Source organism: Ornithorhynchus anatinus, chromosome 12 (assembly GCF_004115215.2).
Source record: "Ornithorhynchus anatinus isolate Pmale09 chromosome 12, mOrnAna1.pri.v4, whole genome shotgun sequence".
NCBI classification, from domain to species: domain Eukaryota; kingdom Metazoa; phylum Chordata; class Mammalia; order Monotremata; family Ornithorhynchidae; genus Ornithorhynchus; species Ornithorhynchus anatinus.
Genome location: NC_041739.1, coordinates 42,913,155 through 42,985,243, shown reverse-complemented (window position 1 = coordinate 42,985,243; position 72,089 = coordinate 42,913,155). Strand labels below are relative to the sequence as shown.

At 45.3% G+C, this 72,089-nt stretch overlaps 6 pseudogenes; 3 read left to right on the top strand and 3 right to left on the bottom strand.

The window, feature by feature from the left end:
* ORNANAV1R-PS3055 (vomeronasal 1 receptor ornAnaV1R-ps3055 pseudogene) lies at positions 12,334-13,230 on the top strand (annotated as a pseudogene).
* ORNANAV1R-PS3054 (vomeronasal 1 receptor ornAnaV1R-ps3054 pseudogene) lies at positions 17,939-18,519 on the top strand (annotated as a pseudogene).
* ORNANAV1R-PS3053 (vomeronasal 1 receptor ornAnaV1R-ps3053 pseudogene) lies at positions 27,336-27,623 on the bottom strand (annotated as a pseudogene).
* On the bottom strand, positions 39,507-40,388 carry ORNANAV1R-PS3497 (vomeronasal 1 receptor ornAnaV1R-ps3497 pseudogene; annotated as a pseudogene).
* ORNANAV1R-PS3498 (vomeronasal 1 receptor ornAnaV1R-ps3498 pseudogene) lies at positions 41,642-41,897 on the bottom strand (annotated as a pseudogene).
* ORNANAV1R-PS3375 (vomeronasal 1 receptor ornAnaV1R-ps3375 pseudogene) lies at positions 68,927-69,681 on the top strand (annotated as a pseudogene).

The window sequence follows — 72,089 nt, the reverse complement described above, 5'->3', positions numbered from 1 at the left end:
TGAGGAACCCCAACAGTTAGAGGATAGGAGGGGGAGGAGAATCCTGCAAAGGAGAATGAGAATGACAGGCCAGAGAAATAAGAGGAGAACCGGGAGAGGTTGGAGTCCGTGAAGCCCGGTGAGATAAGGTGTGGAGGAGAAGGAGATGGTCTACAGTGTCAAAGGCAGCTGAGAGGTCAAGGAGGATTAGGATAGAGCAGGAAATTTGAAGATATTTAAAGACAGACACTGATACTACTCCTAGGGCTAGGATCAGTCTAATGTCTCAGTCTGTTTCTCCTTCTACACTGGCTCTGTTTCAAGAAGATTGGATTCCCCTCCAGTTGGCCTTGGTCTATGAGACCAACTGGCCAATCTCAGTCCTCCTCTTCCACAAACAGCCTAGGAAACAAAAAGGAAAGAAAAAAGGAGAGTGGAGTCATTGATCCTCCCCAAGAGAAAGAGAAAACCCAGATCAGCAAACCACCGCTGGAAACTCTGTGGACTCATTTCAAAGCCAATAAACCATGAGTACAAGTGAAGTACATGAGCGAGCTCTCCAGTTCAATTTTACCCCATATCAGGTAAGTCACCACATTTCTGTTTTGGAACTTGCCCTCTTGCATGTTCCTTACTGGCTCAAACACTACCCTCATAGAACAAAGAATATTTATTGACAGCGACACAAGGAAAATCCACCCTTTCATTTTTGCCCCACCCATTCAGTTTAGACCTGCTATTCAACCATTTTTTTCCAGTGTTCATACATTATCTTATAGTCCCTACTTTATTCTCAGTACAGTCAATTGCTTCTCCTTTCTAATTTAAAGCCAAGTGAGGCAATATATTTTTTATAGAAATTTGTTGAATGGTTTTCTTAAAACTTCTATTTCTCTCTCTTTAACAGTTTCTTACAAACTCTGTTCTTCTATTCTTCCTCTTCTCAGGTCTTCTTTCCTCATTTCTCTGTGAGTAGATACAAAACGAAATAATAGCTGGATTGTAACATGCTACATTTCTAATAGGGATCAAAGAAAGTTCATGATATTTGAAAATGTGAGCTCTAGAAGTATACTCCTGGAATATTAATATTTTAAATTAATTTGTTTGGTTTTACAGGTTATCATTTGGTTCCAAAGCAAGAGGTTGAAACAGAAAATATTTTAGGAATCATTTCATATAACGTCAACACTATGATAGGAATTGTCATTACTTGAACAGCCTGAAATTAAGGCATTTACGTTTGCTTTATTCATTCATTCATTCATTCAATAGTATTTATTGAGCGCTTACTATGTGCAGAGCAGGGTACTAACCGCTTGGAATGTACAGTTAGGCGACAGGTAGAGACAATCCCTGTTGAATGATGGGTTCACAGGCTAATCAGGGGAGACAGATGGCAGAGCAAAACAGAACGAAACAAAAACAAGACAACATTATCACGATAAATAGAATCAAGGGGATGTACACCTCATTAACAAAATGAATAGGGTAATAAATAATATATACAAATAAGCACAGTACTGAGGGGAGGGGAAGAAGGGGGGAGGAGCAGAGGGAAAGGGGGCTCAACTGAGGGGAGCTGAAGGGGGAAGGGGGAGGAGCAGAGGGTAGAGGGAGAGCAGAGGTAAAAGGGGGTAGTTTAGTCTGAGAAGGCCGCTTGGAGGAGGTGGGCTCTCAGTAGGGCTTTGAAGAGGGGAAGAGAGTTGGTTTGGCAGGCGTGAGGAGGCAGGGCATTCCAGTACAGCCGTAGGACATAGGCCAGAGGTCGACGGTGGGATTGGTGTGAACAGGGGATAGTGAGGAGGTGAGCCCCAGAGGACCAGAGTGGACAGGGTGGGCAGAGGAAAGAGAGAAGGGAAATGAGGTAGGAGGGGGCAAGGTGATGGAGAGCTCTGAATCTAAGAGTGAGGAGTTTTTGTTTCATGTGGAGGTTGATAGGCAACCACTGGAGGTTTTTAAGCAGGGGAGTGACATGCCCAGAGCGTTTCTGTAGGAAGTTGATCCGGGCAGTGGAATGAAGAATAGACTGGAGTGGGGAGAGACAGGAGGAAGGGAGATCAGAGAGAAGGCTGATACAATAGTCCAGCCGGGATGTTATGGAAGTTTGTACCTGCACAATAGTCATTTGGACAGAGAGGAAAAGGCTGATCTTGGTGATATTGTAAAGGTGAGACCGGCAGGTGTTGGTGATGGATTGGTTGTGAGGGGTGAATGAGAGAGCTGAGTCAAGGATGACACCAAGGTTGTGGGTTTGTGAAACGGGAAGGATGGTCGTACCATCCACAGGGACAGGGAAGTCAGGAAGAGGACAGGGTTTGGGAGGGAAGGTAAGGAGCTCAGTTTTGGACACGTTGAGTTTTAGGTGGCTGGCAGACATCCAGGAGGAGATGTCCTGGAGGCAGGAGGAGATATGAGCCTGAAGGGAGGAGGAGAGAACAGGGGAGGAGAATATGTAGTCAGAATGGCATGGGGGGTAGAGCAAGGACCTGGGAGTCAGAAGGTCATGCTGGCCTGGTCACCCAGCTGCTGTGTGACTTTGGGCAAGTCACTTTACTTCTATAGGTCTCAGTTCCTTTATGTAAAAAAGTGACTTTGAGCCCCACTTGGGACAGGGACTGTGTCTAACCCGATTTGTTTGTATCTACCCCAAAACTTAGTACAGTGCCAGGCACATAGTAAGTGCTTAACAAATACCATAATTATTATTATTTCATGTTTTTTATAAATGTACAAATACCAGCTTTTCTAATCATAGAGCTGGTATCTAAAGGTAAATATGCTTTCTGGAAAAATAATTCTCCCTTTTTCCCCCGAAAGATAGAGATGATATTTCCTGTTTCTGGAGACAAGTAGCTATTGGAAATGTTGATTCAATGGAGCTGCACCATTTCCATATGGGCCTTTCTTTCCAAATGGGAAGCATGTGGGACTGGACTGAGATAAAATCTATTCTTTTCAGAGTCTACACTAGACTGAGATGAGAGTAGATTCTCATATGTCAATCACATCCTTTGACCATGAGCTGTGACTGGATTCTGAGCTAGGAAATGGGGATTAATCCATGTCACCCAAGACCTTTAGGAAAAAAAACCCCAAAAAACTAGAAAAAGAAACTTAAAAAAAAGCCATGGATTGTCCATGCATTTATTTTTAGAAATTAAACTTTTCCAGTGTCTGGGAACAGCATAATAGATCAATGGATTGAGGATAATAGTACTGATCATAAAATCATCCTGAGAATGCAGTGGGAAGGAAACTTCTCTTCCCCACTACAGATATGTCACACCTTCTGTGGAAAAGATAGGCCCTTGGTTTTTTGAAAACACTTTGCATTACATTCTAAACCGTTGTGGAGTGGAGGATGTGTTTTATGCTCCTCTTCATTATCAAGACCTTACTACACTGGACTACACTGTGAGCTTGAAGAAAAACAGGTAATTAGTAAGAATGATGATTAAGAGAACACAAGTGTAAAGACAATTTTATTCTCTATCTGCATGTGAGAGTTCATACTTTCCATGTCAGACTTTATGTTTTTAAGTGGCCAGCCTACTAAAGTGATCTACAAGCTGAAGATACCAAATGTCTCTGGTGGAAGGGCAGTAGCCTTTCCCTAAGTTCAATCAATCAATGGTATTTATTCAGTGCTATCTGTGTGCAGAGAACTGTACTCAGCATTTGGGAGAATACAACAGAATTGTTATTCACGTTACCTCCCACTACAAGCTTACAGTTTTGAGGGGAGAGAAGACATTAATATGAATAAATAAATTATGGACATATCCATAAGGGATGTAGGGCTAAGAAAGGTGTGAATACCAAGTGCACAAAGGGTAAAGATCCCAAGTTCATAGATGAAACAGAGGAAGCGGGAGTTGGTGAAAAGATGACTTCTTGGAGGAGAGCGGAAGGAGAGATGTTAACTTAATAAAGCTTTAAAGGTGGGGAGAGTGGTGGGCTGCGTTTATAGAGGGGGAGGGAGTTCCAGGCAAGAGGAAAGAATTGGAAAAGGAGTAGAGGACAAAGATGGACAAGATCATGGCCCAGAGAGCAAGCTAGTGTTAGAAGAATTAGTGTAAATGTATGTGGGTTGGGCAGTAGTAGGAGATCGGTGAGATAAGGTAGGAGGGGGCAAGGTGACTGAGGGCTTTGAAGCCGGTAGTAAGGAGTTTCTCTTTGATGTACAGCTGGTTGGGCAACCACTGGAGGTTCTTGAGGAGTAGAGAGACATGAACTGAACACATTTTTATTAAAATGATCCTTGCAGCAGAGTGAAGTGTGGACTGTAGAGGGAGAGACAGGAGGCAGGGGATTCAGGGAGGGGGCAGATGTAGCAGTCAAGGTAACATAGGATATATGCTTGGATCAGCCTAGTAGCAGTTAGGGTGGAAAGGATAGGGTGTATTTTAGTGATGTTGTGATGGTAAAACAGGTAGAATTTGGTGATATGAAATATGTGGGTTAAATGGGAGAGAGAAGTCAAGGATTATGCCAAGATTACAAACTTGAGGATAGTGATGTTTACAGTGGTGGGAAATGTCATGAGCCCCAACTGAGATCTTTGCCCTGCCTGGCCTAAAGATTCACCTCTGCTCCCCTTGGATGAGATCTTTGGATGCCCCTAGTCCAAATTTCTGATCCTCGGGAGCGAGATCCATAGGCTCACCTCCCTGAGATTCCTGGTCCCTGGAATGAGATCTGTAGATTTACCTCCCACCCCGGGCAGCCCTAATTAACTGGGAGTGCCTACTGTGTCGGACTTCACAAGTTCAAGGTGAAACCAAGCCACCACTGTGTACAGTGGAAAGCTACTCAAAACAGGGTGTAGGCATATACACGAACACAAAGAAATGCATACACACAGAATAGCTACCCATCCAACAGGTTTTCCCCAAATTTTGTGAAGATGGCCCTACATTGAAGGAGGTCAAGGAGTCTGGCTGTCCATAGTCATCGTCCTGGTTCAAATCCTAGTTACTTGGCTGCGGCTACAGTAGGCATCTTAGTACATGTCTTAGATGGTTTTGCTGTGGCCATGAGGTAGGTATCTTGGCATAAGTGGTTTCACTGTGGCACAGGGACTGGTTCTTTCCCCCTTTTATCAGTGGTTTTTCGTAGTGGGGCCAGGGGGCGTGGGGAAGGGAATTTCAGCAAGTGTCCTACTGTCTTCTGCTCTTACCTGGTGAAGCCACTGGGGATAGTGACTTCTCCCCCCATGCTTACCCTGTGGGCTTAACCCTATCTGGCAGTCTTGTAATCTCCCAAGAGCTCAATAAGCACTCAATAAATGCAATTGATTGATTGATTGAGGAAAGCATCAGTGAAACCAAGATTAGATATTGTTTCCAGGAAAAGGGAGTGACCTACAGTGTTGAAAGCAGATGAGAGGACTAGAAAAGTAAAGATGGATTGGAGTCGATTGGATTTAGCAAGATCATTGGTAACTTTGGTAAGGGCAGTTTCAGGGGAATGTAGGGGAAAGAAGCCAGATTTCAGGGAGTCATGGCGAGAGTTAGTGGAGATGAAACAGAGGCAATTGGTGTAAACAATTCGTTTGAGGACTTTAGAAAGGAATGATAGAATGGAATTAAGGCTGGAGAGGGCAGAGAGGTCACAGAATAATTTTTTATTAGGATAGGACAAATGTGGGAGACCTTGAAAGGAGAATAGAACTTTTAGAGAGGGAGCAGTTGAAGATGGAGCTAAGGGAGAGAAGGCATGGGGCAAGAGTTGGAATAAGGTTCAAAGGAGTCATAGACCCAGCTGGGGGAGATAGATTGCGAAAAGGGGAGGGCGATCTCCCCCTGACAGATGACTGGGAAAGTTGAGGCAGTGGAAGGGGTCAAGAGAGAGGTGGGACTAAAGAGATGAGGGGAACATTTTAGGGTGTTCACATCTAATGGTTTCAATTTTATAAGCAAAATAGATGGCAAAGTCACCAGGGGCAAGATATGGGGAAGTGGGAGGACTGGAAATTTAAGAAGGGTTTAAAGTCAGACAGAGTTGGCAAGAGCAATGGGCATGCGAGTCAGTAAGGTATGAGAACTAGTGATGCTGAGGAGAAGAGGGTTAAAACTGGTGAATGAATGAGTGAATGAATTCAATTGGGCTGTTAGTGATGATGATGATGATGGTGATAATAATTGTGGTATTTACTAATTGCTTACTATGTGCTGGGGTTCTAAGCGCTGGGGTGAATACAAGCAAATTGAGTTGTATACAAACTCTGTACTATGTGGGGCTCACTGTTTCAATTCCCATTTTACAGATGTGGTATCTGAGGCACAGAGAAGTGAAGTGAAGCCGGGATTAGAATCCATAACCCTCTGACTCCCAGACCAGTACTCTACGCCATAGGTGATGACGATAATGATGGATCTTCAGTCTGAGCTTGCTCACTCCCGCTTCCCTCCCATATGCTTTCACCTGTCTCATCATTCTAGATAAGCAGTTACGTGGGCCTGGGTGAGGGTCTATGCCCTCAACTCTTGGTTTTACCAGTACTCTTCTTGAAGTGATAAAGAGTAAAATAGGAGAGGGAGTGCTGGGAAGTAGATCCCTAATACTAGTAGTATTTATTAAGCACTTTCTCAGTACAAAGCACTCCACTAAACACTAGGAAAGAACGGATTGGTGATATTTAGAAACAGTCCCTGGCTTTTCAGGGCCTCTCAATCTAAGATTAAGAAGAGAAAGGAGATCAGCAGTAGTCACAAAAGGAAAGATAAAACAACAAAAACCCAAGAACAATATAATTAATCAATCAATCATATTGATTGAGCACTTACTGTATGCAGACCACTGTACTAAGCACTTGGGAGAATATATTGGAGAAAACAATATGACAGAGTTGGTAAAATAATTGCTGTATTTGTTAAATGCTTATTATGTTCCAGGCCCTATTCTAGTGCTGCAGTAGATATGAGCTAATTGGGCTGGACACAGTTCCTGTCCCACATAAGGCTCACATCTCCATTTTACATATGAGGGAACTGAGGCACAGAGAAGTTAAATGATTTGCCCTAAGTCACAATGCAGACAAATGGCAGACCAGGGATTAGAACCCAGGTCCTTCTCACTCCCAGGCCCATTCTCTATTCCTTGCCAGAGTTCACGGATAAATATAAAAATGAAATTAAGGGGCCGTAGGGTACTGTGGCAAAATGAGCCAGTTGCAGTAATATAGAACATAGGGACTAGCTGTGGCAGTAAATATCAGGAATAGAGAATAAGAGAGGTTTCCGTTCCTCAGCAATGACCTGTAAATTTCCAAGAAATTATTCTGCTTTTATTTCCTCATGTGGCAGGCAAGATTACCTGTACCTACCCTTAACTAATCACCAGGAAAAAAAGACTTCCCTCCTCTAACACCTCCAGATTCCAATCTCTCAGCACTCTCTATCAGCAGAGTTCTCTCTTGAGTCAGGTCTGGATAGGACAGAGATTCAGGGGATAGATGGGGACCAGCTGCTCCTGTTTTGTGCCGTAAGGACACAACTGTTTCACTGCACTGGAGACTACCCATTTCCCACTACCATTCAATAGTGTTAGGTTCTTGTCCATTACAGAATAATCAGATCTTGATTTCCCCAGACCAGTCCAGCACCCATCAATAGATTCCTGCCTGGTGTTTCTTTTTCTCTCAGGCTCTGAGGCTGTATAGAGAAGGAGAAAGAAGGGGAGAAAAGCTGCCTCCTCTACGAGCCAGAGAAAAGGGGGGATTCCTGGATTTAGGAATCCTTAGTCTGAAACCTTGGAAATGAATTTCCCATCAGAAGGGTCAATTTTATTTCGAGTCTGGAGGACTCCATCCCAGACCTGAGTTCAGGACTGATTCCTCTGTTCCCCTTTTCCTTAGAGTGGTTCAGGGGGCATTGAAAGGGGAGTGATCTCTTAAAAGGGGAATTATCTTGTCCTAATCTGTATCTTAAGGAGATTCCCATTTAGAAAGGTGGATCATGGAGAAATCTCACCAGTTAGATGGTGGAGGATGATATGATGGCACACAGATTGGAGACTAAAATCTGAATCCAAACAGAGAACTCTACTCCATTAGAGTGGAAGTCCCTTGTGGGCAGGTAATTTGTCATTTCCTTGCTTAGTAGTGGTCAATGGCTTACTATAGTCCATTGCACCCAGTGGCAGTGGGTGCTCAATAAATACTATGACTACCACTATCACTCTACTATTATTACTCTTACTACTATTCCTGCTACCACCACCAATAGGACTGGCCATCACAAAGAATTGTACTTTTGGGAGTCTGAGCAGATGGGTAGAGAGATCTGGCCAGTGAGATCAGAAAGGAACATGGGGAAAACAGGCTGGGGACTGGGCCTGAACCATCACTGATAAACCTAGGCTCTTTTCCCATTATGAAGGAAGAAACTCTTTCTGTATTTCCCTCTCCCCTCTCTATGTGTGTCTCTATTTCTCTTGAAATCTGTGGCCCAGTGTGGCACTTTGGGAGTTATTCCAGTCCATTCCCTGCTGAAATAGGCCCTGGAGCCACTTGTAAATGGATAGACACCTGAAGGTGTCTCCAGAGTCTTAGCACCTTAAGTTTTTTTTTTTTTCTTTTGATGAGGAATTGGAGCATTTTCAGGTTAAGCCCCAGAATAACTCTGGAGAGCCCTCCATTGAATTGCCATCCAAAACCAATAATTTTCAGAACTGCATCCATATTGTGTGGCTAGCATTTGGAGTCCAGTTATCCAGTTCTGTTTCTAACATGCTGGTTTCTGAAGGCTCAGAAAAAAACCACCCTGCACTACCCTAGAGTTGCATTTGTCATCAGCAGAGGTGCGTCTATGCACTCTGGGCACACAAACTCTAGAGGTTACTGATTTTATCCTGTTTTAAATTAGTTTAAGCTTAGCAACAGATCACCAAAATGGATGACTTAGTTTCTGCAAAGTATGAATATGTGACCTATGTAGCCCTTCACATTCAGCAAAGAGTTGATCAAAATGGCAGGAAATTTAAACCCCTCTTGGAAAAAAAAAAACTGGTGTTAAGCACCCTGTTCCAATACTAAGACTTTCCAAGGGAAGGAGGCTTCTCCCTCCTCCAGAACCAACTTGCAGCCTCACTTACCCATCCTAGCCCTCTTGATTCAAAAAAGGAGAATGCTCTGCATTGTGCCCCTCGAATGCTTGACCAGGGCTAATTCTATTATGGCGTGGCCTTTGTCTCCAGCTAGTTCGTTCCCTATTCTTCTTCTTTGTCCTCCCCTGTGATTGGCTTTATTTCAGGGGATGTGTCGAGACAAGTGACTGACACCCTATTCTAAGGAATGGGTGAATTCTTCTCTTCAGGTGCGGAGCTCATCTAACTTATCCATCCCTTCAACATTAAACATCCTCCAAATGTACACAAACACATACACACACATACATTCACTGAATGGCAGAGGTGAATCTGGAATCTACTCTTAGTAGTGTCAGATTAAGGGCTTTCCCAAAGGGTTCGTCCTCCTAATTTTCATTCCCCAAATACAAAAATCAAAATGAAAGAGGAAGAAGGGGTAAATTAAATAAATCTGATCAGAACACTCTGACAGATCTTTTTCTTTTCTTTTTGCCTCCTCCTCCCACTCAGCACCCTCTGCTCTAGCTCATTCCTCTATCACTACTCTTGCTGACTGATCAGCCCAAGTGGAAGTGTGAATCACCTATAAAACATAACAGAGTCGAGTCACAAGTAAAAGTAACTAGACACATTGGTGGTCCAGTAAAAATATAGCTTCAATAACACGGCTTCCATACCACGTCTCCTCAGTTTCTGAGAGGCTGAGGCCACTGCTGCTGCAGATTGGGGCCTGCTGTGTCTTGGCTGGAGCCTGGTACGGTATAGTTGCCTTTTTGACCTTCCACCTTGCCCTGCTTTGCTGTTTCTTGGAGCAGGGTCACTGTGACAGCACCCCATGGCTCTCTATGAAGACAGCAGTGAGAGCAGTGATCCACTGAAAGCCCGGTTGAAGCTAATTCCTCTGTAATGCCCAGCCCTCTCTATCCTGGGTTGGGTGCAGGACTGGAAGAGCAGGGCTGGAATGGAGGGATCAGCAACTGCTGTAATGGCTGAGAAACTCTTGAAAGCAATCCCTCTTCTGCTAGGGCCAGTGGTTGGGTTCATTCCTGAGGGGCTAGGGGTCTTTGCTTCACCTCTCTGGCTCCCCAGATGAAGATTATAGACAGAGGCTGACAACTGTGAAATTATACATTGGAAAATTTTCTGTGGAAGCACTGTTCAATCCCAGAGCAGAGGGACTAAATGTTCCCATAGTCATGGAGAGCTGCCCCTCAGTTTCAAGTTGGTATTTTTGTCTATTTGAATAATTAGAGCAAAGAGTTAGGAAGATGAGAGTAAATTGTTACAAAAAAAATCAACGGTTCTTCCAGAATAATGATAATAACTGTGGCTATTAATCACTTACTATGTGCCAGGCACTGCACTAAGCCCTCAGGTAGATATGAGTTAATCAGATTGGAACACAGTCTCCATCCCTGCTAGGGCTCACGGTTTTAATCCCCATTTTACAGATGAGGTAACAGGCACAGAGAAGTGAAGTGCTTTGCCCATGAACACGCAGCAGACAAGTGACAGTGCTGGGATGAGAAGCCTATAGATGCCATTACCAAAAGAGTATACTGGGTTGGATGGACGATTCATTGGTCTCCCTGAGGAGACATATGAACTGGAGAGGGGAGAGACTGGAGATAAGGAGATCAGCAAGGAGGCTGATGTAACAGTTGAGTTGGGATATGACAAGTGCTAGGATCAGTGTGGTAGCAGTTTGGATGGAAGGAGTTAATTCTGGAGATGTTGAGGAGTGAGAACTGACAGGATTTTGTGGCTGACTATGGGGGTTGAAAGAGAGAAAGAAGTCAAGGTCCTTGTCTTTGTCCTTTGTGGTCACTTGTAATTCCACTCCGAGAATTGTGTAGCTTAAAAAAGATGAGGACAATAGTTCACTCTAAATCAGACATCTTTATTTCCACTTCTTCCCAGCACAACCCAGCCTGCACACTTCACTCCTTAAATGGTAATCTCACTGTGCTTTCGTCTGTCTCACTGCACTGCCTCCTCAAATCCTATCATTACTTTCCCCTGTTTCCAAGCCTAATTGAAAGCACAACTCAACCGAGATCTTCCTTGACTAAGCCCCCCTTTCCTCTTTTCCACTCCCTTCTGTGTCACTCTGACTCACCCCCTTTATTTATTTCCCTCCTCCCCAGCTCCACAGCACTTATGTACATATCTGTAGTTTATTTATTTATATTAATGTTTGTCTCCCCCTTTAGACTTTAAGCTCATTGTTGATAGGAAATGTGTCTGTTTATTGTTATATTGTACTCTGCCAAGTACTTAGTTCAGTTCTTTGCATGCAATAAGCACTCAGTAAATATGATTGAATGAATGAATGGTTGTCAGCAGGGATGGGATTTTTAAAATTCTGATACTTTACCTAGTCCCACTCTAGACGACTCAGTAAAATCCCCTTTGTCATCCCATAGGTGATCCCACTGGCATGAACCATTTGTGATCTGTTATCAGTCCCTGTAATGTCAATCTCCTATTTTGCAGTTTATCGGTGGTGGTTGGGCAGGAAGTCAGCTCCCCTTCGTCTCCATGGCACCCATGCCTTTGTTCCCTTGTCCAAAGTTCCTACTGGTGTAAAAACTCCTCAAGATCATTTGGTGACCACAAAACTGGCTTCATGATCTCTGCCTCATCGCAACATCCAATTATCTTGGAGTCTAATGGCCCAGGGTGGGTAGGGGGACACCTCCCCAATGGTGAAGTATTGGGAAACATGAGGTGTTAATGACCCCGAGCCTGTGATAAGGAGCATCTGGAAATATCTTTTAATCACAATGGTTCCAGAAGATGCTGTAGGAGATGCATTACACTTCGCCAACTCACCAAGTTGGATACACAGTCAATCCCATCATCTCTAACCACTGTACAATCTCTAACCTCACCAATTTTGAAATCCCTATAACTGACCACAAACTCCTCACTTGCCTCGCTTAAAACATACCTCCTCCCAAAAAATCTGTACGATTTCCCGACAGAGACCTCCAATCTTTTGACCCCATCCAGTTTTCTCAACTCAACTCAACTCAACTCAACTCAACTCAACTCAACTCAACCCAACTCAACTCAACTCAACTCAACTCAACTCATCATTCCTCTCCAAACTCCTTGAGCTAGTTGTGTACACCCACTATCTCAAATTCCTCTCCTCCAATTCTCTCTTTGATCCCCTCTAATCTGCCTTCAGAACCCTTCACTCCACAGAAACAACCTTTTCAGAGATCACTAATGATTTGCTTCTTGTCAAATCCAACAGACTCTACTCCATCCTAATTCTCTCCGACTGATTTCAACCCTGTGGACCACCCCCTTCTCCTGGAAATACTATCCAACCATGGCTTCAGTGACTCTGTCCTCTCCTGGTTCTCCTATCTCCTTACTGTTCATTCTCATTCTCTTTTGGGGGTTTCTCCCCCGCTCCCAACCCTTAGCTGTGTGGATCCCTCAAGGTTCAGTTCTGGATCACCTTCTATTCTCCATCTACACCCACTACCTTGGAGAAATCATCTGCTCCCGTGGCTTCAACTACCAACCACCTCTTTGCAGCTGATACCCAAATCTATATCTTCATCCCTGATTTCTCTCCCTCACTGCAGTCTTGCACTTTCTCTTGCCTTCATGGTTATCTTCCCATCACCTCAAGCTTAACTGTCCTGGATCCTCAATATGTTAATAGACATCGACATCTTCATGAACACAACAGGCCCAAAGAACAGGAGCAGTGTTCAGATCCCACTTGATCTCAAATATTGCTCGAGCATCAGTATCAGCATAAAAGCCACCCTAATGATTGCCATTGTACATTCCTTCTGGGATTTGTTCTTTGTGGCACTCATGAGCATGGCCAGTGGTTATATGGTGTTTGTCTTTGCCAGACATTACAGGCAGGTCCAGGACCTTCAACAACCCCACAGCTCCCCCAGGGCCATACCTGAGGTTAGAGCTGCGAAGAGTGTCATTGCCTTGGTAATGCTGTCTGTCTTCCTGTCTGGGCGACAGACAATCATGCTGAGCATTATACTAAACATGAAAGAGAACTCTCCTCTGCTGTTGAACACTCACATGTTGTTGGCATTCACCTTCTCAGTTGTAAACCCATTCCTGTTCATTCACAGTGTTAAGAGGGTGAAAACATTCTGGAAAAGGAAATCTTCTGTTTCCAATACAAATACTTCATCGGGTGCTGGGGAACTTGCCTGCTTTCTCACTATGTTCTATAGGAATGAAATGACACGATTCCTCCACTCGAGCCACACTGAAGTGGTATTTTGTGTTCTGTACCACACCCTAATCAACCTCATGTAGGCCAGGTAAGGGTGATGGTGGTGGCATCAGCAGCAGAGGCTGTTGTTGCTGCAGTAGGTAGACTCTGTACTCCACCATGTTCCTCCCCACCTCCCACTCCATTACCCAAATAACTTTGCCCCAGCCCAGATCTCCAGCTTGAAGAAGTCTCTTTGGGACATACATGCATTTACCATAATTTGCAATAGGCATCTCTCAGCATCTCAGCCCAGAATGATTGATGAATTCCACGTAGAGGGACCTCTCCCCGTCCATTACCACCTTGCCATCCCAGCCTTATGATGAGTCCTCCTGGGGCGTAATAGGGAGAGCACCATATGGGGTGCACTATAGGAAGCAGAGACTGAGGTGGGAAAGCAAGAGGAGAGAAGGTGAGTCTGCCTGTTCCTGCAGGACTTCCCTGACAAGGTGCTCCTGCCTCTGCTATAGGCATTTGTACCCTCAGGGGCTCCCATTTGGAGTTTTCTCCTATTATCAGAATCCCTTGGAAAATGTGCTACACAGTGATGAATGTGGAGCAATAGAAATGGAAGATAAGACGCTGAGCAGGGCTGAGGCAGGCCATGGAGTGAATCATTCATTCATTCATTCAAGCATATTTATTGAGTGCTTATTGTATGCAGAGCACTGTACTAAGAACTTAGGAGAGTACACTATAACAATAAACATATGGATTCCCTGCCCACAATGAGCTTATAGTCTAGCAGGGGAGGCAGATATTAATGTAAATTAAGAGATTGCAGATATGTACATACATGCTGAGGGGCAGTGAGGGGGGGTAATAATGATAATAATGTTGGTATTTGTTAAGCACTTACTACTTGCAGAGCACTGTTCTAAGCGCTGGGGTAGATACAGGGGAATGAGGTTGTCCCACGTGAGACTCACAGTCTTCATCCCCGTTTTATAGATGAGGGAACTGAGGCACAGAGAAGTGGTGACTTGCCCATAGTCACACAGCTGACAAGGGGCAGAGTCAGGATTTGAACCCATGACCTCTGACTCCCCAAGCCCAGGCTCTTTCCACTGAGCCACGCTGGATAAATAAAGCGATCAAGTCAGGGTGACGCAGAAAGGAGTGGGAGAAGAGGAAAGGAAGGCTTAGTCAGGGAAGGCTTCTGGGAAGAGATGTCTTCAATAAGGCTTTGAAGAGAGGGAGATTTGAGGAGGGAGGGCATTCCAGACCAGAGGGAGGACATGGGTGAGGGGTAGGTGGTGAGATAGACGAGACAGAGTTACAGTGAGAAGGTTGGCATTAGAGGAACAAAATATGAGGTCTGGGTTGCACTAGGAGAGTAGTTAGGCGATTGAGTGCTTTAAGGCCAATGATGAGGAGTTGTTGTTTGATGTGGAGGTGTATTGGGAACTGCTGGAGTTTCTTGAGGCGTGGGGAAACATGTCCTTATCATTTTTGTAGAAAAATGATCAGGGCAACAGATTGAAGTATTGACTGGAGTGGGGAGAGAGATGAGGCTCAGCAAGGAGGGTGTTACAGTAATAAATTCATCAGTGGCATTTACTGTGCGTTTACTGTGTGCCAAGTACTGTACTAGGTGCTTGAAAGAGTACATTAAAGTACATTAGACTAAACTGTAAATTGACTAAGGGCAGGGAACCTGTCTGCTAATTGTATTTTATTTTACTCTCCCAAAAGCTTAGTACAGTGCTCAGCACATAATAAGTGCTCGATAAATACCATTGATTGACTGATTCATTACAGTAGAGTACTGTACAGTACAGTAGAAAACCCATTCCTTATCCACAAGGAGCCTACACTCTAAAGAGTTCCAACTCCTCTCTGCCACTAGTCCCCAAGTGCAAGACAACAGAGTCATGCCTGTCAAAGCTAAAAAAGAAAGTGGTGAAAGCAGGGAAAATTAATTACTCTTAAGACAATGAGTAAAACAATAATGAAAACCTTAAAGAAAACAGCCCTAATATTTTCTCTAAGAAAAAATTAACATAGGAAAACTTGCCTAAGTAACAGAAGAGTCAGGCTTTTGTGTTGGTAGTCTCTCAGGTGTTCTTGAAAGAATTCTACTTCCAAGACCTAAACAGTTTTGGGAGATGGTTATAGATGGGGTAGGTTATTGATGCCTCTTCAATGTTTCCATTAACTTTAGCGTTTGGAAGTCCAGATGTGACAGCAGGGTCCTAGTGCACCTGGCAATTTTCAACCAGCGTAGGGACTCTCTGTGGGCTCTGTGCTAGTCCACTCTATGACTTCATTGTTTTTTTAACTAGAACCCTGAGATCACCAAGTCTATGTTAACCAGTCTGAGCCACCTCAGAGAAGACTTTTTTTTTCATGGTATTTGTTAAGTTCTTACTAGGTGTCAAGCACTTTTTTTAAGCACTGGGCTAGATACAAGTTAATAAGACTGGACATGGTCCCTCTCCCACATAGGGATCACAGTCTAGAGGGAGAACAGTTATTTAGTACTTGTTTCACAAGTGAGGAAACTGAGGCACAGAGAAACTTAGTGACTTGCCCATGGTCACACAGCAGACAACTGGCAGAGTCAGGATTAAAACAGAGGAGTACAGAACTCCTGACTCCAAGATCCTTGGAGTCTCCTGACTCCAAGACCCTAGGCCTTTGTGCTTCACTCAGTCACTCACTCTCCCTGGCCCAGGACTAGAAATACATTAGAAGAGTGGTTAGCACATAATAAGTGCTTAACAAATACATCCCCATCTATCTCTGAGCGGTTTTCGATCCCTTCCCTCAGCCATGTAGTCCTGTGTGGATGTATGTTCCCAGAGCAGCAGATGCACAGGGAATTCACTGAACATTAGAAAACAGATTAAAGGCAGTTTCCTGAATTTAGAGATGAGTTTGGGCATAAGTTGCAATCATTGTCAGTAGCCAGCATTGCGCAAGGTGTATGACAGTGACACTGCAAGGTGAAAAGAGTACAACTCCCAATACAGTCTCAGGCGCAGTACCTCCCTGCCTTGGGCCCCTTCTGCCTCAGGAATGTTTTGTTGTTTTTCTCGGGTCCCTCATTCCATCCATGGGCTTGTTGCTGACCCCTTCTCTCCTCACTGAAGTCCTCCTCCCCCAGCTCAGTTCCAGTTTATGTCTGTGATTTTATTTAATACTGGTACTGCCTTCCTTTATCATAATTGAAATTATTATCTCTTTCTCAACCTGCCTTCCCCAACACCTGTCACTATTTCTCTTTCCCTCCCAAACCTACTGTCCCCAACCTTTTTCTTCTCTCGGAAGACCCTGAATCCTCACCCCAGACCCCACCCTGTGTAACCTTTATAATCTTGTCTCACCTGGACCTTCCCTGCCATGGAGGGTCCTTCCCATGCCTGCCATACTGGGGATTGTCCCTCAGTTCAGAAATGAGCATAGAGGTAAGCCTTGGCCGTCTGATCAAACATGTCCACAGGATGGCAACCCACAGGACAGCATCAGGGATAAGCCAGGAGAGCCCTCCAGCACAGAAGGAGTTGTGCTAGGCTCCGTGAGGTGATTTTGGCTTTCTGGTTGCTGGATCCTGAGACTTATAGGTGGGTGGCTCCCTGGGGAAGAGAGATGGATTGTGCCTGTCTTGGAAATCCCAAGTCAAGCAGAACTAGAGCCCTGGGACCAATGAATCCAAGTATTCATATGTGCTTCTAACTTGGATTTCTGTGCTTGAGCTTTTCATTCCGAGTGTGCAAACTTCCTCTCTTCTACCCTGACTCATCCTGATTGCAGTCAGAATGGAACTGTGTCCAGATAGAAATGATAATAATAATAATTTGATGATGATGATAAAAACAATATCAATAATAATTGTGGTATTTGTTAAGCACTTACTATATGCCAAGAACTGTACTAAGTGCTGGGAGAGACACAAGATAGACAAGTTCTATATGGGGCTTACAATCTAAGAAGGAAGGAGAACATGCATTGAATCCCCACTTTGCAGATGAGAAAACTGAGGCTTAGAGAAGTTAAATGACTTGCCCAAGGATACACAGCAGGTATGTGGTGGAGCCTGGATTAGAACCCAGGAACTCTGACTCCCAGGCCCGTGCTCTTTCTTCTAGGCCATGAGGATGATGCACCACACATACTGACTGTCTGATGGTGGTACTGCCGCCATGAACACTTACATATAAGCTAATTACAATATTTGTTAAGAAGTGACTAAATGCCAAGCACTGGCCTAAGCACTGAGGTAGTTAATTAGATAATCAGATGAGATTCTCTGTTCCACGTGGGGCTTAAACTCTGAAGAGTCAGTGAGAAAAGTGATCACTTCAGAGTCCACTGTAAGAGAGGGTGGCCACAGGGGAAGCAGAATGGTGGTGTGGGGGCGAGATTTGGCCCAGGAAATCTAAGTGAAATATAATGCTGACATGAGGAATAGGCCAAAGCAGGCAGCAACATGTCTAAAGAAGGGACTACCTACATTCTGCTTTCAGTTTGGTCCAGGTAACCCAGAGCAGAATCCAAACTGTTCTGCTCCTGTTCACATTTAGATCCATTTTACCCCTTTCAGCTCCACTTGCAACATTTTTAATTGTCCTGGAGGCAAAGGGCATTGCCTCCAGTGACAACCGCCAAGAATTCATCTTCTTCTCCCAGACTGGAGTGGAGATCATGGGATGCACCCGCTTCATCATGTCCCACATCTCCCTGTTCATCCTGGGATACAAGCCAAAGCCACTGACTTGATCATCCTCTACCTGGACAATAGTACATCTTACCATGCTCCTCATCAAGGGGTCACCAGGATGGTATCTGCATTGGAGCTTTGGCTGTTCCAGATTGTTGCCAGGTGAAAGATGATTGCCTTTGTTTGTCATGTCACATAGAGTTTCTCCATCTGTAATAACTAATCTCCACAGCACAGCCCAGGCAATTACTATAAATCTTGGAAGTTCACAATTTGCCTAGCTCAAACCCCATGTCCCACACAGTGCATCCTCCAAGCCTGGGTCTTCTTCTTCTGTATCCTTAACCTACTGGAAGAGACCTTCCTCCTGCTCCATATCAATGCCTTCCTAATTGGAACCCACCGGTAACAATAGTTCAGGAATGACTACTGTTCCAGCATGCCCCATGACAGTGTCCTCCTGCAACTGTTTCTCACCCTCAAGACTGCATGATGTTTCCCTCTGGGGCTCTGTCACCCATCGTCGGGGACAGGTTCTTTCAGAATCGGCGCAGGGGGTGGGGGGGTGGAGCCGGGGATGGAAAAACTTGAGTTTTGTATAGAATTTATTCCACGGGGAGAATTGAATTAATTATTTAAACGTGAAAAATCAGCCTTCCCTTTTGGGAGAAATATGGTGTTAAAGTTTCCCTAACGGGAGGAATACACTGGTATGTTACTTGCGTGTGGTGGGACATCCAAGTCCACTTGTGATTTACTCACAATGTAATGAGGCAGCTGGCTCCCACCATGTGCTCGCCCCATCCAGGAGGAATCCACCTTTGTGTTAAATACACTTATGCGTTAAACACTAATGAGTTACATACACTTATGAGTTACACACACTTATGCATTAAACCCAGTTATGCATTACCCACTTATGGTTACTGGCACTTGGTGAGGCAGCTAGCTCCCACCATATTCACGTCCCACTGGGGAGGCACCCACTTGTACATGAAATCCACTTATGTGCTACTCGCACTTGGTGAGGCGGCCAGCTCCCACCCTGTTTACGTCCTCCTGGGGAGGCACCCACTTAGACATCAAATCCATTTAAATGATACATACCCATATTGAAGCATCTTGCTTCCAACCCACGAGCGCTCAGCAGGACAGAAGACTCACCCAACCAATGACTCCTCATTTGGTGCAGGCAGAGCGGCCTTCTCACGCTCTGAACAGAGGCGACCTGCAACTGGCTGCTGCAAGTCCCGTTCCTCTGCACAGAAGGTTAGAGGCGGCAGGTATTTATCACCTGTACCCCTAGACCATTCCAGTTTCTGGCCTCAGTTTATCCAATCTCTGTCCTCCCCCCTCCTCTATTCCTAATTTGATTGGCACGGGGGCGAGGGGCACCTCCTGTTTTCCCAGTGTGGGCTGTCCCTCTGGCAGTTTCAGGTGTGGGGTGGTGTCCCACCCTCACTTCCAAGTTCTGCCTGCTGGCTCAGGAGGTCATGAGATAGCATTTGACCTGGAGATGGTCAGTACCCCAGGGTCACCTTGGGACAGGCTCATGAGTGACTCCAGTAGCCACATGGTTCTTCTCTTCTGCCACAAACACCACAGGACTCCTCAGACAACTGTCTGAAACCTTCAACATGAATTATGAGGAGAAGCTGGAGACATGGAGACCAGTGAAAAGGCTGCTTCCAATATGAACAGAACTTGTGCAATAGTGTTTGGTTGGAGAGGAATGGGCAGAGGTTGAGTAGGAAGAATCATCAGGACTTGGCTGAAGACTGAATGTGAAATTTGAAGACCACAAGGAGGCTAGGATAATCGAGATTATGGGCTTTTGGAACAGGGAAGGTTGTGGTGGCACTGATTGAGATGGGAAGGTTAGAAGAAGGAAGAGCTTTAGGAGGGAAGATGATTAGTTTAGTTTTAAACTTCTTGGGTTTGAGGTGCTTAACAGGACTGGAGTTGTGATGAGATGCAGGATTGCAGGCTTCACAAGTATTCCAAATTAGCGGAGAAGCAACATGGTTTACTGGAAGGAGCACAGGCCTGGGTGTCAGAGGACCTGGGGCCTAATCTTGGCTCTGTCAATTGCTTGATATATGACCTAGGACTAGTTAACTAACTTACTTAACTAGGTTTCCTCATTAAATACCTGTTCCTTCTCTTACTTACACTGTGAGACCCATATGGGATAGGCCCTGTGTCCAACCTCATTAACTTCCATCTATCCCAGCAGTTAGAATAGTGCTTGACACATAGTTTGTTTGACACATAGTTCACTGCTTAACAAATATGATACCAAGAGTAATAATACATTTAACATGTCCTTGTGTCCTGTACCTATCATTCAAGTTAACTTCCCACAAAGAGGAAGAGAGAAGAAATGTTACTAGAAGTAGGAAGCCAATTCCTAATTTCTACCTCCAGAAAAGCTAACTGAATCTCTTGAATTTAGCTGATGCTTCCATCAGAAACACAGCTAATCACAGAGGAGGACTGGAAAAGGAGGGAGAGGCTGATTAACTGGGCAAAGAGGCCCTTTGGTCATTTTTGAGTTACATAGTTGGCAAAAGATCCTGAAGGGACATGATACAGGAGAAAGGAGTCCACACTGTGGACCAGAATTTAGGATCCTTGAGGCTTCTATTCCTGAGAGAGGGAAATAAGCATGTGGTTTGGCAGCGTCTCTACACTGATGTCTGAAGAAAGAATCCAGATAATGTGAACCTGAATACCAAAATTCTCAGAGATACTGAAGCAAAAAGGGAAAAACACATGCTCTAGGATGCTTACTAATAATAATGTTGGTATTTGTTAAGCGCTTACTATGTGCAGAGCACTGTTCTAAGCGCTAGGGGAGATACAGGGTATTCAGGTTGTCCCACGTGAGGCTCACAGTCTTAATCCCCATTTTACAGATGAGGTAACTGAGGCACAGAGAAGTTAAGTGACTTGCCCACAGTCACACAGCTACTAGAAAGTAGAAGGGGCCCTGCATAAAGGAAACAGCATTTAAGGAAAGGGAAAAAGTGCTATTGATTAAAATTTGTTTATGTTGCTACCCAATTTGATTTCTTAATGATATTTGTTAAGTGCTTCTATTTGTCAAGAACTGTTCTAAATTCTGTGATAGATTCAACTTTCCCAGTTTGGACAAAATCCCTGTTATACACGAGGCTCCCAGTTTAAGTAGGAGAGAGATCATGCACTGATTCCCCATTTTACAGTTGCAAAAACTGAGGCACATAGAAGTGAAGTGACTTGCCTAAATTTACCCAGCAAGCAGTCCTTCATTTGATCTATTATCAACTCATTTAGGGCTCTAACCCTTATGTCTGCCCATGGTAGGAGCTTGGGTAGCTCTGGGGCAGGAGATATGTGCTTACCTGAGAAATTGAGGGAGCTGGTGGAAGATAAGAATTCTCTGAGTTTCCTACAGTCTACCGCAGGAGAGGAGGACAAAAAAATCAGCCCTGGCTATTCCAGAGTGTTTATTTGAGAGACAAGGGGTGGTGGCCATGATCAAAGGGTTGGGGAATAGGACATACCCTAGAGAGACCTCAAATCCTCGCCCACATCTGAAAGGGTAAAGACAAAAGGCTTTAGGTCCATAGAGACACTCCTGGGGATACGGGCCACCATGAAATGGCTAAGGAGAAGCAGCGTGGCTCAGTGGAAAGAGCATGGGCTTTGGAGTCAGGGCTCATGAGTTCGAATCCCAGCTCTGCCACTTGTCGGCTGTGTGACTGTGGGCAAGTCACTTAACTTCTCTGTGCCTCAGTTCCCTCATCTGTAAAATGGGGATTAAGACTGTGAGCCCCACGTGGGACAGCCTGATTCCCCTATGTCTACCCCAGTGCTTAGAACAGTGCTCGGCACATAGTAAGCGCTTAACAAATACCAACATTATTAAGGAGACTATTTTGACCAGGATGAAAAGCAGAGATGTCTGCAACAGGTTTAATCTGGTACGTCCAACCAGATGAAAGAATAAACCATCTGAGACACAGAAACGACTCTTTTTCCTAAGATTGCTAGAATGAAGCTCCAACGAAAGCATCTAATCTTTGGCATTGCTTGGGGTCGCCTCTGGCTCTTCAAACTATTGAAGCTCATGTGTGTAATGTTCCAATGGATCGACTACCATTATACTTTGATACTTTGATTCTACATGCATCATTGCACAATCTAGTTTGAGTGTATTGTTATTTCCCCATCAAGGATCTCTTTGTTGTCCCTCAAGGAGAGGAGAAATGGAGTAGGTCCATTAGGGAACCAGAATCAACCTGATCCTTTCGAGGAGTCTCACCTTAATCCTCAGGTCAATCAATCAATCAGTGGTATATATTGAGAGTTTGCTATGTGCAGAGCACTGTACTAAGCACTCTCCCAAGTGCACTGTCACAGAGTTGGTGGACATATATCCTTCCCTACAGCGAGCTTACAGTCTAGAGGGGGAGACAGACATCAATATAAATTAATTATGGATATGTATTCAAGTACCATGGAACTGGGGGAGGGGTGAGTGCACTTCCAAGTGAAAGGATAAAGCAGAAGGGACTGAGAGAAGAGGAAATGAAGGCTTAGTCAGGGAAAGCCCACACTCACAAAAATCTTGTCATCTGACCCTTTGTTACATAAAATAACACAAATACCCCATCCACATTAGTTTCCTGTCTCTCACAGAGACAACAGGGAGTTTGAAGGGAAATTGTGATTGGTGTTTTGTTTGACTTACCTGTTAGATTCACCAACCCTAACCCTTGACTTTATTTTCTGAATTATCTCAGCACTTGTAATTTAATGGTATTTATTAAATGCTTACTGTGTGCAGAGCACTCTATGTGCTGAGAAAAAATATACAGTTGAAAGTTCATTCATTCAATCCTATTTTTTGAGCAGTTAATGATAATAATAATAATCGTAATGACAATTGTGGTATTTGTTAAGTGCTTACTATGTACCAGGCACTGTATTAAGTGCTGGGGTGGGAACAAGCAAATTCAGTTAGACACAGCCCCTGACCCCTGAGGGGCTCACAGTCTCAATCCCCATTTTACAGATGAGGTAACTGAGTCCCAGAGAAGTGAAGTGACTTGCCCTAGATCGTACAACAGACAAGTGGTGAGTGTAGAACTAGAACTCATGATCTTCTGACTCCCAGGCCTGTGCTCTATCCACTATGTCATGCTGCTTCTAAAAGCACTGTAATAAGCACTTGGGAGAGTACAATATAACAATATTATTATATTATACATTGTACCTGGCCCTCCAAAAATTTAAGATATAAAAATAAGGATGGGAAGTGTTTTATGAAAGATACAACACTAAAGATGAAATAATAGAAATACAAAAACAACATGAGATAAGGTGCAAAGTCCAACAACTCCTAATTATCCATTCTGTTATCCAAACCAGTCATGAATCTGTTGCTTTATTTGGTCCCCACAACTTCTGTGGTAATCATTCTAGTATGGGTTTATGTTACTAGTCAGAGAGCTTCTGCCTGGGTGGTCTCTCAACCAATGTTGAGGGTGGTGAGAGACATCTGCTTCAGTTGTGTTGGTTATACTGTTGAGCAGAGCTTTGGATCCCAGCTGGGAGTATGTTCATGGCCGTCGGGGAAAGTGGGAGGAATGAGAAGATTCAGTTTTCCCGAGATGCAGATGAACAGTGTCTGCAACTGGAGTGGAAGGACAAGGTCCAGAATCCCAGTGTGCAGTGGCAGAGGAAGGAGTCACTGTGTCTCTGATGGAGACAGAGAGCTTGGGGCTGCCACTGCAATGGGGCTGATGCCTTCTCTCCTCGGAAAACGGAGCCCTGGTTCCAGCCCCGATCTGCCTCTTCTCCCTCGGTCCATTCATTCTGGAGTCTAGTGGCAGGTGGATTATGGCCTGACCTTCCGCAGGTGTCACCCTTCCCATCTGCTCCTCAGAACTCAGCCCCACAGGGGAGGTAGGGACCCAAGCTCCAACACCACGCATTCTGGAGTCTGACAGATCCAACCTTGGAACCTTGCCTCCACAGAAGTCTCAAGTTCTGGACCCTGGTTGCATGGTGGCAGCAAACCCAGGATGGCAGGTCCCAGTGAACTCCACTAGGGGGAGAGGACTATGATGGTGTAAGGGTGCCAACTACTGATTGACTACAGGAATGGATTGGTGGTCTAGCAACCAAGGGAAGACCATGAAGGATTTTTGCCAGTGTGACTGTCTTGGGGAATGAACATGAAAATTAGCCTAGTAAATTAGTCATCACCTGGACCGATGGACATGTGCTGGGATCTCCTGGAAGGGAATGGGAATAAAGAAGCTTTCACTGTAATGAGTTACCCTGGGGTGTTTTCTAGTTTACATTCTTCTGGGGAGTTGTAGCACTTTCCATCCACTGTATGAAGAGTTTTTATTTGTTCGTTTTGAACCTACCACTGTCAAATTTCAGTGGATGATCAAAAGTCTTAATATTTGGAATGTAGGATTTGGTCAATCAATCAATATATGGTCTTTATTGAGAACTTACTATGTGCAGAGCACTGTATTGGGAGAGTACAATGCAGAATTCACAGACATGCTCCCTGCCCATTCTAGAGGGGGAGACAGACATTAACATAAATAAATAAATTAGAATATATTATTTAAAAGATATGTACATAAGTAATGTGGGGTTGGGGATGGGGTGAATATCAACCGGCTAAAGGTCACAGATCCAAATGCATGGGCCACACAGAAGGGAGAGTGACAAGGAGAAATGAGGGCTAAATCAAGGAAGGCCACTTGGAGGAAATGTGAATTGAATAATGCTTTGAAGGTGAAGAGAATGGTGGTCTGGTGTATATAGAAGGGAATGGAGTTCCAGGCTTGTGGGAAGATGTGGAAAAAGGGTTGGCAGTGAGAGAGGTGAGATAGAGGCACTGTGAGTAAGCTAGCTCTAGACGATAGAGTGTGAGGGTTGGGCTGTAGTAGAAAATATGTGAGGTGGGGTAAAATGGTGGGAGATGATTGAGTGATTTGGCAATCACCAGTTCAGTGTTCTCCAAACCCATAACCATCATGTTTGTAAAGAATTCAATCTGCCAGAAGGCAGTTTAGCCCAGTGGAAAGCGCATTGGATTGGGAGTCAAGACTCAGGTTCTAATCCCAGCTTTACCACTTGCCTACTGTATGACTTTGAGCAAATCATTTAACTTGTCTGTGCCTCAGTTTTCTCATCTGTGAAATGGTGACAAAATATCTTCTGCCCCCTTGGCTGTGACCCCCATGTGGGTTGAGGACTGTATTTTACCAGATTCTGTTGTATCTCTCCCAGTGCTTTGTCTGAAAAAACCTTAATTGTATGATTATATTATTCTCTATTTAATATCATTATATTTATCTTATATCTCATATCCACTTTCATATTACGACTAAAGTTTCCTAATATTTTTAGCCATTTCTGATATGCAAACTTCTCTATCTCCATGAACATCTTTTACCTTCTCGAAGGAGCAACAATTGGGGTCAACTCATTAAAGCAGTCTTTACAGCAAAGAAAGGAGAGTTTTAGCTAGAATACCTATCATCCCCTCCCCTGATTGCCTGATGGCTAGAAGGCCCTTGGTTCTGGTCAAGTAGAATTAGATCAATCTTTAGTTTCCCCATCAGCAAGAGACATTTAATGTGTGAACAAAGCTCAGTTTACTGATTGGGTCTCTGCAGAGCATGGTACTCCACTAGGATCACGGTCTAATTGTCTGTAATTTGCTTAAATGCCACCCAGCAGATGAAGCAATGTTGTTCCTTTCCCTTCCAGCCCATATGGCCTACTGGGTTAGATTAGGATGTGATTGTATGCTACATAGGGCTGACATGAGGATTCAAATTATTCTCCTGTGATATAAAAGTCTTCATTTGTAGCCACAGGTCAACTGTTTGTTTTTTTTCCCTAGTATTTGTTAAGTGCTGTTATGTACTATACTAAACATTGGGGTAGACACAAGCTGATCAGTTTTGAATACAATCCATGTCCCATATGGGGCTCACGGTCTTAATCCCTATTTAACAGAGGAAGTAACAGAGGCATAGTCAGTCAAATCAATCATATTTATTGAGGGCTTACTGTTTGCAGAGCTCTGTACTAAGCGCTTTGGAGAGTACACTACATTCCCTGCCAATAGTGAGCTTGTAGGCTGGTGGGGGACAGATATTAATACAAATAAATAAGTGCATAGAAAACTGAAGTGACTTTCCCAAGGGTACACAGCAGACAAGCAGTGGAGCTGCATTAGAACCTATGTTCTTCTGACTCCCAGATCCAGACTCTATCCACTCAACCACTCTTTCTTTTAATTGTCAATTTCACATAGATATAATCAATTTTACTTTCTATCTGGCTCCATCTAGTCATTATCTCCAGGACATCCAGGGCACTTTGTACATATTTCACTTGACTGTCATTTCTGGGAATGCAAACCACAGGGAGAGGGGAGGGGAATCAGTGTTAACATTTTAATTCTCCAACAAAGAGTCTGAAAGACTAGATTAAAGAAAAGAGGCTCAGGCCAAGATGGAACAGGTTCCTATGAATTGCTTTATCCACTAGTAAGCATTTCCCAGCTGGATTATCCAATTTAAGAAGGAATTCCCCCCCGCCCCCATCCAGGGACTTGCTCAAGTTCTTATGCCCCACCATGCCTCCTGGCTCATCTCCCAACTTCCCCATCTCCTTGTCCTCTCTGGAGTGTAGAGTTATGGGGAGTAGAGTCTTGGGAACTCAGACTGGGCAAGGGAATGAGTGAAGGAATTAGATCCAATTTGCTTTCACCAACATTCCCTATACCAGGCCTTAGACTCCACACCCCCCTCTTCCAGCATTAGTGTGGAAGTGAAGTTGGAAACTCCAGGTAAGACTAAATGGGTGGAAATGTACCTAGTAGCATTTGCCCCTCAGCATTTCCAAAGTTGCTTTACTCAGTCCTCTGCTATTTCCTTTATTTATTTTGGTTTGATACTATCATTTTTTGGAAGTTCTGCTTCTTAATAGTCAAACCCGGTGACATGATATGAATATTTGCTGGTCCTCCTTTATCGAGTAGGAAAATCTTTTTGTCCACACTTCCAACACTTGCTTCCTTCAATTTTCTTACACGTGTCTGTTTTCCCTTCAACTCAATCACTCCTCCCCTTCTTCCTTACTCCACCATCTTATTTCTCTATTTCCCTATTTCCTAGAAGTGAAATAACATGAGTATCCCACAAATAGCAGATCCTAGACAGAGAACACAATTGCATTTACCAGTGTGGTTTGTGCACCAACGAAAACTATTAGGCAATATTTCACGTCAAATTTTATTTTAAAAATTTGGGTGCTATTCAGGGGACCTGCTACAAACATCAGTGCACCAACATCTATCAGAAGAGGAGATAGGAGGAATGGATGCACATATGAGATTTGGCTTTGAGAACTGCTCAAGGGGAGTTGCTGGGGGCAAATGGTAATGGCCTTGAAGATGCTCAGGAAGCATACAGTGCCGATGGAAAGTCACCAGGCCACTCGATTAAAATAAAGGATGACTTCTCATCCAAAATCACTCCTCAACCCCCAAATTGACAGAGCAGAAAAATCATTATATAAGCTAAGGATCTCGATCTCGTTTATCTCGCTGCTGACCTCTTTCCCACATCCCTTTTCTAACCTGGAACACCCTCCCTCCTATCAGACTGATAGTAGCTCTTCCCTACTTCAAGGCCTTATTGAAAGCACATCTCCTCCAAGGTTTCTCTATGATCTCCTCTCCTCTTCTCCCACTCCCTTCATTCATCCTCCCTTCCATCCCCACAGCACAAGTGTATATGTCTGTAATTAATTAATTAATTAGTTAATTAATTAATATTAATGTCTGTATTCTCCTCTAGACTGTGAGCTCGTGTGGACAAGGGAATGTGTCTGTTTGTTTCATTGCATTCTCCCAAGCACTCAGTACAGTGCTTTGCACTCAGTAAGCACTCAAAAGATATGACTGACTGAATGAATGGATGGATGAATGAATAAGGACAAGTGGGAGTGGATTTTATCTGAGAACCTGACCTTGTTTCTGCTAGAGATCACAGGGACATAAAACAGGAGGAGGAATGCATTCACTGAGGTGTCAGTGCTGATTTTAGCAGCAAGAAAATCCCAAAAGAGATGTCACAGCTTCTATGCACATAGATTCTAAGTCAGGGCCAGAAGATATCTCCTGCAGAATGACCTAAGTATTTGTGGGAGGGAGAGAGGGATAGACAGAAAAACAGGAAGAAGGGAGAAGAGAAAGAATGGGTTGGAGAGAACAACGATTGAAATGGATTGATGCTTTCCTTGCAACATAGAACAAATATCTTCATCGTACATATTTGAAGGCAATTTAAAACAAGATGTTCTCTTGACACAGTAAGCACTCAGTTAATATTATTGGTGATAATCATGTCAACAAGGAAATTCTCGAAAACATTAGCTTAGTGGTCATTAATTGAAGTATTATTGGGTCAGAATTGTTTCCTCCTGTGGGCCTCCTCATTAGTCAACTATACATGACTTACAGTTGCTGCTCCTTGGCAGATGTTGGAAGTGCTTAGAACAGTGTTCAGTGCTTAGAAGAGTGTTTGGCATATAGTAAGTGCTTAGCAAATATCATCATTATTTATACTTGTTACCTTTGGTGTTAATTCTAGGTGAGCTATGAGGCAATGCTTTAAAAGAGGATGTTACTCTGTTACTCCTCACTGACCTCCCTGCCTCTTGTCTCTCCAGTTCCAGTTCATATTTCACTCTGCTGCTCAGATCGTTTTTCTACAAAATTGGTCAGTCGATGTTTCACTCTTCCTCAAGAACCTCCAGTGGTTGTCTATCCACCTCCATGGCAAACAAAACCTCCTTACCATTGGCTTTAAAATACTCAATCATCTTACCCACTCTGACCTTACTTCACTGTGTTCCTACTACAAACCACATATTTTGCTCCTCTAAGCCAATCTATGCAATGTACCCTGACCCAGTCTATCTTGCCGCCAATCCCTCACCCACGTTTTGCCTCTACCTTGAACATCCTCCCTTGTCACATCTGATAGTCACTTTCCCCACTTTCACAACCTTATTGAAGGCACATCGCCTCCAAGAGGTCTTTCCTGACTAGGCCCTTATTTCTCTTCTTCTACTCTCCATGGTGTGGTCCTCGTGTTGAATTTGCACCCCCTCAGCCCCACAGCACTTATGTACATATCTGCTACCCTGGCCCTCTTCAAGCTCAGGCTGCGTGGCAGAGAGGTGAGTCCAAAGCTGCCTCTAACTTGGAGCACCATGCATAGTACCTCTGCTGTCATAGGGCATCCCTGAGTTGTTGCTGCCATTTCCCCCTGATGTTCCTTCCCCTCCTCTCCAAACTGCAGTGTGGGTTGAGTTCTGTGGTGAGGGGAGGGAGATTCAAGCCACAATTGTGGCCCCGTGGTCTGAGGTGAGTTCTTCATCACAGAGAGAGGACTCCAAGCTGCTGAAGCTGCTTCTCCCCTCCCCCATTCCCTCTTGCAAGTGGCTCATGCTGAGGGCCTGAGCTGTTACCACTTTGGAGCATCTCCATAGTGTTTAGCAGGAAGTTCATACCCACGTGCAGCATCCCAGGACCACCAGCCCCTTCCTACATATACCCCAAAATTGCAGGCCATGGCATGTCTCCCAGACCCAGTCCTGGTATGCAGCCTGCAGTGTTTTCTGAAGCTGATGCCACTACAAGACATCTCCAACCCTCATCCTATCACCACTTGCTATTGACCCGAGTTCCCCATGTTTCCGCAATACCTTGGCATTTTGGAGATGACCCTGGTCTCTCTTCCCCCCACCAGGCCACGCTGACTCCAAGATGGTGGATTGGGCCATGAGGTGGAGATCAACAGACCACGGAAGGATGTACTGAAAGCAATGAATGGGTACCATTGGATAACAATAATAATAATAATGTTGGTATTTGTTAAGCACTTACTATGTGCTAAGCGCTGTTGAAAGCACTGGGGTAGATACAGGATAATCAAATCTCATGTGGGGCTCACAGTCTTCATCCCCGTTTTACAGATGAAGTAACTGAGGCACCGAGAAGTTAAGTGACTTGCCCAAAGTCACACAGTTGACAAGTGGAGGAGCCGAGATTAGAACCCATGACCTCTGACTCTTAAGTGCGTACTCTTTCCACTAAGTCACGCTGTTTCTAAGACTGAGAGATGCCAACTTCCTGCTCAACCACCAATGAAAAGCCACAGAACCAGACTGACAGCATGGGAACAAACGAGGGTTCACTTGCACATCATCTTTGGGAGAGCCAATGGAAACTTATGCAAATAAAAGGATGTGTTAAAACCCCATCCATGTAAGTGGACCACTTTCAGTACCTGGACTTTTCAGTACCTGGACAGGCAGCCATGTGCTGAGACCTACTGGCAAGGAGTGGGATGAAAGATACCTGACTTGGAGTGAGTTGTTGTCTCTGTGTTCTATATGCTACACCTCACTAAAAGTGGTAGCATCATCTGTTATTTATGTAATTTAATGTCTGTCTCCCCTCTAGACTATAAGCTCATAGTGGGCAGGAAACGTTTCTACCAATTCTGCTATATTGTACTCTCCCAAGTGCTTACTACAGTGCTCTGCATAGAGTAAATGCTCAATAAAAATTGCTTGCATGAAAAAAATGCCAAAATTGTCATTATGAGGAGTCAAACCACTTCTGCCCTTCTGTGTGACCTTGGGTGAATCACTTAGATTCTTTGTGCCTCAGTAGCTTCATCTGCAAAATGGGGATTCAATATCTGTTCTCCCTCCTTTTTTGACTGCAAGCCCCATGTGGTACCTAATTATGGTGCTTAATAGTTATGGTGTTTATTTAGTGCTTACTATGTGCCAGACACTGTACTAAGTGCTGAGGTAGATACAAGCTAATCAGCTTGGACACAATCCATATCCCACATTGGTCTCACAGTCTTAATCCCCATCTCGCAGATGAGGTAACTGAGGTACATAGAAGTGAAATGACTTGCCCAAGGTCACACAGACAAATGGCAGAGCCAGGATTGGAACCCATGACTTTCTGACTCACAGGCCTGTGGTCTATCCACTATGCCATGCTGCTTCTTTATTATCTACCTGATTATTTTGTATCCACCCCAGTGCTTATCACAGTGTTTGGCATAGAGTAAGCACAACTATCATTATTATTGTGTCACAAAAGATAAGAGCAGTCAACAGTTACCTTTCCAGTGGTCTCTATTTCATTCTAATCCTCTTTGACCTTTCAGTTGCTTCAACAACCCTTTTTCCTGAACACTATATCCAACCTTGGCTTCAGTAACACAATTATAATAATAATGGTATTTGTTAAGCACTTACTATGTGCCAGTCACTGTACTAAGCGCTGGGGTGGTTACAAGCAAATTGTCCCATGTGGAGCTCACAGTCCCAATCCACATTTTACAGATGAGATAACTGAGGCACAGAGAAGTAAAGTGATTTGCACAAGGTCATACAGCAGGCAAGTGGCAGGAACCTGGATTAGAACCCACAACCTTCTGACTCCCAGGGCCATGCTCTATCCACTAAGCCATGCTGCTTCTCTCCTGGTTCTCCTCCTATCTCTTTGATCACTCATTCTCAGTCTCTTTCATGCACTCCTCTTCTGTCTCCACCCTCTTAACTGTGGTGTTACCTCAAGGTTCAGTTCTGGGTCCCCTTCTGTTCTCTATCTACACTCATTTCCTTGGAAAACTCATTTACTCCCATGGCTTTAACCACCACCTCTATGCAAACTACTTCCCAAACCTACATCTCCAGTCCTGTTCTTCAGCTTTCTCTGCAGTCTCGAATTTCTATCTGAGTTCAAGACATTTCTGTTTGGTTGTCCCCCTGAAGAGTGCAGTTTGCACCTTACATTAACAACTTTTAAACTTAAGCCCTTCAGCATATTGCTTCCTGTGATCCCAACCAGCCAGACAGATAGGCTCCTTGTGAAGACACATCCAAAGGGGCCTCAGGTGAAACACCTTCAAAAGAATGGAACACAAAGGAACTGTAATTCATAGATTAGGATAATTAGGAGGAAGATGCTCAATGTAATGGTCAACAGGTATAGTATAAAAGACTGGGGGAAATGCTTATTGCTGCTGCCCGCTATTATCTGAAGGGACTGTAGGGACAGACCTGCCCGGCCCAAAGGGCCTCTTGGTTGGGGGTTGTAGATCCGGCCTATCTATTATTCTATTTATTTATATTGATGCTATTGACGCCCGTTTACTTGTTTTGTTGTCTGTCTCCTCCCTTCTACACTGTGATCCCATCGTGGGCAGGGATTGTCTCTACTTGTTGCTTTACTGAACTTTCCAAGCGCTTAGTACAGTGCTCTGAACAAAGTAAGCGCTCAATAAATGTGATTGAATGAATGAATGAGTGAAGTGTTCGGGCTGGGTTTTAGTAGGAGAGCAGCGTGATAAAATAGGAAGGGGCAATGTTGACTGAGTGCTTTAAAGCTTTGATAAGGAGTTTGATAAGGCAGTGGGTGGGCAAACACTCCTTAACTCCTTTAACAGCCTCTTCTCTATCCTAATCCACCTCAATCTCTGAGCTACGTTTGACACTGTGAACCATGCTTTTTTAAAAAATGGCATTTGTTCAGTGTTTACTATGCGCCAGCATTAATTCATTATTCATTCACATATAAGAGTGCTGAGGGGTGGGGGAGGGGGGTGGAGTAAAGGGAGCAAGTCACGGTGACACGGAAGGGAGTGGGAGACGAGGAAAAGTGGGACTTAATTTGAAGAAGTTTTAAATGCCCATTTTACAGATGAGGAAACTGAGGCACAGAGAAACAAAGCAAAGTTGCCTAAGGTCAAACAGCAAGCAATTGCAGACCCAGATTTATAACCTAGGACCTCTCACTCCTAGACCTATACTCTTTCCACAAGGCCACACTGCTTCCCCTGTTGGTGATTACCTCCAATTGTTGGCCCATTACTCTCAACATCATGCAGAAACGCCTGAAAATCAGCTTTAAAACATTCCATCATCTCTCTTCCTCAGACATAACAACTCCTGTCTTGCACTGCACACCAGATAACACACTTTGTTCCTCTCAAGTCAACTTGATCACTATGCCTCTTTCTCATCAGATCGCTCCGAACATCTGAGCATAAGTACTCCCTCTACCGCCCCAGGGACAATTCAGTTATAGCCCCAGGGTTCCCCTAGTCACTGGCTTTTTCGTACTGAATGGCCCAAGGACATTTCAACCATCTACTGGGTATCACTAGATAATGTTGTTATTTCTGTCATATATTAAGTGATAATTTACCTGATTTCTATCCTCTATCTCATCGAGCTCACCATGACCCTTCAATTCCCTGCTGCTTTCTGCCCATCCCAGTCCTCACCTCTCCCACCTCCTCTGCCACCCAACTTCTTCCCCGAGCCCCTTGCGCCGGCCCCCTTCAACTCACTCCCATCTAAACCCTCCCCACTTCCCTAGCTGCTGCCAAGTGTGGCCTATGGAATCCTCCTCCATCATGGGGAAGTTCCCCTTCATCCTTGATTTGTTCCCGTCTCAGTCACTCCTCCTCCTAATCACTGAAAACTGGCTCTCCCCAGATGACACAGTCTCCACTGCTGCTCCCTCCAGAGGGGGTCTCTTATTCTCCCACTCCCCGACTCTCACTAGGGAAGGAGGAGGTGTTGACTTCCTTCTTGTGCCTCAATGCTACTTTCACACCATCCCACCTCCCCCTTTCTTTTCTTTTCCTTCTTTTGAAGCTACTCCGGATTATTATACGTGTCATCTATCTCCCCCCAGGTCCCACCTCTATCTTTTTTAAGCATTTTGATCCCTTTCTAACATTCCTTCTCTCTTTCTCCATGCCCACGTTGATTCTTGGGGACTTAAATATCCACTTAGATGTTCCTGATGAGCCCTCTGCTGCCCCACTTCTAGCACTCCTCAACCCCCCTGACCTCCTTCTCCACCCCACCACCCCACTCAACAACTTGGACACTCACTCGGTATCATAATCTCTAACCACTGCACAATCTCTACCTTCACCAACTCTGTAATACCTCTCTCTGACTAGAACCTTCTCACTTGCCTCCTCTCCACACCCTTCCTCCCCATAAATCTACGCTATTCCCCCACATAGACCTCTGATCTTTGGATCCCATCCAACTTTCTCAACTCATCACACCTCACTTAGCCTCCATACCAAATCTACCCACTCTTGATGACCAAATAGGTGTTATCAACAACACCCTCTCTACTGAGCTTAACTCACTAAATCACCTATTCTTTCGTCCCTCTTGTACTACTAGTCACAGCTCTGGATCACCTGCACAGTATGCCACCTTTGCTGTTTTGCTCGAGGTTCCAAACGCCATTGGTGTAAATCTGAATATCAGGCTGACTTTGTCCACTTCAAGCTTATCCTTGCTTGGTTTAACTCTGCCCTCTTCCTCTGCCTGGCAAAACTATTTCTCTTCCCTTATTAAAATGCATACCCATCGCCTTCGCAACTTGTTCCTGACATTTAACTCCCTCCTCAGGTCCCCGTCCTTCCCCCTCCCCCATCCCTTGCTCCCAATGACCTGGTCATCTACTTTATTAAGAAAATTAAAATCATAAGGTGTGAGCTCTCTAAAATCGCCCCTGGTCCTCGTCCATCCCTCCCCTTTCCAACCCCTCTTCAATTTTCCCATCCTTCCCAGCAGAATCTCCAGAGGAGATCTCCTGCCTCTTCTCATATGCCACCCACTCCACATGTGCATAAGACCCCATTCCTTCACACCTTATACAAAGTCTCGCCCCCTCCCTCCTTTCCTCCCTAATAGCCATATTCAACTGTTCATTCTCCATTGGCCTCTCCTCCACTGTCTTTAAACGTCTCCCCCGTCCTAAAAAAAATCCCTCCTTTGACCCCATAGCCCCCTCCAGTTATCGCTCCACCTCTCTCCTACCATTGCTCTCCAAAATTCTTGAGCAAGTAGTCTACACCCACTGTCTCAAATTTTCCTCCTCCAATTCTCTTCTGAACTCCCTCCAATCTGTCTCACATCCCCGTCACTCCACAGAAAACGCCTTCTCAAAGGTCACCAATGATCTCCTTTTTGGCAAATCCAATGGCTTCTATTCCATTCTAATCCTTCTTGACCTCTCAGCTGCCTTCGACACTGTGAACCAACCCCTTATCCTGAAAACCTTATCCAACCTTGGTTTCACTGACTCTGCCCTCTCCTGGTTCTCCTCTTATTTCTCTAGCCATTCTTTCTCAGTCTTCTTTGCAGTCTCCTCCTCTGCCACCCACCCCCTAAATGTGGGTGGGGGTCCCTCAAAGTTCAGTTCTTGGTCCCCTTCTATTCTTCATCTACACCCATTGACTCGGAGAACTCATTTTGTCCCACAGCTTCAACTTCCATCTCTATGCAAATGATACCCAAATCCACATCCCTTTCCCTAATCTCTATCCCTCTCTCCAGGCTTGCATCTCCTCCTGCCTTAAAGACATCTCTACTTGGATGTTCTCTCAACACCTCAAACTTAACATGTCCAAAACAGAGGTCCTCATCTTCCCACCCAAAACCTGTCCTCTCCAGGACTTTCCCATCACTGTAGATGGCACCACCACCTTTCCTGTCTCACAAGGCCATAACCTTGACTTTATCCTTGACTCCTCTCTCTCATTCAACCTGCCATCAAATCCTGTGGGTCCCACCTTCATAACATCTCTAAAATCTGTCCTTTCCTCTTCATCCAAACTACTACCATGTTAGTACAATCTCTCATCCTATCTCACCTGTATTACTGCATCAGCCTATTTTCTTACTTCCCAACCTCCAGCCTCTCCCCACTCCAGTCCATCCTTCACTCTGCTGCCCGATCATCTTTCTACAGAAATGTTCAGGACATGTCACCACTCTCCTCAAAAATCTCCAGTCATTGCCCATTCACCTCTGTGTGAAACAAAAACTCCTTACCATTAGCTTTACAGCATTCCATCACCTTGCCCCCTCTTACCTCACTTCACTTCTCTCCTTCTATGACCCAGCTCACATACTTGACTCCTCTGATGCTAACCTTCCTATTGTGCCTCGATCTCACCTTTCTCACCACTGACCCCTCGCCCATATCCTGCTTCTGGCCTGGAATGCCCTCCCTCCTCAAATCTGTGGGACAATTACACTTCCCCTTGTGCCTTACTGAAGGCACATCTCCTCCAAGAGGCCTTCCCAGGATAAGCCCAACTTTTTCTTTCCCATTCCCTTCTGTGTCACCCTAACCTGTCCCTTTGCTCTTCCCCAACTCCTGGCCCCATAACACCTATGTACATATCTGTAATTTTATTTATTGTATTGTCGTCTGTTTATTTGTATTTGTGTCTGTTTCCCCTCCACACACCCTCTGTGAGCTAGTTGTGTGCTGGGATTTTTCACTATTCATTCTTGTATTGTACTTTCCCAAGCACTTAGTACAACACTTTGCACAGAGTAAGTAAGTGCATAATAAATATGATTGAATGAATGAATGAATGAATCTTTGCTACAGCTATCTCTTGGTCCCACCTTAACTCTTACCTGGAACTGCCTTACCTTTGTTATTATTACTATGGTACTTGTTAAGCATCTACTACATGTCAAACGCTGTTCAAAGAGCTGAAATAGATACAGGCTAATCACCTTCGACACAATCCCTGTCTCCTATGGAGTCCACATTTTAAGAAGTCTCTTCTTCTTTCACTCCTCTCCACATAAACACCTACCATATTGAGAAGCAGCGTGGCCTAGTGGATTGAGCACAGACCTGGGAGTCAGAAGGACCTGGGTTCTAATCTTAGCTCTGGCACTTGTCTGCTGTGTGACCTTGGGCAAGCCACTTCCTTCTCTATACCTCAGTTACCTCATCTCTAAAATGAGGATATGCCTGTACCAACAGGTTCACGAGGATGAGTGTGGTCAGAGAAAGGCAAGGAAGGGAGGCGTAGAGTAAGGGACAGAATGAAGAGTGGAATCAGGCAAAGAGAGAGGAGGGAGGAAAAGGGGTCCAATAGCATGGAATAGAGAGGGAAAGGGAGGGATGTCAAGAGGAGAATGAAGATAAAGGAGAACTCCAGCCCCACAGCACTTATGTAAATGCCCTTGTATGGTACTATTTCCCCTATCTGTAGTATAATCCCTGTCTTCCCCTTTAGAGTGTAAGATCCTCATGGCCAGGGATCATGTCTACCAACTTTGTCATATTATCGTTCCCCAAGCATTTAGTGCAGTGATCTGCACATGGTAAATGATCAATCAATATGGCTGATGGATTGATTGGTTGACAATGAACAGACACAGACCCAGGGAGCAATAATGGACCTTTACCTGAAATACTTCACTAAGTTCTGCTAGCTCCATGGCCTTTTCCCTATACTTCATAGAATTGGACTATCATTTTCTAGGGGCTGACCTGAAATAAATATTTCCTGGCCCTATCAGTTTTCAGTGTATCCCTATTTCCTTCTACCTTCTTAAAAGTGTCTTTATTCCTCCTAAACATGGATTTCCTTTCACCTCCTACCTCCCCCTTTCTCACTGTCTTATTATTCCTTCTCCCTTCTCCCTCACAAAAGACACTGAGGCTTTACCAGGAACATTTCAAGAAAATGAAATTTTGAGTTTCATTCTCCATTCCCTCATGTTAGTCAATTTATCTCTAAGAGTTGATTTCAAATCTTTGTTTCATTTTGTATTTTTTTGGCAGATGAATTTGGCACTTCTCAGAAGTGGGACTGATCTTGGAAAACAGGAAGCAGTCCACACACCTCCCCCAAGCTCTATTCTTACAGAGCTATGACAATGCTGGTGTCCCTTTTTTGTTTGGATGCTGGAAATAAGAACTGGATCACTGTCTAAATGCAACTGGATCAATCCCCCAGTTCCAGGGAGACTGGGTCCTCCAAGAAGGGCCTGATTACAAATCACAGTTCCAGTTCTCTTCAACCCTCAAAATCTGGCCTGTCTCATTCTAGGCCCTTTTAGAGAATGGAGGGAGAGCAAACAGCTTAATTGGGAGCCCCAAGTGGGACAGGTATTGCATCCAACCTGAGAAAATTGTATCGACTACAGCAGTTAGAATGGGTCACTGAGGCACCGAGAGGTGGAGTGACTTGCCCACGGTCACACAGCTAGCAAGTGGCAAAGCCGGGATTCGAGCCCATGACCTCTGACTCCAAGGCCCGGGCTCTTTCCACTGAGCCATGCTGCTTCTCTACACTTCCACACTGTGAGCCCATTATTGGGTAGGGATGGTCTCCGTCTGTTGCCAAATTGTACTTTCCAAGCGCTTAGGACAGTGCTCTGCACACAGTGAGCGCTCAATGAATACGACTGAATGAATGAATAATAGCCACAATGACTGTGGCCTTCATTAAGCGCTTACTGCCCACCAGCCACTCTGCTGAGCGCTGGGGCGGATACAAGCAAACATGGTCGGACGCGGCCCCTGTCCTACCTGGGGCCCACAGTCGTAATCCCCGTTTTGCAGACGAAGTAACCAAGGCACAGAAGAAGGGAAGAACTTTCCCAGGGTCACCCAGCAGACAAGGGGCGGAGCCCGGGATTAGAACCCAGGTCCTTCTGACTCCCAGGTCCGCACCCTGGCCACTAGGCCACGCTGCTTCCCCAGTTACCTGATCCACTTCTAAAAGCCTTCTTTGGCCTGGCTCCTGCTATGATGACAGTATTTATTAAGCGGTTTTTTGTTCGTTTGGTTTTAAAATGGTGTCTTTTAAAGACTTACCCTGTAGCAGGCACTGTACTAAACACAGGGGTACATAGAAGCTGATTAGGTTGGACGCAGTCCATGTCCCACATAGGGTTTACGGTCTCAATCCCCATTTTGCAGATGAGGAAACCGAGGCCCAGAGAAGGGAAGTGACTTGCGCGGGGTCACCCAGCGGACAGGTGGTGGTCTGGATTAGAACCCGGGTCCTCTGGCTTCCGCACCTCTGCTCTTTCTAGTAGGCCACATGGTGTGCACCGTACTAAGCACTGGGAAGGGAAAAAAATCCATGCGTGGGTGGGAATTAGTCACAGACTCTGACTCAACTCTATATATTTTCATTACCCTATTCATTTTGTTAATGAAATGTACGTCACCTTGATTCTATTTATTTGCTATTGTTTTAATGAGATGTTCATCCCCTCGATTCTATTTATTGCCATCGTTCCTGTCTGTCCGTCTCCCCCGATTAGACTGTGAGCCCGTCAAAGGGCAGGGGCTGTCTCTATCTGTTACCGAGTTGTACGTTACAAGCGCTTAGTACAATGCTCTGCACATAGTAAGCGCTCAATAAATACTACTGAATGAGTGCTTGACAAATATTAAGTACTTAACAAATACCATAAACATTTAAAACATTTTTTTCTATTTTTTTTTTTAAATCCTTCCTTGGAAACCTAAAAGGATTCCTGGTGGAAAACAGGAGATTCTCTTTTCTAGACTGTTCTTATTCTCTTGTCACTAATAATGGTGAAGAATGGACTGATGACCGAGAAGGTGGGTGACCAAACTACATGGCTAGCTAATAGCTGAGAAAAACTTTCTTTCTTGCTTACTATAACACAAATCATGATTGACTGTCATCCATAGAGGAGAACGGAGACAGCAGCAAGGACAATAATTCTCTTGGTGGGTGTGACCTCAGGCATTGTCCTAGAGAACCGACTGGTCCTTTGAAGGTGTTGGACTCGTTGGTGGTGCCTGTGCAGGAGAAACACCATGTAGGTACTCACTCCACTCATCAGCAGCACATCCCAAATAGAGGAAACAACTGTATTTATCAGGACAGCTTCTTCACTGACAGTAGCTATTCAACAGTCTTTAAAATGATGAAAGATTTGAGCACCAATGCTGCTCTGAGGACCAGTTATAAATACTGGTGCACCCACCTCTATCTGCAGATTGAAAATCCAGAAGAGGAGACATGAGCTGCCTTTCGACCTCTCAGCTGCCTTTGACACTGTAGACCATCCCCTTCTTCTAAACACTCCATCTCACCTTGGCTTCATGGTCTTCGACCTCTCCTGGTTCTCCTCTTATCTTTCTGACCATTCATTCTCAGTCTCCTTCATGGGCCCCTCCTCCCCCTCCCAACCACTAACTGTAGGGGTTCCTCAAGGGTCAGTTCTTGGCCCTCTTCTGTTCTCCATCTATACTCACTACTTTGGTGAACTCATTCACTGTTATGGCTTCAACTATCATCTTTATGCAGATGTTAATGAGATGTACATCACCTTGATTCAATTTATTTGCTATTGTTTTAATGAGATCTTCATCCCCTTGATTCTATTTATTGCTATTGTTCTCGTCTGTCTGTCTCCCCCGATTAAGGCTGTAAGACCGTCAGAGGGCAGGGACTGTCTCTATCTGTTACCAATTTGACCATTCCAAGTGCTTAGTACAGTGCCCTGCACATAGTAAGTGCTCAATAAATACTATTGAATGAATGAATGAATGACACCCAAATCTACATCTCCTCCCCTGTTCTCTCCTCCTCCCTCCAGGCTCATATTTCCTCCTGCCTCCAGGACATCTCCACCTGGATGTCTGCCCGCCACCTAAAACTCAACATGTCTAAAACTGAGCTGCTTATCTTCCCTCCCAAACCCTGTCATCTCCCTGACTTCCTTGTCACTGTGGATGGCACAGCCATCCTTCCTGTCTCACAGGCAGGCAACCTTGCTGTCATCCTTGACTCAGCTCTCTCATTCACCCCACACATCCAATCCATCACCAACACCTGCTGGTCTCACCTTTACAGTATCGCCAAAATCTGCCCTCTCCTCTCCATCCAAACCGCTACTGTGCTGGTACAAGGTCTCATAATATCCCTACTGGATTATTGTGCCAGCCTCCTTTCTGATCTTCCATCCTCCTGTCTCACCCCACTCCAATCTATTCTTCATTCAGCTGTCCAGATCATCCTCCTACAGAAATGTTCTGGGCATGTCACTGCCCTCCTCAAAAACCTCCAGTGGTTGCCTATCAATCTTCGCATGAAACAAAAACTCCTCACTCTTGGCTTCAAAGCTCTCCATCTCCTTGCCCCCTCCTACCTCACCTCCCTTCTCTCTTTCTCCTGCCCACCCCGTACACTCTGCTCCTTTGCCACTCACTTCCTCACTGCTCCCTTCATGCCTATCCCATCAGCCCATGTCCTACCATTGTCCTGGAATGTCCTCCCTCCTCACATCCGCCAAACTAACTCTCTTCCCCTCTTCAAAGCCCTACTGAGAGCTCACTTCCTCCAAGAGGCCTTCCCAGAATGAGCCTCCCCTTTCCCTCTGCTCCCCCTCCTCACCCCTGCCCCCACCCTCTGCTCTTCCTCCTTCCCCTCCCCTCAGCACTGTCCTCATTTGTATATATTATTTATTACCCTAATTTTTTGATTATTGATGTCTACATCCCCTTGATTCTATTTATCTTGATGATGTTTTGTTTTTGTTTTGTTCTGTTCTGCTTTGCTGTCTGTCACCCCCGATTAGACTGTGAGCCTGTCATTGGGCAGGGATTGTCTCTATCTGTTGCTCTGCACATAGTAAGCGCTCAATAAATAGTATTGAATGAATGAGGGGAGGATGAAGTTTGATTATTTAGATTTGAGTTCTGCCCACCAGAGCGTACTGGGGCTGATGACGATGGCTTGGAAGATGCTCAGGAGGAAGGTAGTGCAGATGGAAGGCCCCGGGCCATTCGATAAAGGTAAGCTTATGATTTTACATCCAATATCATCCAGGAAATTTCTCAGTCCCCAAACTGAGAGTTTCTGGAACTGACTCTCTGAGAAATATCATGGTGTTGGAAAATACTAAGTGGGCATAAAGCATAGCTGAAGCACTGAGCTTGTGGTTACTGGAGACCAAGCTTGGGCATTCACTGAGAGCACAATACTGATCTGTAATAGAAACACGATCCCAAAGGAGATTTTGTTGTTGTCCATTCCCATGATTTTTAATTCAGAATCAGAAAGAACTACCTGAAAAGCGCGCTGGGGTAAGAAGTGAAGGAGAAAGAGGAAGAGAAAGAGAGGCAAAGAGATATAAAGAGAAAGAGAACAGAGATTGAGAAAGACCTCACCCACATGTGCATATCTAATTATCACAATATGATCTTATGTGCTGTCCGCAAAATAATAAAAAAATCACATATCCCAAATGTTTCTTAATAACTCTGCAGTAAACATTATCACTTTTCCCATTTTGGAAGGAAATTCTGTGATTCATCAGCAATGAAGAAGAATCAGACTTCTGCTTGCCTGCTGCATTGCCCAGGGTTGCTGAAGTTGGTTTGGAGGTAGGGCTAATGTCCCAGTATTATGGGTCTTCTCTAGGAGGCCTTCCCTGATTAATTTATCTTCTATTAACCCTGTAGCCCCACAAATGGGATTTAGCCTGAGCTAGTGAAAAGAGTCCAGGCTTGGAGGTCAGAGAACATAGGTTTTAATCTGGGCACTGCCCCTTGCCTGAATGTAACCTTGAGCAAGTCACTTAACTTCTCTGTGCTTCAGATTCCTCATCTGTAAAATAAGGATTCGATCTATTCTTTCCAACTTTGACTGTGAGCCCCATGTGGGCCATAGTCCATGTCAATCCTAATTAAATTGTATCTACCCCAGTGCTTAGTATAGTGCTTTGCTCATGGAGAAACACTTAATAAAAACCACAAAAAACCTGCCATTTGCATGTGCTCCCCCTAACCACCTTGCCGCTGATTCCCAATCCCATAACATCCATGCACATATCTGTATACTCTGCTGCTTCCTTCCACCCTCAATCTAGTTTAGCATCTCCCCCTCCTTCTAAAACTTAAATTCCCTGAGCGGAGGGATTGCAACTGTATTGTACTTACCCAAACACCCAGCAAACCACTTTAAACATAGTAGGTGCTCAATAATAATAACAATAATAATGCAAGTATTTGTTAAGCATTTACTATGTGCCAAGCACTGTTCTAAGTGCTAGGTACAAGGTAATTAGGTTGTCCCACATGGAGCTCACAGTCTTAATCTCCATTTTACAGATGAGATAACTGAGGCACAGAGAAGTTAAGTGACTTGTCCAAAGTCACACAGCTGACAAGTGGCAGAGGTGGGATTAGAACCCACGACCGCTGACTCCCAAGCCCATGCTCTTTCCTCTAAGTCACGCTGCTTCTTTATAATACCACAGATTGGCTCATTGGTCTTTATTCTGAATAATTTACCAGCCAGTGCTATAGATTTGAAGGATGTTTTATGTCACAGCATAGATTGAGAAAAAGCTCCCATGTCTCATACAGACTCAGTTTATTTTGAGACTATTATCACCCTTTCACTATAAGAATTTACTCTAATCTCAGAGCTTCCTGGTACAATTTGAACAGTACTGCCTGCATTTTGCATCTTTTGACTGCGAACAACTGTGTTCTTTTCTAATGCCTACCCTTGATCCTCACACATCCTCAGCCCAACTCCCACCTTTTCTGTAAAGACAAGAACTTGGGCAAAATGTAGATCTATTTATGCTCTGAAGATCCCTCAAAACTCAGTTCTGTGTCTCCTTGTCTTCTCTGTTTGAATCCACTCCCTTGGTGTACTCATTGACTCCCATGGTTTCAACTACCTTCTCCACACAAATGACTTCCAAAATGTACTATCCCAGCCCAAACCTCTTTTCCTTCTTTGCATTCTCAAATTTTCTTCTCTTCAGGACACCTCTGCCAGGATGTCCCACCAATAACTCAAACCTAACATTTTCAAAACATAATTCCTCATCTTCCCATCCAAACATTCTCCTCTCCATAACTTCTCATCACTATTGATAACACCTCCATCCTCCCTGTCTCACAAGCCTGTAATGTTGGAATTATCCTGGACTTTTCTCTCTCATCCAACCCACATATTAAGCAGCGTGGCTCAGTGGAAAGAGCACGGGCTTGGGAATCAGAGGCCATGAGTTCAAATCCTGGCTCTGCCGCTTAGCTGTGTGACTTTGGGCAAGTCACTTAACTTCTCTGTGCCTCAGTTACCTCATCTGTAAAATGGGGATTAAGACTGTGAGCCTCATGTGGGACAACCTGATTACCCTGTATACCCCAGTGCTTAGGACAGTGCTCTGCACATAGTAAGTGCTTAACAAATACCAACATTATTATCAAACACCAGGTCCTGTTGGTTATACTTTCACAGAATCTCTATAATTCACTCATGCCTTCCCCTTCAAACTGCTACTATGCTGGTCCAAACTCTTGCCATTTACTACTGCATCAGCCTCTGCCCTCCACAGTCAATATTTCACATTGCTTCCTGTATCAGTTTTCTCAGGTATCATTCTGTGTCGATCTCCTTATCTTCCCTCCCAAACCCTGTCCTCCCCCTAACTTTTCCATCACTGTAGATGGCACAACCATCGTTCCTGTCTCACAAGCTTTTAGCCTTGGCATCATCCTTGACTCTGTTCTCTCATTCAACCTATACATCCAATCTGTCTCCAAATCTTGTCGGTCTCACCTTCTCAGCATCGTTAAAATCTGCCCTTTCCTCTCCATCCATATTGTTACTACATTAGTAAAATCACTCATCTTATCCCGCCTAGATTACGGCATCAGCTTACTTTCTGACCTCCTAAACTCCTACCTCTCCCCACTCCGGTCCACACTTCACTCCACTGCCCAGTTTATCTTTCTACAGAAACGTTCAGGGCACATCAACCCCTTCCCCAAAAATCTCGAGTGGTTGCCTATCCACCTCCATATCAAACAAAATAATAATAATAATGTTGGTATTTGTTAAGCACTTACTACGTGCCAAGCACTGTTCTAAGCACTGGGGTAGATACAGGGTAATCAGGGTAATGACTTGCCCAAAGTCATACAGCTGACAAGTGGCAGAGCTGTAATTAGAACTCACAATCTCTGACTCCCAAGCCCGTGCTCTTTCCACTAAGCCATGCTGCTTCTCAGGTAGATACAGGGTAATCAGGTTGTCCCACGTGAGGCTCACAGTTAATTCCCATTCTACAGATGAGGTAGCTGAGGCACAGAGAAGTCAAGTGACTTGCCCACAGTCAAACAGCTGACAAGGGGCAGAGCTGGGAGTCGAACCCATGACCTCTGACTCCGAAGCCCAGGCTCTTTCCACTAATCCACACTGCTTCCCGTGGCTCTTCAAAAGCTCTTCACCACTGGCTTTAAAGCTCTCCATCACCTTGTCCACTCCTATGACACCTCCCTTTTCTCCTTCTACAACCCAGCCTGCACACTTCACTCCTCTGGTTCTAACCTTCTCACTGTGCCTCGATCTCACTGTCTCGCAACCAACTCCTGGCCCACAGCCTTCCTCTGGTCTGGAACACCCTTCCTCCTCAAATGCTCCAGACAATTTTTCTCCCCTCCTTCAAAGCCTTACTGAAGACACACCTCCTCCAAGAGGCCTTCCCAGATTAAGCCCAATTTTTCCTCACTTCCCACTCCCTTCTTTGCTCTTCCCTCCTCTCCCTAGCCCACAACCCATGTATATATCCTAAATTTTATTTATTCATATTGATATCTGACCATTTGTACTGATGTCTGTGTCCCTCCCCACCCCAGACTCTGAGCTCATTGTGGGCAGGGATTGCCTTTCTTTATTGCTGCATTGGACTTTTCCAAGTGCTTAGTTCAGTATTCTGTACACAGTAAGCACTCAATAAATATGATTGAATAAATGAATAAATGAATGAATCTTCCTGCTCCACAGTAACCTCAGATGGTTGCCCCACTACTTGTGCATCAAAACGAAACTCCTTATCATTGGTTTTTGAGCACTCTACTAGCTCTTTCCCTCTATCTTCCCTTGCTTCTCTCCTCCTAAAACTCAGCCTGCACATTTTGCTCTTGTCACACCAACCAACCCACTGTGCCATGACCTCATCTCTTCTGCTATAGATCCCTTGCTCCCACCTTCCTTCCTGCTTTGAACTCCTCCTTCATACCCATCAGTTAAACACTCTCCCCATATTCAAAAAGCTACTGAAAATATGTCTCAATCAATCAGTGGTACTTATAGAATATTTATAGTGTGCAAGACACTATATTTATCATTTGGGAGAGCACAGTACACCAGAGTTGGTAGACATATTCCCCATTCACAAAGAGCTTACATCCTAGAAGACAAGCCAGACATTACTATAAATGAATAAAATATGGGTAACTACGTTAGTGCTGTGAGGCTGAGGATGGGGTGAGTACCAATTGCCCAAAAGATACATATCAAAGACCATAGAGATCACAGAAGGAAGAGGGAGTCAGGGAAAAGAAGCCTTAATCAGGCAAGGCCTCTTGGAGGAGATGTGACCTTAAGATTTTGAAGCTGGAGAAGTCTGGTGTATATGGAGGGGAAGGGAGTTCCAGGCCAGAGGGAGTACTTGGGAAAGGAGTAGGCGGTGAGATAGACGAGATAAAGGCACAGCAACCTAGCCGGTGCTGGAGGAGATAAGTTCATTCAATAGTATTTATTTATTGAGTGCTTACTATGTGCAAATCACTGTACTAAGCGCTTGGAATGTACAAATCGGTAACAGAGACAGTCCCTGTCCTTTGACGTGCTTACAGTCTAATCGGACAGATAAGTGTCCATGCTGGGCTATAGGAGGAGATGAGTGAGGTAAGCTAGGAGAAGGCATGCTGTTTGCTTAAAGTCAATGGTAAGAGGTTTCTGTTTGATGTGGAATAATAACGGTATTTACTAAGTGCTTACTATGTGCCAAGCACTGTTCTAATAGCTGGGGGTAGTTACAAGGTAATCAGGTACTCCAGTCTTAATCCCCCTTTTACAGATGAGGTAACTGAGGCACAGAGAAGCTGACTTGCCCAAAGTCATACAGCTGACAAGTGGCAGAGCTGGAATTAGAACTCACGATCTCTGACTCCCAAGCCCTTGCTCTTTCCACTAAGCCATGCTGCTTCTCAGCCTGGAAGTGGAAGTAGAATGTGGAAGTGGATGGGCAACCACTGGAAGATACTGAGGAGTGGGGAGACATGGATTGAACTTTTTTTTAAGAAAAATCATATGTACATAAATTGGGGTAAGACAAGCAAGTATCAAAGTATCGAAAGTCTTCTCCAGGAAGCCTTCACTGTTTAACCACTCACTGCTCATCCTATGAGAAGCAGCGTGGCTTAGTGGAAAGAGTTTGGGCTTGAGAGTCAGAGATCGAGAGTTCTAATCCCAGCTCTGCCACTTGTCAGCTGTGTGACTTTGGGCAAGTCACTTAACTTCTCTGGACCTCAGTTACCTCATCTGTAAAATGGGGATTAAGACTGTGAGCCCCATGTGGGACAACCTGATTGCCTTGTATCTACACCATCGCTTAGAACAGTGTTTGGCACATAGTAAATGCTTAACAAATACCATCATTATTATTTTGCAGATGAAGGTTTTGAGGCACAGACAATTTAACTGACTTCCCCAAGATTGCACAGCAGACAAGTGGCAGAGCAAAGATTAGAAGCCAGGTTAACTGGCTCCCAAACCTTGGCTCTGAGGGAAAAGATTGTATTTATTGGCTCTACTGTACTCTCCTAACCATTTACTATAGTGGTCTGTGAACAGTAAGTGATCAATAAATACCACTGATTAACATATTGATATCCCTAAACTAAACTATCCCATCTTATTTCAGTTCCCCTCTCTTTCCTCACCGCTCCAATCCAGCTCCTGCCCTGTAGATAATCTCCCTTTTGGATTTGCTATTTCAAGGTCAAAAAATCCCCAACCAGACACCAAACCCAGCACACAGATCTTGTTTCATGGTGAATCTTTCCCTTTCATTGTGCCAATTATGAAATGCCATTGATAGTGAAGGCTCCATCCTACTCAACTGTCCCCTTTACTTCTGCTAACAGAGATGGAGGCTCACAGGCAGTCAGACCCTGACAGAACAAGGCTGAGGTGACATTCATTAGCTGTTTTTCACTTCTTTATCCTCCCTCGGGAGGTGATTAGTTTGTGTGCCAAGGTGTGCATTTCTGAGCATTAATTCACTCTGACAATTCAATAGATACATCTCTGGAAATGCCCAGACTTTTCTACCCTCTGCCCAATGACCTGGAACATAATCACACAGTGTGATGATGCTGATTGACCTGTTAGAGTTGCCCTGGGGAGACAAGACTGCATCAATGCCACATTCTACAGGCCCTGGATGTGTTCCAGTTCCTATTCAGCTCTGCTAGGAGCCCAATCTGTCTCTCTAGTGCATATCTGACACTCTAGCATTTAGTTTCATGCCTGGTTATGGATACCTCTGTAGCCCAGCCCCCTACAATTCCCCTCTCAACTTGTACATCTCGTCAGCCATGGGAATAAAGACCAGCTGAGTGACAGGGTTAGGGAAGAAGTAGGTTGCTGCTCCTCCACAGTTTACATCCTTCCCAAACACTAGAAGGAACAAAAGTGTATACTATCCATGCCAGAAAGTTGTACCCCCCACCCTCCATCTCCCTGTAAACTTCTGCCACCAAGATCCACTACCCAGTAGCAGAATAATAATAATAATGATGGCATTTGTTACGCACTTACTATGTGCAAAGCTCTGTTCTAAGCACTGGGGTAGTACAAGGTAATTAGGGTGTCCCATGTAGGGCTCACAGACTTCATCCCCATTTTACAGATAAGGGAACTGAGGCCTAGAGAAGTTAAGTGACTTGCCGAAAGTCACACAGCTAAGTGGCAGAAGCGGGATTAGAACCCATGACCAATGACTCCCAACCCCGGGCTCTTTCCACTAAACCACGCTGCTTCTCCAGCAGTAGGGTGGTCATGGCAGTGCCTGCAACGATGAGTCAAGCAATCAAGAATATTTATTGACAGATTAATCTGTATAGAAATCTGTACAAAGTGCTTAGGAGAGCAGAATAGATTTAGTAGTCATGAGCCCTGCCCTCAAGAAGGTTGCAATCTAGTAGGAGAGGTAGCCATTAAAATGAAGTACAGGTAGGTGAGATAAATAGCTCAAAAAGACAAGTATATAAGTGTGAATATCCAAGTATTTCGGTGACATGGAATTGCTGAATGGATAGTAGTGAGGGAAATAAGGTGGGGAGATGAGAGATTAATTGTAGCCTCCTGGAGGAGATGTGATTTCAAAAGCTCTTTGCAGATTCATTCATTAATTCAATCATATTTTTGTACTAAGAGTTTGGGAGAGTACAATATAACAACAAACAGATTCCTGGAGAGAGGTGTCTGCCAGATGTGAAGAGGGTTGGAGTTCCAGGCGGATGGAGGCATAAGTAAGAAGCTGGCAATGGGAAATGAGATCCAATAATAGTGAATAGGTCAACTTCAGAAGAATAAAGAACACAACAGTGTATAGTGCTAGGGGAGCAAGGATACCTAGTGGGAGGAGAGGTGACTAAGTGCTTTAAAAGTGATAGTGTGGACATTTTGTTTGATTTGGAGTTATAATAACAATGTTGGTATTTGTTAAGCGCTTACTACATGCCAAGCACTGTTCTAAGCGCTGGGGTAGATACAGGGTAATCAGGTTGTCCCACGTGAGGCTCACAGTTAATCCCCATTTTACAGATGAGGTAACTGAGGCACAGAGAAGTTAAGTGACTCACCCAGTCACACAGCTGACAAATGGCAGAGCCGGGATTCGAACTCATGGCCTCTGACTCCCAAACCCGTGCTCTTTCCACTGAGCAACGCTGCTTCTCTATTCTACTTCTACTACCACTACCACTACTATTAATATTACTATTACTATATGCTAAGCTTTTCTCTCTGGGTCTCTCTAAGGGCCTTTCTGATTCCCAGTGTGAAATCTGCCTGCTGGAATTCAGGTTCAGGGCTGATCTTATGTAGGCCAGGACCAAGCAATAGGCTGTGAAAGAAGGAGAGCTTCTCTGTCCTTCAGGGAGGATGGGAGAGTGATAAGGGAAGTCACGCTCTTTCTCCTATATGCCAACATATTTCTGCAATATGGTTTCTAGACCCTGCATTCTGCTCCTCGTGGGCCAGGTAAATCTTGTCCATTTACTGACAGTGAAATTACTTTTAAGGGAGAAAAAACATGTTGCTAAGAGCGCCCACTAGGACAAAACTTTCCCAAATACACACTCTTTTTGGGGGCTGTTCAGCTCCTCCCATCACTGAAACACTTACAGGGGGTATCTGCCCATCCTAACTCACTGGCCTCCAGAACCGAGTAGCTATTGTTACCACTCCTGCCTAGTGAAGACCTACCACAGGACCCTGGGGTATTTTGGCTAAAACGTCAGCATGACACAGTCAGGAAAGGAGGTATTCAAAGCTTCTGCTGAAGTCAGCTTCCAAGTTAATTGTTTGGGAAAAGTCATTCAGAGGTCTGCATCTTTTCATCCCAGAACTGAGCAACTTGGAGTGGAAAGGGAGAGCATCAAAGTAGCAAACCCTACTAAACACAACATTATGGTAGATTCTCAAGGGGTATGCCTTACACCAGGAATGGGAGGCTGTGAGTTTGGGACAATGGATTCCACTGTTAACTCTTTTTTGAAAAAAAACCCAAAACAGGGGAGGTAGGACCCCAGGCAAGAGTTGGCTTAAACACCTAAAAAGCCTTGACTTCAACAGGAAGGTGTCACCCATCACCTTGGGATGGGTACAGTGGGGAATCTGAGCAGCAAGAGAGAGAGAAAGAGACCAAGGACAGAAAGGATGAGTTTTATACAAAATATATTACGCAAAGAGAATTGAATAAGTTGATTATTTTGGATGTGGTAAACTGAACCTCTCTTTCGGGAGGCCACTTTCAGGAGGAATATGATTATTTAATCGTATTAGAGCTTCCCTTATCAGGAGGAATATACTTATGTGTTAGTCACACGTGGCAAAACACCTAGGTCCCACCCCCGAGGAATTCACGTATGCTTTGTTCTCACTTAGTGAGGCAGCTAGCTACCACCCATGAATGCTTCCCACCCTGGCAGAATCCATTTATGCATTATACACCTGTGTGTCATCCATCACCCGGGGACTGGTTCATTCGGGAATTGGCATGGAGAGGGAGAGAGAGACAGAGAGAGACAGAGAGAGAGAGAGAGAGACCCGGGATGGAAAGGCTGAATTTTATGCAAAATTAATTCTGTGAGGCAAACTGAACTATTTGATTATTTTTAAAGCAGCCATTTGAACCATTTGATTATTTTAGTTGGGGCGAATTGAACCTCCCTTTTGGGAGGAATATGATTACTTAATGATATTAGAGCATCCCTATTGGGAGGAATATACTTATGTGTTACTCCTGGGTGGTAACACACCCAGGTCCCACCCAGGAGGAATTCACTTATGATTTGCTTGCACCCATCCCAAGGCTCCTCATTTGGTGGAGGCAGAGCTGGCATGTCACGCTCTGGGCTGCTGAAAGTCTCGATCCACTGCACAGAAATTCGATGGGGCAGGTATTTATTACCTGTGCTCCTTGGCCATTCCAGCTTCCGGCCTCAATTTAACCAATCTTCCCCTTCCCCCCTCCTCCAAACCTAATTTGATTGGCATGGGGGTGAGGGACACCTTCTGTATTCACGGTTTGGGCTGTCATTCTAGAGGTTTGGGTTGTGGGAGTGGTATCTCACCCACACTTCCAAGTTCTGCCTTGCTGGCTCGGGAAGTCACGAGAAAGAATTTGACCTGGAGATGGTGGGTACTCCGGGTTCACCTTGGGACAGAAGGAGCCTTCTTATTTCTAACAAATCCAGTCTTTGAAGAATAAAAAAGGGCAGAACCAAACCTGTTTCTCCACCTCCTAGTCAGGAAACAATTTCTGCTCATTGTTCTCCACCAGGTAGAGACTATCAGTGACCTTTCATTCATTCAATAGCATTTATTGAGCACTTACTATGTGCAGAGCACTGTACTAAGCGCTTGGAATGAACAAGTCGGCAACAGATCGAGACAGTCCCTGCCGTTTGACGGGCTTACAGTCTAATCGGAGGAGACGGACAGGCAAGAACAATGGCAATAAATAGAGTCAAAGGGAAGAACATCTCGTAAAAACAATGGCAACTAAATAGAATCAAGGCGATGTACATTTCATTAACAAAATAAATAGGGTAATAAATATATACAGTTGAGCAAACGAGTACAGTGCTGAGGGGATGGGAAAGGAGAGGAGGAGGAGCAGAGGGAAATGGGGGGAAAAGAGGGTTAAGATGCGGAGAGGTGAAGTGGGGGTGGTAGAGGGAGTAGAGGGAGAAGAGGAGCTCAGTCTGGGAAGGCCTCTTGGAGGAGGTGAGTTTTAAGTAGGGTTTTGAAGAGGGGAAGAGAATCATGAGATTGACAGAAGAATTGTATTTCCTTTCCCTTTTCTTTTCCCTTTTTTCCTGTTTCATTTGGTGCACTTCTGTGGTCTTGCACTCCAGTCCCATGATTCCCAGGAATCTCCTGCTGCCCAGAAACCACAAGAATCAGCCTGTTTTGTTCACCTCCTTCTGATTGTGCTGATTTTGATCACTTGGTTAGTTTCCTGACAGCTCACATTTCACTACTCTCAAACAAACTTTATAAATTAATCATGTTCTTAATTCTCCTTCCTTGGACCTCTTGCTCACTCCTTTAACCCGGCCTGAATCCCCCTCAACCATTCTACATCGCAAGTCTCCTGAATATAGCCACCTGCTCAAAGAAATTAATACCCACCTTCCTGGTCATGCCAGTTTATCAAACCCCCAGTCCACTCATGGACTCCCACTCACTGAGTGTTGTGACCCCTGGGGCACTGTGAATGTAGTCAGAGTGAATTCTCCCTACAGAGACCTCTAGTTCTAGATGGTTACTCTGGTTTCTCTTCAAACCACATCAATCACTGAAGGTATCATGAATAGGGGACAATATGTTGTTGGAGAACAATCATAGTAAAAACTTGTTATTCTTAAAGAATCTTCCCCAAGCCAAGTGAGCTATTATTTTGTTGCCCAGCTATCCTGGAGTGGACAGTGACCAGAAGTTGTGGTCCACCAGGACGCTGACATTCCAGACCAGACTGGACCTCTGAAGTTCTGCTGGCCTCTGTATCTCTCACGTCTAACCAATCAATTAATCAGTCATATTTATTGTGCACTTACTGTGTAGAGACCATTGAATTAAGTGCTTGGGAGAACACAGTATAACAGTTGGTAGACATGTTCCCTGCCCACGACAAGCTTACAGTGTACATAATTGCTGTGGGGCTAAGGGAGGGATGAATGAAAAGTGAAAATCCAAGTTCAAGGGAGGCACAGAAGGGAGTGGAAGTAGAGGAATGGAGGGCTTAGTCATGGAAGGATTCTTGGAGAAGAAGTGTTCTTATACATATGAAGAAGGAGGGCAATAGAGGCTAGAGGTAGAGCATGGGAGAGAGGTCTGCTACGAAATAGATGAGATCACAGTACAGTGCATAAATTGGCATTAGTGGAGCGAAGTGTGTGCGCTGGGTTTTAGTAGAAAATCAGGAAGGTACAGTAGGAACACGCAAGGTGATTGAGTACTGTAAAGTCAGTGGTAATGATAAACAGCATAGTCAAGTGGCTAGAGCCCTGGCATGGGAATCAGAAGGACCTGGATTCCAATCCTGCCTCTGTCCCTCATCTGCTGCTTGACCTGAGGCAAGCCACTTGACTTCCCTTTGCCTTACCTCATCTGTAAAATGGATAAAAATGGATATTAAGACTGTGAGCCCCAGGTAGGATGTGGACTGTGTCCAAAGTCTAAATACAAAGTCCGCATTTAGAACCCTGACCCTCTGACTCCCAGGTCTGTATTCTTTCCAGTAGGCCACACTGCTCCAGATAACTGGGTCAGACATAGTCCCTGTCCCACATGGAGTTCCCAGTTTAAGAAGTGGGGAAAGCAGGCATTGAATCCCATTTCATAGATGAAAAAACTGAAGTCAGAGAAATGAAGTAACTTGTGCAAGTCAAACCAAAGAACTATGTTTCTAAGGGACCGGTTCAATTCATGAAAATTGCCATATTTATTAGTCTATATATGCTCTGCGCTACAAGAGGGAACAAACATCTCTCTAGTATGTATCTACCCCAGTGATTACTATAGTGCTTGGCACATAGTAAGCGTTTAACAAATACCATTTAAAAAAAAAGTAGTTTCTGTTCCATGTGGATGTAGAGAGTCCTCCACAGGAGATTCTTGAGGACTGGGGAAACACGAACTGAATGGTTTTGTAGAAAAATGATCCCGGCAACAGAATGAAGTGGGAGGTGAGCAAGTAGACTGGTGCAGTAATCAAGCCATCATTACATTTTCAATTAATTGCTTAAAGTGTTAGTTTGGATGGAGAGGAAAGGATAGATTTGAGGGTTGTTATGAAGGATAAAATGCTAGAAGTTGGTGACACATGAAATATGTGAGTTGAATATGAAGATTCAGGGATAATGCCAAGATTACAGGCTTGTGAGACAGGGAGAATGGGGGTGACTTCTACAGTGATGGGAAATTTAGAGGGTGGGAAGGGGTTGAGTGGGAATAGGGAGGAGTTCTATAGTCCAGGGCACATGGAACCGTGCTCCATGTGGGATAGGGACTGTGTGGCCTTCTGGAAAGAGTATGAGCCTGGGAGTCAGAGGATCAGGTTTTAAAACCATCTCTGCCAGCTTGCTGTCAGAAGCAAGGGTCTTGGACTGGTGTGACTTTGATAAGTCACTTAACTTCTCTGTGCCTCTGTTTCCTCACTGTAAAATGGAGATCAATACCTATTCTCCCTTCTACTTAGACTATAAGCCCCATGTGGGATAGGGACTGTGTTCAACCTGAATAACTTTATCTACTCCAATGCTTAGCACACATCTTGACACATAAAACCTGCTTAACAAATACCACAATAAACAATAAAAAAGGATCAAAACCTGAAACCACAAGGTGCCTGAGCAGTGGCTGGGCTGGGATGTTTACGTGGTTCAGTGGATGCAATGAGATGGTTCACTGCTGAGTGGGAGCCCAGACTGCCACAAGGAAGAGTGCCTATGACCACATAGAACAGTTCTCTGTCTTTTCATACTGCAGGTTCTTGCTGCTGTCCCTCTGAACCTTTAGGGGAACCTTTGGGACTTACAGAAACCTAGGAAAGAACCATGTTGGAAAATGGAAATCCCTTTCCCAGAATTTTCTCATTCGTCTGTCACTGTGAAAAATCAAGAATGGACTTAAAACTGACAAGATGAATGACTAAACCACATGACTCACCCAAAGCAGATAATTTTCTTCTCTGTTCAGGAAAACACTCAGCATTATTGATTGCCTTCCTGTCACCCGTCGCCGGGGACAAGTTCTTTCGGAATCGGCGCTGCAAGAGAGAGAGAGAGAGAGAGAGAGAGACTGAGGATGGAAAACCTGAGTTTTGTATAGAATTTATTCCGCGGGGCGAATTGAATTTAATTAATTATTTAGACGCGACGATCGGCCTTCCCTTTTGGGGGAAACATGGTGTTAAAGCTTCCCCTTTGGGAGGAGTATGGTGTTGGAGCTTCCCTAACGGGAGGAATACACTGGTATGTTACTCGCATGTGGGCGGACACCAGGGCCCACCCAGGCAGAGCTCGTTAATGGTTTACTCACAACGTGGTGAGGCGGCTAGTTCCCACCATGTGCTCACGCACTTAGGCACTAAACCCCATTTATACGTTAGCACCCACTTCTGTCGTTAAATTAATGTATGCGCTACTTGCACGTGGTGAGGCGGCTAGCTCTCACCATGTGCGCATCCACTTGGGAGGAATCCACTTGAGCGTTCAATCTATTTATGCGCCGAACCCATTTATGCTTTAGACTTACTTATGCGTTACACTCATGTGTGCGTTAAACTCGCTTGCGCGTTACACTCGATTGTACACTACCCACTTGCGCACTAAACTCACATGTGCATTATACTCACTTATACATCCCACTTATGCACTAAGCTCACATATGCGTCACACTCATACATTACCCACTTATGCATTTACCCAGTTACACTCACCCATCCCGCGACCCCTGTCTCTGTGCATTGTTCCTGGTGGCAGAATGGCGTCTGGTGCTCGGGTAGGGAAAGACACGTGGGTGGCTGTTGCTACCGCTGTGATCTTCCAAGAGAGACCCAAGCACCAGAGGCGACAGGTATTTATTACCTTTGGTTTGGGAGGTCCCTACTTCCGTCCTGTTCAATCTCGGCCCCTTCCGCTCCCTTCCCTTCCATACCTTATTGGGTGGGCACGGAGGTGAGGGACACCTATCTTCCCGTCCCGCCTCCTCTGGCCAGAGAGATTACGTCACCGATGGCATTTTGACCTTTGGGTAGCTGGTGCCCAGGTCCACTTTGGCACAGGAAGAGAGTTAGTTTGGTGGAGGTGAGGAGGGAGGGCATTCCAGGACAGCGGTTGGATGAGGGCCAGAGGTCGACAGCGGGACAGATAAGAACGAGGCACAGTGAGGAGGTTAGTGGCAGAGGAGCGCAGTGTATCGGGTGAGCTGTGGAAGGGAGGTGAGGTAGGAGGGGACAAGGTGATGGAGAGCTTTGAAGCCAAGAGGGAGGAGTTTTTGCTTCACGTGAAGGTTGATAGGCAACCATTGGAGGTTTCCGAGGAGTGGAGTGACTTGCCCAGAACGTTTCTGTAGAAAGATAATCCGGGCAGCGGAGTGAAATATAGACTGAAGTGGGGAGAGACAGGAGGATGGGAGATCAGAGAGGAGGCTGATGCAATAATCCAGTCAGGATATTATGAGATTGTACCAGCAAGGTAGCAGTTTGACTGGAGAGGAAAGGGAGGATCTTGGGGATGTAGTGAAGATGAGACCGGCGGGTTTTGTGACAGATTGGATGGGTGGGGTGAATAAGAGAGCTGAGTCAAGGATGACACCAAGGTTGCAGTCCTGTGAGATGGGAAGGATGGTAGTACTATCCACAGTGACAAGGAAGTCAGGGTAAGGACAGGGTTTAGCGGGGAAGATAAGGAGCTCAGTCTTGGACATGTTGAGTTTTAGGTGGAAGGCGGACATCCAGGAGGAGATGTTCTGAAGGTGGGAGGAGTTATGAGCCTGGAGGGAGGGAGAGAGAACAGGGGAGGAGATGTAGATTTGGGTGTCATCTGCATAGCGGTTATAGTTGAAGCAGTGGGAGCGAATGAGTTCACCAAGGGAGTGAGTATAAATGGAGAACAGAAGGAGACCAAGAACCAGGAACCCCTACAGCTAGGGGATGTGAGGGGGAGGAAGAGCCCTTGAAGGAGACCTAGAATGAACGGCCAGAAAGATAAAAGAAGAAGCAGGAGAAGACGGAGTCCATGAAGCCAAGGTTGGATAGTGTGTTGAGGAGAAGGGAATGGTCAACAGTGTCAAAGGCAGTTGAGAGGTCGAGGAGGATTAGGACAGAGTAGGAGCCATTGGATTTGGCAAGAAGGAGGTCATGGGTGACCTTGGAGAGGGCAGTTTCGGGAGAGTGGAGGGGACGAAGCCAGATTGGAAGTTCAGGAGAGAGTTGGAGTTGAGGAATTCAAGGCAGCGAGTGTAGACGACTCGTTCTACGAGTTTGGAAAGGAAGGGTAGGAGGGAGATAGGACGATTACTGGAAGGGGCAGTGGGGAGAAGAGAGGGTTTTTTTTTAGGATGGGAGAGACATGGGCGTGTTTGAAGTAAGAGGGGAAGAAGCCGTTGGAGAATCAGTGGTTAAAGATGGAAGTTAAGGAGGTGAGGAAGGAAGGGGTGATAGTTTACATAAGATGAGTGGTAATGGAGTCCGAAGCACAAGTGGAGGGGATGGCACGTGTGAGAAGGGAGGAGATCTCCTCTGACGATACTGCGGGGAAAGAAAGGAAAGTAGGGGAGAGGGTTGTGGGGGAAGGCAGAAGGGGGAGGGGTGACTTTGGGGAGCTCAGAACTGATGGTGTTAATCAGTAGGTGGCCAGATGGTTGGGTGTGAGAGATGGATGAAGTGGAGGAACAGGGGGCCTGAGGAGAAAGTTAAATTTCCGGAACAGTTGGCAGGGGAGAAGGGCCTGGATGTCAATGAGGGAAGAAAAATAGTTTCGTCTGGCAGAGGATAGGGTATAGTTAAGGCAGGAAAGGATAAATGTAAAATGAACAAGGTTGGCTTGGTGCTCAGACAATCGCCAACAGCGTTCATTAGCTCAAGCGTAAAAGCGAAGGAGGGAGTGGAAGTGGGAGTGATCCAGGGCTGTGGGTCAGTGGAGCGAGAGCGACATAAGGAAAAGGGAGCAAGCGAGTTGAGTTGAGTAGAGAGGGTGGATTTGAGAGCAGTAATCTGATCAACAAGAATGGGAGAGAGGATAGGGAGGCAAGGTGGAGTGTGATGCTTTGAGAGAGATGGATGGGGTCGAGAAAGTGGATGTCTCTTCGGGGGAGTAATACAGATTTACAGCAGGGAGGAGTGTGAGGGAGGAGGCCGGTGAGAAGGTTATGGTCAGAGAGAGGGATTTCAGAGTTGATGAGAGTGGAGATAGTGCACCTTGGTTCATTCATTGAATGAATGAATGAATGAATGAATAAGATAGTGCAGCGGTAAGAGATGATGAGATCGAGGGTGCGACCAAGTTGGTGAGTGGGCGGGGTGGGGTGGGGCAGGAGGTTGGCAGAGTCAAGGAGTGATAGAAAGCGGGTGACAGAATAGTCACCGGGTACATCCATGTGGATGTTGAAGTCTGTGAGGATCAGAGTGGGCAGGGAGAGGAGAGAAGGAAGGTGAGAAAGGGGCCAAGGTGGTTAAAGAAGTTGGAGGTGGGTCCACAGAGGCAGTAGATGACAGCTACAAGAATCTGGAGGGGGTGGTCAAGGCGAGCATTATGGGCTTCATTCATTTAATAGTATTTAATGAGAGCTTACTATGTGCAGAGCACTGTACTAAGCGCTTGGAATGAACAAGTCGGCAACAGATCGAGACAGTCCCTGCCGTTTGACGGGCTTACAGTCTAATCGGGGGAGACGGACAGACAAGAACAATGGCAATAAATAGAGTGAAGGGGAAGAACATCTCGTAAAAACAATGGCAACTAAATAGAATCAAGGCAATGTACATTTCATTAACAAAATAAATAGGGTAATGGAAATATATACAGTTGAGCGGACGAGTACAGTGCTGTGGGGATGGGAAGGGAGAGGTGGAGGAGCAGAGGGAAAGAGGGAAAAGGAGGGTTTAGCTGCGGAGAGGTAAAGGGGGGGTGGCAGAGGGAGTAGAGGGAGAAGAGGAGCTCAGTCTGGGAAGGCCTCTTGGAGGAGGTGAGTTTTAAGTAGGGTTTTGAAGAGGGGAAGAGAATCAGTTTGGCGGAGGTGAGGAGGGAGGGCGTTCCGGGAACGCGGGAGGACGTGGCCCAGGGGTCGACGGCGGGATAGGCGAGACCGAGGGACGGTGAGGAGGTGGGCGGCAGAGGAGCGGAGCGTGCGGGGTGGGTGGTAGAAAGAGAGAAGGGAGGAGAGGTAGGAAGGGGCAAGGTGATATAGAGCCTTGAAGCCTAGAGTGTGGAGTTTTTGTTTGGAGCGGAGGTTGATAGGCAACCACTGGAGTTGTTTAAGAAGGGGAGTGACATGCCCAGATGGTTTCTGCAGGAAGATGAGCCAGGCAGCAGAGTGAAGAATAGACTGGAGCGGGGCGAGAGAGGAGGAAGGGAGGTCAGAGAGAAGGCTTTCATTCATTCATTCAATAGTATTTATTGAGCGCTTACTATGTGCAGAGCACTGTACTAAGCGCTTGGAATGAACAAGTCGGCAACAGATCGAGACAGTCCCTGCCGTTTGACGGGCTTACAGTCTAATCGGGGGAGACGGACAGACAAGAACAATGGCAATAAACAGCGTCAAGGGGAAGAACATCTCGTAAAAACAATGGCAACTAAATAGAATCAAGGCGATGTACAATTCATTAACAAAATAAATAGGGTAACGAAAATATATACAGTTGAGCGGACGAGTACAGTGCTGTGGGGATGGGAAGGGAGAGGTGGAGGAGCAGAGGGAAAAGGGGAAAATGAGTCTTTAGCTGCGGAGAGGTAAAGGGGGGATGGCAGAGGGAGTAGAGGGAGAAGAGGAGCTCAGTCTGGGAACGCCTCTTGGAGGAGGTGATTTTTAAGTAGGGTTTTGAAGAGGGAAAGAGAATCAGTTTGGCGGAGGTGAGGAGGGAGGGCGTTCCAGGACCGCGGGAGGACGTGACCCAGGGGTCGACGGCGGGATAGGCGAGACCGAGGGACGGTGAGGAGGTGGGCGGCAGAGGAGCGGAGCGTGCGGGGTGGGCGGTAGAAAGAGAGAAGGGAGGAGAGGTAGGAAGGGGCAAGGTGATGGAGAGCCTTGAAGCCTAGAGTGAGGAGTTTTTGTTTGGAGCGGAGGTCGATAGGCAACCACTGGAGTTGTTTAAGAAGGGGAGTGACATGCCCAGATCGTTTCTGCAGGAAGATGAGCCGGGCAGCGGAGTGAAGAATAGACCGGAGCGGGGCGAGAGAGGAGGAAGGGAGGTCAGAGAGAAGGCTGACACAGTAGTCTAGCCGGGATATAACGAGAGCCCGTAATAGTAAGGTAGCCGTTTGGGTGGAGAGGAAAGGGCGGATCTTGGCGATATTGTAGAGGTGAAACCGGCAGGTCTCGGTAACGGATAGGATGTGTGGGGTGAACGAGAGGGACGAGTCAAGGATGACACCGAGATTGCGGGCCTGAGGGACGGGAAGGATGGTCGTGCCATCCACGGTGATAGAGAAGTCTGGGAGAGGACCGGGTTTGGGAGGGAAGATGAGGAGCTCAGTCTCGCTCATGTTGAGTTTTAGGTGGCGGGCCGACATCCAGGTGGAGACGTCCCGGAGGCAGGAGGAGATGCGAGCCTGAAGGGAGGGGGAGAGGACAGGGGCGGAGATGTAGATCTGCGTGTCATCTGCGTAGAGATGGTAGTCAAAGCCGTGAGAGCGGATGAGTTCACCGAGGGAGTGAGTGTAAATGGAGAACAGAAGAGGGCCAAGAACTGACCCTTGAGGAACTCCAACAGTTAAAGGATGGGAGGGGGAGGAGGGTCCAGCGAAGGAGACTGAGAATGACCGCCCAGAGAGGTAAGAGGAGAACCAGGAGAGGACAGAGTCCGTGAAGCCAAGGTGAGATAAGGTATGGAGGAGGAGGGGATGGTCGACAGTGTCAAAGGCAGCAGAGAGGTCAAGGAGGATCAGAATGGAGTAGGAGCCATTGGATTTGGCAAGAAGGAGGTCATGGGTGACCTTAGAGAGAGCAGTCTCGGTAGAGTGGAGGGCACGGAAGCCAGATTGGAGGGGGTCTAGGAGAGAATGGGAGGCTGACACAGTAGTCTAGCCAGGATATAACGAGAGCCTGTAGCAGTAAGGTAGCCGTTTGGGTGGAGAGGAAAGGGCGGATCTTGGCGATATTGTAGAGGTGAAACCGGCAGGTCTTGGTAACGGATAGGATGTGTGGGGTGAACGAGAGAGACGAGTCAAGGATGACACCGAGATTGCGGGCCTGAGAGACGGGAAGGATGGTCGTGCCATCCAGGTGATAGAGAAGTCTGGGAGAGGACCCAGTTTGGAAGGGAAGATGAGGAGCTCAGTCTCGTTCATGTTGAGTTTTAGGTGGCGGGCCGACATCCAGGTGGAGATGTCCTGAAGGCAGGAGGAGATGCGAGCCTGAAGGGGGGGGAGAGGACAGGGGCGGAGATGTAGATCGGTGTGTCATCTGCATAGAGATGGTAGTCAAAGCCGTGAGAGCGAATGAGTTCACCGAGGGAGTGAGTGTAAATGGAGAACAGAAGAGGGCCAAGAACTGACCCTTGAGGAACTCCAACAGTTAAAGGATGGGAGGGGGAGGAGGCGCCAGCGAAGGAGACCGAGAATGACCGGCCAGAGAGGTAAGAGGAGAACCAGGAGAGGACGGAGTCGGTGAAGCCAAGGTGAGATAAGGTATGGAGGGGGAGGGGATGGCAGACAGTGTCAAAGGCAGCAGAGAGGTCAAGGAGGATCAGAATGGAGTAGGAGTCATTGGATTTGGCAAGAAGGAGGTCATGGGTGCCCTTAGAGAGAGCAGTCTCGGTAGAGTGGAGGGCACGGAAGCCAGATTGGAGGGGGTCTAGGAGAGAATGGGAGTTAAGCAATTCTAAGCATCGATTGTAGATGACTCGTTCTAGGATTTTGGAAAGGAAGGGTAGTAGGGAGATAGGGCGATAACTGGAGGGGGAAGTGGGGTCAAGAGCGGGTTTTTTTAGGATGGGGGAGACGTGGGCATGTTTGAAGGCAGCGGGGAAGGAGCTTCAAATGAGGGGAAGGATGGGAAGGGGGAGGGGGAATAGTGCGAAAGCAGCATTGGGGTACGAGAAAAAAGCCTATGCCTCCTCCTTTTCCAGTGGGCCTGGGGGAGTGGGAGAAGGAGAGGCCTTGGCTGGAGAGAGCAGCAGAAGAGACCTAGGGTGAGCCAGGTCTCCGTGAGAACGAGGAGGAGGAGAGAGTGGGAAAGGAACAGGTCAAGAATGAAAGGGACCTTCCCTATAATGGAGCGGGGTTTCCATAGGCCCCACTTGGCAGCAGCTGTGCAGGAAGTGGAGAGAGAAGGGGAAGGGTGTGGGGGTGGGGAGGGTTTGGATGGAAATGAGATGGCAGGGATGTGGGCGGGGAGAGGAGGATGAGGGGTGGCAATGAGACAGGAGAACTGGGATGGGATGAGGGCAGGGAGGAGGGAAGAGAAGGGGTTAGAAGGGAGGGGCTTGGCAGGGAACAGCACAAGGGGAAGGGGATGAGGGTTGGTGCTGCTACAGTGGGATTCTAGGGAAGGAGCGGGGAGGAGGGAAGGGGGTAGAGGAAAGAGGGAAAGAGCTGGGTGGGAGAGGGGAAGGGGAAGGGAAGAATTGGGAAAGGCAGATGGGAGCAGGGTAATTGGAAGGTCATGGTTTGGTCAGCGTGGTAAATGACAGCACTGAGATCCGTTAACTATTAACATGCAGTAGTAACAATATAATATTAATAAACGAGTGATGCCCAGAGTAGAATGTCGAATTGCCCATGGGTCAGTCAAATCAATAAGGCTAGGGGCAAGGAGAGTCCAGTGACTCTTGACCCAATTGTCTCTGAGGCGGTAGAGGAAGTCCCGTGAATAGCCAATTTGGAGAAGGGTGGAGTCAGGCTTCCTCTACAGATGGACAGAGGAACTTTGATCTCATAGGAGTTTAATGGTACAGGAGCTTCTCCTCTGATCCCAGCCCATGGGCATGTAGAACTCTGGACCCTGGACTCGAGACACCTGAATGAGCGATCCTGAGTGTCAGACCGAGACTACATTCAGGCCTCCTCTGGGAATAGGCAGAAGAACCTTGGTTTCATAGAGTAAAGTAGCACTGGAGCTTCTCCTCTGGTCCCAGCCCTTGGACATGTAGAGTTCTGGACCCTGGTCTTGAGGCACCTGTATTAGTGATCCTGAGGGCTGATCGGGTCCACATCAATCCAACTGGTTTCCCCAAATTTCCTGAAGATAGTCCCAAGGCAGGGAAGTTTCAAGGTGTCTGGCCCCCTGCAGCATGCCATCCTGGTTCAAGTCTTAGGTGCTTTGGCCTCGGCCCCAATAAGGTGCCTGAACTATGCTGGTTGCACTGCCAGGTGGAGTCCTGGATCCCAGGAGATGCATTCATGCATTCAGTTGTATTTATTGAATGCTTACTGTGTGCACAGCACTGTACTAAGAGCTTGGGAGAGTACAATACAACTATAAACAGAAACAATCCCTGCCCACAGTGATCTTATAGTCTAGGTGTAGGGGGGAAACAGATATTAATGTAAATAAAAAAATTACAGATAGATACATATGTGCTATGGGGCTGGGAGGTGGGTTGAACAAAAGGAGCAAGTCAGGGTGATCCAGATGAGAGTAGGAAAAGATAAAAGAGGAGCTTTCTTAGGGAAGCCCTCTTGAGGAGATGTGCCCTCACTAAGGCTTTGAAGTTGAGAAGCAGCGTGGCTCAGTGGAAAGAGCACGGGCTTTGGAGTCAGGGCTCATGAGTTCGAATCCCAGCTCTGCCACTTGTCGGCTGTGTGACTGTGGGCGAGTCACTTAACTTCTCTGTGCCTTAACTTCTCTGTGCCTCAGTTCCCTCATCTGTAAAATGGGGATTAAGACTGTGAGCCCCACGTGGGACAACCTGATTCCCCTATGTCTACCCCAGCGCTTAGAACAGTGCTCGGCACATAGTAAGTGCTTAACAAATACCAACATTATTAAGTAGGGGAGAATAATTCTCAGATTTGAGGAGGGAGTGCAGGGGCCAGACAGGGCGTGGGCGAGAGGTATATTGCAAGATGGTTAAGAACTAGGCACAGTGAGAAGGTCAGCATTGGAGGAGTGAGGTTTGCAGGCTGGGTTGGAGTAGGAGAGTAGGAAGGTGAGGTAGGAGGGGACAAGGTGATTGAGTGTTTTAAAGCCAATGGTGAGGAGTTTTTGTTTGATGTGGAAGTAGATGGGCAAACACTGAAGTTTCTGTAGGAGTGGAGAAAGGTTTTTGAAAAAATATGATCCTGGTAGCAGAGTGAGGTATGGACTGGAGTGGGCAGAGACAGGAGGCTGGGAGGTCAGCAAGGATTCAGTAATCCAGGTAGGATAGGATGAATGTGTTGATGTGATAACAGTTTGGGAGGAGAGGAAAGGGCAGGGTTTAGAAATATTGTGACGGTGGGACTGACAAGATTTAGTGATGATTTGAATATGTGGGTTGAATGAGAGAGATCCAAGCACATGTCCATGGGTCCAGGTGCTGAGCACATGTTATCTACAAATCTGTCCTTTTATAACTTTACTCATCTTCCTAATCCCTCCCCCAAGCAGTCGCTCCACTCCAACGTAATCCTCCATCATCTTCCATTGGTTGCCAGGTCATCAGTCTCTTTCTTTAGCCAATCGGTAGTCATTGCAATCGCCTTCAACTCCTCCTGGTTTACTGTGTCTGCAGCGCCCAGGAGAGCAGGAGGAGCGAGAGGTTTCCATTTTCCTGGGATGTAGATGAACACCTTTGGTGGAGGGAGTGGAAGGACAGAGGGAGGTTTGCTTTCCACAAGGTCTGGGTTGTGGCAAGCGGCAGCAGGGGAAGACAATGCTGTGCCTCAGACAAGGGCAGGAGTCAAATATCACAGATTCAAACTGATAAATGATGCAGAAGGGAAAGGGAGCTGGGGAAAATAGGGCAATAGGGCCTAATAGAGGAAGGCCTCTTTGAGGAGTTGTGTGTCCTTAGTAAGCCTTTGAAAATTCAGACACTGTACATCTGGTGTATATAGAGGGAAGGCCAGAAGGAAGATGTAGGAAAGGGCTTGGCAGCAAGATAAATGAGAGAGGGACACAGTGAGCAAGCTGGACCTAGAGGAATGAAATGTATGGGCTGGGCTGTAGAAGAAGTTCCACAAGGTAAGGTAGGAGGACATGAGGAGATTTAGTCTTTTAAAGTCATTAATAAGAAGATCCTGTTTGATGTGAAGGTGGATGGGCAGCCCCTGGTGGTTCTTGAAGAATGGTCAGACATGGATTGATTGTTTTTTTTAGAAAAATGATCAGTGCAGCTAAGTGAAGCATGGACTGGAATAGGGGGAGACTGGAGGCAGTTAATGTATCTATTTTTATTAATGTCTGTCTCCGCCGCTAAACTGTAAGATCATTGTGGGAAGGGAAGGTGCCCATTACATTGTTATATCATACTCTCCCAAGCTTTTAGTAGAGTGCTCTGCACGCAATAAGCACTCAAAAAATGAAATTGACTGACTGGTTGATTGATAGGGAGGTCAGCAAGGAGGCAGAAGCAGTAATCAAGGCAAGATAGCATTAAGTGCTTGGATTACCAGAGAAGCAGTTTGGATGGAGAGGAAAGGGTGGATTTTAGTAATACTGTGAAGATAGAATGATATGATTTGGTGACAGATTGAATATGTGTGTTGAGTGAGAGAGATGAGTTAATAATAAAAATAGTTCTTTGTTAAGTGCTCACGATGTGCCAAGCCCTGTTCTAAGCACTGGGGTAGATACAAGGTAGTCAGGTTGGACACGGTCCCAGTCCTACATAGGGCTCACACTCTTAATCTCTATTTTGCAGATGAGGGAACTGAGGCCCAGAGAACTGAAGTAACTTGCCTAAGGTCACACAAAAGATATGTGGTGGAACCTGGATTAGAACCTATGACATTCTGACTCCTAGGACAGTGCTTTATCCACTAAGCCACGCAGCTTCTCACACCAGTGGTGCAGCATTGTGAGATAGGGAGAATAGTGGTATTGTCTACAGTGATTGGAAAGATATGGGGAGGACAGGATTCGGGTGGAAATATGAGGAGTTCTGTTTTGCACATGTTTAGTTGGAGGTTTTGATGAGGCATCCAAGTAGAGACATCCTCGGGGTAAGACTGTAGAGAAGGAAAGAGGTTAGAGCTGGAAATATATATTTGGGGATCATCCACATAGAGATGGTAGTTGAATCCATGAGACAAAGTGAGTTCTTCAAGGGAGTGAGTGTAGAGAATTGGAGGAGACCAAGAACTGAGCCTTGAGGAACTCCTATTGTTAGATGAAAGGAGGCAGAGGACAAGTCCATGAAAGAAACTGAGAATTTGCAATCCTAGAGACAGGAGGAGCTGGGGAGGCAGCATGGCCTAGTGATTAGAACACAGACCTGGGAGTTAGAAGCTCCACCACTTGTCTGCTGTGTGACCTTGAGCAAAGTCTTGGTTACTTCATCTATAGAATGGGGATTAAGATTGTGAGCCCGAAGTGGGACAGGGACTGTGTCCAACCTGTTTAGCTTGTATTTACCCCAACGTTAAGAACAATGCGTGACATACTGCACCTGCTTAACAAATACCATCATCCCATCATAAAAGAACCAAGAGAGGACAATGTCAGTGAAGTCTGGTTGGATAAAGATTCAAGGAGAAGAGGGTGGTCGACAGTGTTCAAGGCAGCTGAGAGATCTAGGAGGATTAGGATGGATTACGGGGCCATCAGAATTGGTGAGGAAGAAGGACATTGGTTACCTGTAGAAATGGCTGTTTCTGTGGAGTGAATTTGGGGGAAATCAAGAAGAGAATTTCAGTAGAGGAAGTGGAGACAGTTGGTGTAAACAACTCTCTTGAGCAATTTGGAGGGGAATGGTAGGAGGGAGATGGGATGACAACTGGAGGAAGCCATAAGGTCAAAGGAGGATTTTTTTCAGGATAGGGGATAAATAAGCATGTTTGAAAAGCAGTGGGGAAGAAGCTATTGGAAAGTGAATGGTTGAATATAGGAGTCAAGGAGGGAAAAAGGGACAGAGGAGGCAAATGTTTTAATATGGTATGAAGGGATAGGGTCGGAAGCACAAGTGGAGGAGGTCGATTTTGAGGGGAGGTGAAATATCTCTTCTTGATATTGCAGGAAATGTTGGGAGAGTCAAACAAGGCAGAGGAGGAGGTGAGGACTGGAGAGGAGCAGGGGATATTTCATGGAGAGCATACCTGCTGGTTTCAGTTTTGTTAATGAAGTAATTGGCTAGGTCATTAGGGGAAAGAGATGGCAGGAATTGGGGGAAAGGAGGTGTGAGGGGAGCATAAATGTCTACCTGGACTGTAAGTCCCACCTAGATCAGGGACTGTGACCAACCTGCTCATCTTGTATCTACCTCATGACTTCGTAAAGAGCATGACATAGATAGAGTACGGGCCTGGGAGTCAGAAGTTCATGAGTTCTACTCCTGGCTCTGTCACTTGTCTACTGTGCAACTTTCAGCAAGTCACTTCACTTCTTTGGTTTTGAGTTCCCTCATCTGTAAAATGGGGTTTGAGACTGTTATGCCCACATGGACAGGGACTGTGTCCCACCTGATTTGCTTTTATCCACCCCAGCACTTAGTAGAGTGCCTGGTACATAGTAAATGCTTAAACAATGCCATAATAATAATAATAATGATAATAATAGCTTCTGTTTGATACTGGGATGTGGCAAAAAATTAATCATTTTCCTCTGCACTTTAGATTAGAATGGCCCATTTCCCTCTCTCTCCAGGCCTGAACTCTCTTCCTACCACCTCCTTGGGGTTCTCATCCTCCCAGCTCTTTTCTCTTCAATCCCCACAATCTTCCTCTCTCCCCTCACTCCTTTATACCCTGGTGGAGACAGGAATTGAGTAGGGGAAGCTCTTGATTAGGAGGAATAGGGAAAGAAACTCAATTCCTAGCCAGGCATGTTATCCCTCCCAACTAGGGATTCCTCAACATTATCCCTTCCATTCCTCAACATAACCATGGATAAAAACAAAAACAAATAATTTTTCAAGCTAGATTCAAACCAGTAACCCACAACTAATCGAGGCTATACTGATCCAGTCCATCATTCTCCCAGCTGAGCTGCCAAACTCAGACCAGCAGTCACAGGTGTTTCATGACTCAGATATTTGGCTGCTTATTGTCTTTTATTCACGTCTTTCTCTTTATTCAAATGAAGTGGTACATTCCATGAGGCCAGTGTGACTTTTTCATTTTCTTTCAATCTTACTTATTGAACGCTTACTGTGTGCAGAGCACTGTACTAAGCGCATAGCACTGCACCTGCCTGGCTAGGATGGGAGAAGGACTGTGAAGAAGGAGTGAGAGGATTATGGTAACAAAACAAGACAGACAAACAAGGCTAAGATGGGAAACTATAAAGTTATGTATGGAATGGTAGAGAATAAAGTAGAAATGTAGACCTAGTACATACAAACTAAGGGGTAGTTATGAGAGCTAGTGCAAGCATGTTAAAAAGGAATATGGCATAGCGGCTACAGCATGGGCCTGGGAGTCAGAAGGACCTGGGTTGTTCTACACTTGTCTGCTATGTAACTTTGGGCAGGTCACTTCACTTCTCTTTGCCTCAGTTACCTCATCTGTAAAATGGTGACTAAGAGAGTAAGCCCCATGTGGCTTTCTAACCTGGGGAATCCCAAATGTCATGTTAGTTTGGGGATTGAGAAATTTCCTGGATGATGTTGGATGTAAAATCATCATGAACTTTTTCTGAGTGGCCCGGGCTATTTCTATCTGCACCATCTGCCTCCTGAGTGTCTACTAGGCTGTCACCATCAGTCCCAGCAGTAGCCAGTGGACATGGCTCAAAGAGATATTACCTAAATGCATGCTTCCTTCCTGCCTCCTGTCTTGGACTCTCAATATGCTAATTAATGCTGATATGCCAGTGTATGCAACAGGTCCCTGGAACACCAGTAGTCAAATCACATATGATCTTAAATATTGTTCAGTAACTACGGTCACTGTAAAAATTGCCCTGATAAATGCCATTATGTACTATGTTTGGGATCTGCTATTTTGGGGGCTTATGAGTGTGGCCAGTGGCTATATGATATTTGTCCTGCAGAGACACCACAGATGGGTCCAGCACCTCCATGGGCCCAGTCACTCACCCAAGGCGATGCCTGAAATCAGGGCAGCCAAGCGTGTCATTGCCTTGGTAACCCTCTATGTCCTTCTTTATGGGCGGCAGACAACCATGTGAATGTTTTACTAAACATGAAAGAAAATTCTCCTTTGCTGATGAACAGTCATCTGGTTTGCTCATTCACCTTATCTGCCATTAGTTCATTCCTGATTATTCACAGTTATAGGAGAATTAGAACATTTTGGAAAAGGGAATCCCCTAATGCCAATGTACCTCCCTCATAAGGAACCTGGAATGCTATCTCCTCTTTTTTGGAAAAACCCAGAGTGAGAGTGGCCTGCTAGGAGCTTCAGGCTGGAAAGACTCAGCGCTGCTCCATCTGGTCAGAGACTCACTGCCCTGAAAGGCCGGCTTCAGACTCAAAGAAGACAGGGCAGCCACCACAGGTGTGCTCTGTCCAGGAGCCAGCAGAATGGCAATAGTTGAAAATTTGAAAAGTTCATACTCTGGAGATTTTATCTGCATTACCTTTATGTTCAGAACATTTGTAACATGGTAGTTTTGTGATACTCACAAGATTAAATTGTTAGTGGATTATATACATCATATTTTGACTCTTACCATAGTCTTGATTATTGCTATTTATCTCTCTCTATATATGTATATATATGTGTGTATATATATGAATATATATATATTTCTTAGATTTATGTTTTCTTTTTATGTCTGATCATTATATATGAAGTGCTCAACCTCTCTCTGTCTTGGCCTATACTACCAAGTTCTCTGAGTGGCCACATTTCTGAAGCCCTCCTGCTCCCTACAGTGTTCTCTGTCTCATTTCTGGAGCTATTTATAGTTCTCTCTGTCGATAACTTGCTACAGTCCAGACCTGTGCATGTAAAGAAGGAGGGAAGGAAAGTGGTGATGCAGTTGCACCTCAGCAGTGACACCGTGTTCATCTTGGCACACTCCGCAAACCAAGAAACACTATTGGTCATAGCTCAGATACTTCAGGACTGTGGTCAATACCCATTGTCCTAAGGGTAGTTTCATCGCTTTGTATCACTATATTCATCAGACAAGAGATTCTCTGGCTTATAAAATGGACCAAACTTTGGAAGCAAAAAGGGGGAAATTTAGCTACAGACCTTGCCCATGAGAGAGAAAGAGAGGCAGAGAGAGAGAGAGACAGAGAGGAAGATGATGACTCATGAGTGATTCATCTTCAGTTTTCCTTTCCAGTGCATTGTCTGGTCTATCCTATAGTCAGGAATGCTCTGTCATCCCCTGGGAAAAGACAGAAGAGAAAAGAGGTAGAGGAGAGAAGAAGAGATTGAAAGAGGAAGATTTTTCAGATATGGAAAGAATATGAATATTTACTGTGCTTCCATATTCATAATTTTTTTCTATCCAAATGCACTTAGCACACAGTGAGTGCTAAGTCACTGAGTGCTTAGCACACAGTGAGTACATGTCATAATGATTATAACTGCCATTACCTTGGTTATAATTATCACAAATAACATTGATTAACTTTGTGCTAAGCAGTATCCTATATGCTTAGGTATAATCAATAAGATTATGATTAATATTACTGGAAGTATTGAATTCTATGAGTTGATCATCTAGGTGACCAAGTGTTTCTTTTTGGTTTATTGTTTTTAAATGATACTTGTTAAGCACTTATTATGTGCCAAACATTGGGCTAAATGCTGGGATGGATAAAAGATAATCTGTTTGGACACAGCCCCTGTCCCACATGGGGACACATGTTCCACAGTTTAGGTAGGAAGGAGTAAGATTTAATCTCCATTTTATAAATGAAGCAACTGAAGCAAGGAGAAGTGAAGTGATTTGCCAAAGGTCACATAGCAGACAAGTGGTGAATCCAGGATTAGAATCCCACTCTTCTGACTCCCTAACCTGTGCACTTTCCACTAGATCACTCTGCTTTATGACTGTCAGTGCCTGGGTGTACTAACCCATATTTTGATGCTTCTGATGCCTGTCTACTTGCTTTGTTTTGTTATCTGTCTCCCCCACTTCTAGAGCACTGTTGGGTAGGGATTGTCTCTATCTGTTGCAGAATTGTAATTTTGAAGTGCTTAGTTCAGTGCTCTGCACACAGTAAGCTCTCAATAAATACAATTGAATGAGTGAATGAATGAATATTCTAACCATTAATTTTGGGGTTTACACTGTTTGTCAATGAATTCTCACCAGGGTAGGGAATGAGGGATTGAAGGGTAAATCTGGAACCAAAAGGGAAAGGAAGATACGGGGGCAGTAAGCAGCAAATAAGCCATTTCTCTTGGATTTTTTTTTCCCTCTCTCCCTTTTTATCTTTCCACTGGATTGTCTCAGAGAGATAGGAGCTTCTGGGGAAGAGTAGTTTTCTGTCCCAAGCATCTGGTTAGCATCAAATACAGTATGTATGCCTTGTCTTTTATTCTCTTATATTCTGTGCCAAATACCCATGTGGAAAAGGATTTTAGGAAGTAAAACAAACGTCCCACTAAAAGCACTGAATTCAGTGTCCAAAGAGATAACATTGACACAATGACAGGAATAAAGGATAAGGAGTGGAGAAAAGTTAGGAAAGTACAGGGTCAAGAAAATCTGGATACTATTACAATTCCAGTGCCTTTCCAGCTTGGCAGTTTTTTTACCTTTTGCTCCCCATCTTCTC